Source organism: Oncorhynchus kisutch, unplaced genomic scaffold (assembly GCF_002021735.2).
Source record: "Oncorhynchus kisutch isolate 150728-3 unplaced genomic scaffold, Okis_V2 scaffold1220, whole genome shotgun sequence".
NCBI classification, from domain to species: Eukaryota; Metazoa; Chordata; class Actinopteri; order Salmoniformes; family Salmonidae; genus Oncorhynchus; species Oncorhynchus kisutch.
In genome coordinates, this window is record NW_022263165.1 from 1 (window position 1) to 70,614 (window position 70,614).

The following is a 70,614-nucleotide window of genomic DNA, read 5'->3' on the forward strand; positions in this document are numbered from 1 at the left end:
CCCCAGACCATCTCTAGCGGTTTACTGTCACCCCAGAAGATGTGCTGTGTGACTCCTGCATTGAGATCCCGTGCCGGGCCCAGAAGTCCTGCCTCACCTGCCTGGTGTCGTACTGCGAGGCCCACCTCAGACCCCACCTGGAGAACCAGAGGTTCCAGAATCACCGACTGGTGGAGCCCTTACAGGACATTGAGTGTCGCACCTGTGAGGAGCACCGGCTATCGCTTGAACTATACTGCCTGACGGACGGCTGCGGTGTGTGTGTGTGCTGCGAGTGTGAGGGACAGGGGCATCTGGGGCACAGTACTGTACCTGTAGAGGAGGCTCGAAGACAGATCCAGGTATTGGTAACATTTATATTTTACCAGTGGAGGCTGGTAGAGGGGGAACTAGGGAGGACTGGATTCTTTGTAATGGCTGAGCCCTTCCTCCCCTTTCTCTCTCTCTCTCTCCTCCACTGATACATACAGACACACAACACACTTCCATTTCACAGACAGTGAGTGATAACTGTATGAGTGCCCCCTTTTCTCTGGCATGGACATGTTGTTTTGGGTGGTTCCATGAAAACACTGGCTTTTGCAGCCCTTTGATATTTTAAGTAGAAATTGTGCACCAATATTACATTTTAAAAGCTTGTTATATTAAATGAAGTGTCCTTTAATATAGACCACATGGAGAATTCAATACATCTTTAATATGAATATAATCTTTATTACCCAGAAGGGGAATTCTCGCAAAAGTTTGAATCCATGAATCTGTCCACGGCAGATTAATGTGAAAAGCTATTTGTTAAAGTGCCAAAATTAACAATTTTGACATGTCACCCGCTGTGAACTTCTGGGAAGATTTGAACCCACTTAACCCAACATTCAGCATCATTGTAAAGCCCTGGTTATGTTGATGACAATGCCTTATCTGGAGATGATTATTTATTTCATGTGATTAGTGATTATTACGTTGGCCCTTCATTTTAAGGTCCAACCCTGTTACGTGAACTGAAGTCTCGATTTAATATGGTGAAACTATTCAACAGGAAATGGTCAACCCTGTTACGTGAACTGAAGTCTCGATTTAATATGGTGAAACTATTCAACAGGAAATGGTCTACCCTGTTACGTGAACTGAAGTCTCGATTTAATATGGTGAAACTATTCAACAGGAAATGGTCAACCCTGTTACGTGAACTGAAGTCTCGATTTAATATGGTGAAACTATTCAACAGGAAATGGTCTACCCTGTTACGTGAACTGAAGTCTCGATTTAATATGGTGAAACTATTCAACAGGAATGGTCTACCCTGTTACGTGAACTGAAGTCTCGATTTAATATGGTGAAACTATTCAACAGGAAATGGTCAACCCTGTTACGTGAACTGAAGTCTCGATTTAATATGGTGAAACTATTCAACAGGAAATGGTCAACCCTGTTACGTGAACTGAAGTCTCGATTTAATATGGTGAAACTATTCAACAGGAAATGGTCAACCCTGTTACGTGAACTGAAGTCTTGATTTAATATGGTGAAACTATTCAACAGGAAATGGTCAACCCTGTTACGTGAACTGAAGTCTCGATTTAATATGGTGAAACTATTCAACAGGAAATGGTCAACCCTGTTACGTGAACTGAAGTCTCGATTTAATATGGTGAAACTATTCAACAGGAAATGGTCAACCCTGTTACGTGAACTGAAGTCTCGATTTAATATGGTGAAACTATTCAACAGGAAATGGTCAACCCGGTTACGTTCAACTCCGTTGCCTTATTTGGCACTCAGCAGTTGAAACAATAATAAAGTGGTTTCCCCGCCCCTGTTTCGGTACAAAGCTGAAGGATGGGCCTGGAGAAATAAAACCACTCTCAAATTCAAAGGACTGACCATCAATGATATGAAATTGTAGTTTTAAACATGTTTCGAGGCTAAATAGTGTGTTTACATTTACTTTGTTTCCAAACATTGCAGTAAAACAAGCTTATATTTTGGGTTCTGATGGGGTCTGACAGTTGAACTAAACTAATGAAACATTTATAAGTTATATTCTTCAAGAATCAATGGGTACATATAATTAATTTATAAGTAAAACAAATGGCTTCAGCAATGGCCGATTGCCCCTTTCATAGGTACTGCCTGTTCTTTTGTTAACCTCTTCAGATGGGAAAACTAGTTTTGTATTAAGTTATTTCTGACAGAATGTTCAAATTTGGTAAAACCAAACTTTTTATTTTTCTACCAAGTTACACTTCTCAAAAGGCACCGGTTGTTGTGGTTTTGAAGTCCAAAACTCCTCTTTTAAGTGTCAGTATTGTCTAGTGATCCAGGACACGATGTAGGGAGCATAGGATAGGGAGTCTCCAGGCAAATTAGCTTTTATTACATCATTTGTTTATCACAAGACTTCAGTACGTTTCTCTGTGATAAGAACCTTCTGTGTGACATGTGATACTGCCCATTGTTCTCGTCCAATAGGTTGCCCTCTCTCAAAGCTAGTGTAGTAAATAAAGCAAATGCATTTCCCATGGGCTATGCTGGTAACCTGGCACTGGTCCCATCACATGGTACTCTTTAAGAAACAGAGCCCTGTGTGTGTGTGTGTGTGTGTGTGTCTATAGACAGAGCTGCAGAAGAAACAAGGGGAGATTATGAAGACCGTCTCAGTGGCAGAGAATTCCATTGGCAAGCTACAGAGCAACACTGCATCCATAGAGGTTTTTCACTACAGCCGCGTTACTTTGACCATTTCCTCTGATCTTAATGAACCTTAAACACACAGCTGATACAACTAAGCACCTCCTCCTCTCCTTTAAAAAAAAGTATGTCACACATTCTCTCCATACATTCTTTCCCCGCATATTGCTCATTTATCACTTATAACATCGTCTCTGATCTTAATGAACCTCGAAACATACAGCTGATACACATTTACTAAGTACTTCTCCATTCCTCCTCTTTCTCTTTATCACATATTCTGTCCATCTCTCTCTCCCCAGAGCTCGGTGGCAGGGGTACGTGCTGTGATGGAGCAGCAGTTCTATCTGCTGCTAGGGGCCGTAGAAGAGGCCCGGAGGAGGGCCACGGAGGTTCTGGAGGGGGAGCAGAGGCAGGCGCTCAGCCAGGCCGAGGGCATCCAGGCCCACCTGGAGCAGAAGAGCCAAGAGCTGAAGAAGACCCTGGCCAGAGTGGAGAGACTCTTCAGGAACAAGAGGGATGTAGACTTCCTGCAGGTGAGAGACTGGGGCTTCGGGGTGAAACTTATCCTATGTCCAGACCTTGGATCTCCTCCAACCTTAACCATTAGTGGGAAAATGCTAAACTGACCCAAGATCAGCGTCTAGGCCCGGGGAAACTTTAGAGTGCACCAGAGAGGGTTGGGTTTAATTCCATTTCAGTTCAGTAAATTCAGGAATTAAACTCAAATGTGTAGGAAAGCATTGAGGAAAATGAACTGACTGAATTTAAATTGAATTGACCCCAATTCCTGGTGAGTGTCACACATGAAATGAAACAGAACACATGCAGCTAGTGTTGTTGCTGAAAAGCACAATATCAACCTGCTGCCTTCAAGTCTCCTGTGTCATGATACTGTGAGAGGTATTTTATTTATTTTTTACATTCTATTGGTTGATGCTGCGTTGAATATTTATTGACAAGACATTTCAGCTTAAAATGTTGAATTAATTTGTAAAAAGTTTGAAAAACATAATTCCACTTTGATATTATGAGGTATTGTTTGTAGGCCAGTGACAAAAAGAATGGAATTTAAATTCAGGCTGTAACACAATGTGGAAAAAGTCAAGGGGTACTTTCTGAAGGCACTGTAGATTTACATGTATTTTATAGGTTGATGGTATATACTGTATCACACTGCAGTGTTTGGAAATGTATTTATTTTACTAGGCAAGTCAGTTAAGAATAAATTCTTATTTTCAGTGGGCTAACTGCCTGTTCAGGGGCAGAACAACAGATAAGTACCTTGTCAGCTCAGGGATTTGAACTTGCAACCCTGCTGCCCCTGACTGCTCAGGACTCATTCTGAGCCCTATCCTGAGAGGACTAATATCTTAGCCTTTGCCTCAGCTTTCCCCTGTGATCTGTTAAATATTGTCTCGGTCAGTCATTATGACTCGTCTCGGTCAGTCATTATGACTCGTCTCGGTCAGTCATTATGACTCGTCTCGGTCAGTCATTATGACTCGTCTCTGTCAGTCATTATGACTCGTCTCGGTCAGTCATTATGACTCGTCTCGGTCAGTCATTATGACTCGTCTCGGTCAGCGGTTTTGTAATGTTGACAGTGTCCACAGTGTGAGGGAAGTGACAGGTGGGAGGAGCTATAGGACAGGATCACTGTCATGACTGGAATGGAAGTTAGTGGTTTCCATATGTTTTACGTGTTTGATACATTCCATTGATTCCATTCCAGCCATTAGAATTAGCCCGTCCTCCTATAGCTCCTCCCACCAGCCTCCGCTGCTTACCATAGACACTTCATTTAGATTTTGAAAGGATTTGATAGATATTAATAGTATAGCCAAGAACCTACCAAGTCTATTCAAGGGAAAGCAATACTACCATATTGCTTTAACCTATCTGAAATGTCTCGGGGGTAGAGGTTTGGGGTTATTTCTGGACGGAGCCCTATTTTGCATCCCAAATGGCACCCTAGTTCCCATATAGTGCACTACTTTATAGTATACTACTTTCATGCTGTGATGGAGCAGCAGTAGTGCACTATAAAGGGCATAGGATGTCATTTGGGAAGCAGATATAGCTGTCTTAGTAGTGTGACAGTAGTGTGAGTGGCTCCTCCTGCTGGTGAATGTAGGAATACTCTGAGTGGAAGACGGGGGCTGTGGATGTCTGTCTGCCTGGGCTCTACGTCGGCCTCACAGATCGCCTGGCCTCCTTCAGCTGCCTGCTCACTGAGTCCACCCAGGAACTGTGTGACCAGCTCAAGGCTACCTACAGGGACAAACTGAAGGACATCTGCAGGACTGGTGATGAGTGTACACATTTTAACCAGGGCTGTGTTCATTAGGCACCAAACACAACAAAACTATAGAAGCCTGGAAAAACTGCTCATTTTCCTTTGTTTGTTTTTTTGTTGACATATGCTGTTTCATGACATAATGAAAACGACCCAAGTTGTTAGTGTAAAAGAGAATATTCTCCCAATGACTTAGCTAAATAAAAGTTAAATAACGGTTGGATAAGTAACCATAGTCTTCCCAATGCATTGTATTATAGAGAGTTCTCTATGTATTACCTGGAGGATAACTTCTCTTTCTCCTACACTGACCTACAGAGAAACTGGGCATTACAACCATGGTCCATCCCAAGATGTCAAAGTCTTTTTCACTGCCTGAGCCTGAGATGCGAGACGACTTCCTCACGTGTAAGATGTCTTTTTTATTGCATTTCTAAGCAACCATTTCTAATTTGATTTGCATAGCTAGTGCTCTTCACAATGAGCTAACCCTTTTGAGAAATAGCCTGACTTGGTGTAACCTTTCACATGTGTTATAGCGACTGAGGTAGTCTTTGAATACGTATGTGTGTGTTTGTATTGTCCCTGCATGTGTCCTGTGCTGGCGACAAATCCATTTTCCCCTCTGACGATTAATAAAGTTTATTCAATTAAATGTGTCTACTTGGCAGATGCCAACAGTCTGACCTTTGACCCAGACACTGTCCACAAGTTCCTGAGACTAACCGAAGACGACAGGAAGGTGACCAACACCACGCCCTGGCAGCACAGCTACCCAGACACGCCCGAACGCTTCGAGTACTGGCGCCAGGTGATGACCTCAGAGAGCCTCTACCTGGGCCGACACTACTTTGAGGCAGAGCTGAGTGGGGAGGGCGTGCACGTGGGACTCACCTACAAGAGCATCGACCGGAAAGGCGTGGAGAGAGGCAGCTGCATCACAGGAAATGACTTCTCGTGGAGCCTCGGAAGGGAGGGGCGGAGCTTTTCCACTTGGCATGCTGATATGGAGGCGGTCGTGGAAGCCACAAATGTGTTCATGAGAATCGGCGTCTACATCGACTTTGACTCAGGCTCATTAGCTTTCTATGGTGTGACTGACATCGCTATGATACTCCTCTACAGGTACAAGGCTGAGTTCATGGAACCCTTGTATCCTACTGTCTGGCTCTCAAAGAAGGACAGTGTGGTTTTATTGGTTGGTCCTAAGGACCCCCCACTAATGAAGAGCTCAACTCTGCCTGCCACCCCCATCACTCCCATGGCAACATCAGCTCCTGTCAGTCCAGAATCATAATACTTTGACTGCAGAAGTGTAGTTAGGTTAGAGAGGCGGACCAGTACACATTTCTGTTACAATAAAGTATCTATTCTATTCATAAGCAGTTGCCTTAAGTGACTGATACTGTACTTATTTAACAGGACACAGCATCAAGTATCACAAGACAACAGACAGGGACTTTACAGGGGGTATCTGCACTCATCCAGGACCTATATACTAGGCGGTGTCAAGAGGAAGGCCCAAAAAATTCTCCAGATTCCAGTCACCCAACTGATAGACTGTTCTCTCTACTACCGCACGGCAAGCGGTACCGGAGCGCCAAGTCTAGGTCCAAAAGGCTCCTTAACAGCTTCTACCCCCAAGCTATAAGACTGCTGAACAATTCATCAAATAGCCACCCAGACTTTGTTTTTACACTGCTGCTACTCGCTGTTTATTATCTATGTACAAAATGACCTTGACTAACCTGTACCCCTGCACATTGACTTGGTACCGGTACCCCCTGCACATTGACTTGGTACCGGTACCCCCTGTATATAGCCCTGTTATTGTTATGTCATTTTATTGTGTTACTTTTTATTTAACTTTTTACTTTAGTTTATTTTAGTAAATATTTTCTTAACTCTATTTCTTGAACTGCATTGTTGGTTAAGGGCTTGTAAGTAAGCATTTCACAGTAAGGTCTGGACCTGTTGTATTCGGCGCATGTGACAAGTATAATTTGATTTGATATAGAACAAAACATGACACTGAGGGATTGAGTAATAACCTTTAACTGCCCTTTTTATTGGAACAGGTTAGCATGTGACTGACTTGCTAACTACTGTGATTGGTCTTTCATATGCAAAAACATACTATGTTTATTTGACATTGTGCTGAGTACTAACTACCAAGATGAGTTCAAGGGCTGTCTTTCATTGTTGTGTCAATGTTCAATCCAATGTAAATCATATTAACAATGTGACAAAGCTTTTGTCAAATCTTTTTAGAATTGATTTACAAATATGAATTGCTTGACTTTTTAAAATACCTATTACTTAATATGAAATTAAGCATGAAACATATTATTTTTACATTTTAGATACATTACCTAAGAAACCAAAGAAATTATTCTCATAAGAATGTGCACAAAATATTTACAGATACCATGACACAGTCTCAGGCAGAGAAATCGATTGAGGTCTCGTTCTCATCATACGCAGGATTAACAAAATGCACACCTGACGGCGTCAGGGAGATAGAGTTGGCGGCTTCAGTCCCATAGATACCTGGTACTTCGGGCATCATGGTGGGCTTGTCGAAGATGGGGTTTTCAAAGCCGTGGTCCGTGAAGTCCCCTATCTCCTCCTGGCTTCTCCTTAAGCTGCTCAGAGAAGGGATGGAGATGGTGGGCATGGTTGGCATTTTTATGACGCCTCTGCGGAAGAGGACAGCCAGGAGGGGGAGACCAATGACTACTATCAGGATGCCGAACACGGCTCCCACCACAACTCCTGCGTTGTCCCCTGCCCCGTCACCACTGGTGGCCCCAGAAGAGGCCTGGAACTCAGCCCCGGTTATGCCCAGGTTTGAGCCTTGGGCTTGTACGTCCTTCAATATGTCCCGAGCCAGGGCCTCTGCCACCGCACCAGACTCCCCATCCAGGAGCACGATCTGGATCTCAGCTGCAGCCGCACGTGGAATCACCCCGAGGAAATACTGAGATTTGAGCACCTTGGACATGCCTAGCTGAATGGACTGGTACGAGGGCAGACCAAGGAAGAGGTGCTGCAGTCGATTCCGATAAGACTCAAGGATGAAGCCTGAGGAATACTGGATGGTGACGATGGCGCTGCACACGTCACAGCAGTGTCCTATGGGGTACAGTGGCTTCTTACAGCTCATAGGAGCGCATGTCACAGTGCCGCAGATCCTGTTGTGATTCGCAGAGTTCCCACAGTCACAGCCAGAGGCATCACTGCAGCCAGAAGCCCCGACGCTGGGGGATGAGGTTCCATGGAACTGCAGCCGGCCAGAGTGTGAGCCCAGATAATGGGTGAACTCCGAGCTGCTGCTGAACTTCTTCCCCAGAACGGACACACTCTGGACAGGGACGCTGGGCTGGTTGGAGGTGGTGTCCACGCGGAACGAGGAGCCAGCGCGGAACAACACGTTGTCATACTGGCAGGGTACGCTCTCCTCGTGTACCGAGAACAGGAAGCGACCTTTCTCCAGGTCGTCTGAAGACTCTGCCGCCTGCCACAGCGCCGGGTCGAACCACTGCAGAGACTCTGCATCTTTGAACTGGGCGGTGACGCCGGCCCCGCAACCGGGGTCCCCTCCATTACTGACCGTGAAGCCACCCCCCGAGGGAAGGATGAACTCTCCGTCCACCGGTAGCCGGATCTCCTGGACAGAGTGGACCGTCTCCACATACACAGACACTTTCCTCTGAGCCGAGAACTGCACTATGTCGTTACCGCAGGGCACGGACCCTTTGTCCCAGTTGGTCTTGTTTTCATAGTTAGTGTCGGGTATCCACTGCTTGTACAGGGCGTCAGCTGCCCCGAACAGACAGAGACCGAGGAGAAGAAACCTGGCTGGTGTATTTGGCATCCTGAATGCTTGTGACAGAAGTGGATGAACTACGGGGTGACCTTTGTCTCTGGCAGTGTGACTGTCACATGAGGGAGTGAGTGCACAGGTTCCCAGATTATGAAGTTGATGATCTCTGGTAGACTCATCTTTACCAGCTGGTCACCAGCTTGGTCAAAGATTAACTGCTGCTGCAGCCGCAGCAATTACACTCCAAAATAACAGTGTAGATGTCTCTATGAAAGAAAAGTGATTTGATTTAGGCCTACACCTTTTCATAGCCTTTATGCCTAAAAACTGTATGGTGAAAACTGTATAGTGTTAAAAAAAATTGCATCTACAGTAAAAGTAAAAGCCGCTATAGTGATGTTTCTTGTGACCAGCGGTGGAATTGATTTTTTTTTAAAGTCATTGGGAACTCATCAATGTTAAATCTAAACATTCTATGTAAAAAAAAAAAAAAAAAGATTTGTCAAACTGTTCCCATATACTTACCAGTCATTTAAGGCAGAGTTTCCCAAACTCGGTCCTGGGGCCCCTCCTGTGTGCACATTTTGGTTTTTGCACTAGCACTACACAGCTGATTTAAAATAACCAACTCATCATCAAACGTTGATTAATTTAATCAGCATTGTAGTGCTAGGGCAAAAAACGAAATGTGCATACAGGACCGAGTTTGGGAAACCCTGGGCTGCGTTCAGTATGTTTTTACGTTCTCGAACGTTCAATTGAACAGAAACATTTCTGTACTGAACGACCAGTTTAAAAACAGGGAGGGGTTGTGTGTTGGGAAGTACTGTCCGCATGTCCACTGCCCTTTAAAAACGTCACTCATTGCTTAAAGCCACACCCACCAAATGGAAGCAAACCTTCATATTTCCAGTCATTGGCGCAAACATACCTCAAAGTCTGTTCAATAACGTTTTGGAGAAACGTGTTGTTCAGAACTAATCGTTCTGCAACGATTGAACGCACCTCTGATATAGGGTCGTGTGGGCGCTATACATATTGGTGATGGATTCTTTTATTGGGGGTGAGACGCTTTGCAGATGATCAAGGTGGGTATGAAATGAAACCATTACAAATTAAAGACCTGAAAATGATCAGTCTAATCACAAGCAGCAAGTTATGTTCGAGGTAAAGATATCGCTATGAATATGTTTTTATGAATTAATAAATTAATTTATACAATTAGTGATATCACATTTCACATCACATTAGATTTTCAAATCTCTGGTTCAGATCTTTACAAAGTTGCAACCAGGCAATTTATTTTGCACCCATGAGTGGGGTCCTTCATACAAGCATGTTTATTGTTTACCTACACGTCATCCGGAAGTGAGTGTCAAAGATGATGAGACTGGTGAGATCTCTTACTATTTTCAAACAAATAAGTTGTTTTATATCTTTAATTATTGATGACACTATGCCTGGTAACGCTTTACTGTTCAAGTTGCTCTCATGGCGTTTTTCTTAGCGAACTTTGTTGCCCTACTTCAGTGAGCCTTACTAGCTAACTGTTAGCTAGCTCGCTCACTTAACTTCACTTGTTCTTTTAGCTAGCTAGCTACGTTTTTATGAAATTATTTCAATAGATAAACCTTTGTAATGTTTTAAACCGAACTATTTCGCTAGAATGCACAAATGACCCCAGAGCCATCTAATTAGTGTGTCACTCACTGTCATGTCAGGTAGCTGTAAGCTACTACTGTAACTATCTAAGTAGCGTTAGCCACCTCAACATGAGCCTTGTTTGACAGCTCATTTCTTTCTTGAAAGGATTCACAGGAGGCAGATGCTCCACTCTTTGGTGACGATGATGATGCCCCCACCGCCACCAGACAGAAGAAATCAGAAATCAAGTGCGTTTTGGAAGTTGATTCACTAATTGATGAGGAGTAACAGAACAAACTGATATTGTCATTTCAACCCGTATCACCTATTCCGATTTACCAGAACAAGAGATGTTGTTTTGCTGTATCCCTCTCTCGTGTGTGTATGTATGTATGTATGTATGTATGTATGTATGTATGTATGTATGTATGTATGTATGTATGTATGTATGTATGTATGTATGTATGTATGTATGTATGTGTATATATATTACACACATATGTGTGTGTGATCAAAACCTGCTCTTGTTTTAGGCATCCCCTGGCCACGTTCTTCCATCTCTTCTTCCGCACCAGTGCCATCTTAGTCTACCTACTGTGTGAAATCCTGAGCAGTAGTTTCATCGTCTGTATGGTCACCATCATCCTCCTCCTTTCATGTGACTTCTGGACAGTCAAGGTGGGTGGGTTGTCACAGTTTGATGTGGTACAACTTTATTTGGTCATACCCTTTTCACACTATCGTGTTGGCCTGGATATTTTCTTTTCACGTTGCCCTTTCCCACATGTTTCCAGCGATTGTTGGATGTGTAACCAGGCCAGGCTAGCACAGCTTGACAGAGTAGTGTGAAAAGGGTCAAAGTTGCCTTTGTTTTATAGGTCCAGTTGGTCAGTGATCCCATTGTGTTTCTTTCTCAGAATGTGTCTGGCAGGTTGATGGTGGGCCTCAGGTGGTGGAACCAGGTGGATGAGGATGGACAGAGCCACTGGGTGTTTGAGTCCAGACCAGTACGGTTGCAGTATAGTCCATGACTGTATTTGTATTTATTACGGCTCCCCATTAGCTGCTGCCAATGCAGCTGCTACTCTGCTTGGGGTCCAAACACATTAAGACACTTACATATAAAACAAAAGATAAAACAGTACATCATATAACCACTACATATCTACAATACAAAATGTATAATACCATATTACAATATACGTATGTGCTAGTATTTGTATGCGTGTGTCTGTACATTTGTGTGTCTCTTCACAGTTCCCACTGTTCCATAAGGTGTATTTTTATCTATAAAAAAAAAAAAGTCTGATTCTACTGCTTGCATCAGTTACCTGATGTGGAATAGAGTTCCATGTAATCATGGCTCTATGTAGTACTGTGCGCCTCCCATAGTCTGTTCTGGACTTGGGGATTGTGAAGAGACCTCTGGTGGCATGTCTTGTGGGGTATCCATAGGTGTCTGAGCTGTGTGCTAGTAATTTAAACAGAAAGATCGGTACATTCAGCTTGTCAACACTTCTTACAACAACAAGTAGTGATGAAGTCAATCTCTCACGCACTTTGAGCCATGAGAGATTTACATGCATATCATTAATGTTAGCTCCCCGTGTACATCCAAGGGCCAGGCATGTTGCCCTGTTCTGAGCCAATTGTAATTTTACAAAGTCCCTCGTTGTGGCACCTGACTACACTATTGAACAGTAGTCCAGGTGTGACAAAACTAAGGCCTGTAGGAGCTGCCTTGTTGATAGTGTTGTTAAGAAGGCAGAACAGCACTTTATTATGGACAGACTTCTCCCCATCTTAGCTACTGTTGTATCAATATGTTTGGACCATAACAATTTACAATCCAGGGTTACGCAAGCAGTTTAGTCACCTCAATTTCCACATTATTCATTACAAGATTTAGTTGAGGTTTAGGGATTGATTTGTCCCAAATACAATGCTTTTAGTTTTAGAAATATTTAGGACTAAGTTATTCCTTGCCACCCGTTCTGAAACTAGCTGCAGCTCTTTGTTATGTGTTGCAGTTATTTCAGTTGCCGTAGTAGCTGACGTGTTGAGTCATCCTCATACATAGACACACTGGCTTTACTCAAAGACAGAGGCATGTCGTTAGTAAAGATTGAAAAAAGTAAGGGGTCTAAACAGCTGCCCTGGGGAATTCCTGATTCTACTTGGATTATGTTGGAGAGGCTTCCATTAAAGAACACCCTCTGTGTTCTGTTAGACAAGTAACTCTTTATCCACAATGTATCAGGGGGTGTAAAGCCATTACACGTATGTTTTTCCAGCAGCCGACTATGATCAATAATGTCAAAAGCCGCACTGAAGTCTAACAAAACAGCCCCCACAATCTTTTTATCAATTTCTCTCAGGCAATTTGTTTACTGTAAAATAGCATTGTATCTGGTCAAGAAGGTTACTAAGGGTTGGTAACAGGCTGAGTGGAGTTGTAGTTGTGCCTGTCTATTAGTTTAGTTTTCATTTATTTATTCGCACCCACAAAATATAAGTGAAAGACAAACAGTGCCGATAAACAACAAGGTGGGTTTGGAAATCCAAGAGGGCTTATATTAAAATTGCACCCCCCCAAAAAAAACGGTATATAGAAAATCAGACTGTTCAATCAATTAAACAAAGCACAGAGTCTACGACTGAAAGAATTGCAACAACTAAGACTTCTGTAGACACGTGCTTAATTTTCCCAACTGTCTCTCTAGGCAACCAGTAGAAAAGTTCCAACCAACTCTGAATCACAGATCTTCTGGCTGGGTCTGGTTGTGTGTCCAGTCCTCTGGGTCATCTTTGTGTTCAGTACTCTCTTCTCCTTCAAGTTTAAGTGGCTGGTGGGTTCAGTACCTTTCCTTTCTCCATTTGAATTTAGACATCTCTAATTTCCCACCCGATAATTAATATGTCAAACCTAGTATGAAGCTAGCTATATGATTTAACATAAACAGATACATGCATTGTTTTGGGTTCTCAAAGAAACATAAATAATCACAACGCATTGCATTTTTATGTCATGTCCCCTTGCAGGCAGTGGTGATCATGGGTGTGGCATTGCAGTGGGCCAACCTGTATGGATATGTGCGATGCAAAGTAGGCGGGAAGACCAACTTGAGGAGCATGGCAACCAACTACCTTGGCAGCCAGTTCTTCAAACAGGTATATAGTTCTTATTTAAAAACAGATCATATTAGACATTTCAGCTCATAGGTAGCAATTCGGAGGATAATAAACACCAACTCATTTTTAATTTCGACTACAATTTTATTTCCCATTTGAGATCGGGTTCAGTTGCAACATGGACTACTTTTGTCTGTGATAATATATGATATTTCTGCCATCTAAACATTCATGTTTGTTTTCTTTATATAGGCAATGGCCAAACAGGGACCTTAGAGGTGGATGTGCAGAGAGAAGAAACATTAGCATTTCTGCTAATGTAATATTTTATGTTATCAAGAGGATCTTGCCTTGCTTTAACTGAGGCATAGGCTACTGTTATTTTTCTTAATTCCTGTTGAACAGGTGGAAGGCATCTCTCTTCTGAGGGCAAGGGGTTGTTTCCCACAGAGTCCTACAAACGATGTAGTATAAAACTAAGAGACTACTAGGCTTCTTTGTATGTTTGATTCATTTGTTTTCCTGCTAAATATTCAAAATACAACCTTGTTAATGATAACTGCTGATTGTAATATAAGACATTTGTAAATATTATATTGACATAAAATGTCTGGGTGAATGAATAAAAACAAAAGTGTGTGAGTCAAGTGAGTTGTAATAATATCATGCAAAAAAAATGTCCACACTAAATGCAGCCAATGGAATTTGTCCTTGGAAGTTTGGCGCAAAGAAGCAGAAGCCACTTGACTAACCGTCAACAACCCTTTTAACCTGTGGTTCAGTTGGCTAACTCATTTACCTGGCAGGGGGTGAACTGTTTTACAAATGCTTGACAATAAAATAGTAAAGTTATACCTAAAAAGGGAATTGTCAACAGAATGACTGCGAAAGATGAAACATATTTGTGGCGAGAGAAGATTGAGGAGAAGCTCAAACGGGTAACGTTAGGCTCGCTGGCTAATTACAGTAGCTAGCGTTAGCAAATCAAGTTCTCGTCCATGAACTAGGACTAACGTTAGCAGCTGTAGCTTGTATCTAGTAACACGCCTGGGTTAGGGTGTCATTCAGACCACACAATGGCTAGTGAACACTTCACATGTCTGTCCAAATATTATATGACATTGCTTGCTAGAGTAGTAGACTTACTAACGTTTTGACTATTTGTATGAGAACTCACTGTAGCCTCATTAAATGCGACAATAATATGTAGGGAGAGCTAACGTTAGCCAAATTAGATTAAACTAGCTAGCTACCAATCCGTTTTCTTCTCAAGGATCAAGATCTGCTGACATTCGTTAGCGACAGCCTCAAAAGAAGTGATCAGCTGACTAAAGGCATGGTAAGCTTAATCTGAAATCAAAGAACTTGAATCCTCTTACCTAAGCTAGCTAACTGTTAGCTACCTGACTTGTGTCCAACTAAAGTTACTGTGTCACAGATATGAATTAAATCAGTGTTTGATATGGGCCGGAGCGCACTGGAACTGAGTACCACACCTCAAATGTGCTACTACTTGAGTTCTTACAGAATATTATTAGCTAAAACGTATTGGTGAGTTAATGTATTGAATTGCAAATGCCATGTCTTAAGATAGCTTCAGTTCTATGCAAGCTTTAACGTGAGACAGTGTAGCTCAAGGTGTGGTGTCCTAGGTGTCCATTCTCTCGTCGTTGGAGGGCCGTTTGGAGCACCTGGAGAACTCGGTCATTCCCATGCACAACAGCACACAGAACCTACTGCAGCTGAAGGGGACAACGCAGAAGACATTATTCTACCTGGACGATGCCATCAGCCATTACCAAGCCGTCCGAGACACAGACAAGGTCATCATACAGGGGTGAGAGTAGGGAGAACGATGTAACACACACACTCACACAAGCCCCATATTTGACCTCGTATACCCTATTCACAATACTGTGTGGAGTTGGCCTGCACTGACCTGGTTAGGTTACATTTAGTTGCTGGAAATATACTGGAAAAGGACAATGATCCAAGCCAGCACAGTTTGTATTGAGAAACCACGAGAGAGTGAAAAGAGTACTACTGATGTTCTGTTAATTGAGGTTCAGTATGATGTTCTGTTAATTGAGGTTCAGTATGATGTTCTGTTGATAGAGGTTCAGTATGATGTTCTGTTAATTGAGGTTCAGTATGATGTTCTTTAATGTTCTTTCTGTCTGTACTGGGTCTGAAGTTCAAATGTATGCAGATGATACAGTGATATATGTGCATGCAAACAACAAGCTGCACAAGAACTCACTACTGTAATGGTCCAGGTTACAAAGTGGCTCAGTGACTCGTGTTTCTCAATGTGAAAAAAACTGTTTGCATGTTCTTCACAAAGAGGGCAACAGATGCTACTGAGCCAGATGTCTATGTGTCAGGGGAGAAGCTCCAGGTGGTATCCGATTTTAAGTACCTTGGCATCATACTTGATTCCAACCTCTCTTTTAAAAAGCATGTGAAAAAGGTAATTCAAATAACCAAATTCAACTTAGCTAATTTCCGATTTATACGAAATTGTTTGACTACAGAGGTAGCAAAACTGTACTTTAAATATATGATACTCCCCCACTTAACATACTGCTTGACTAGTTGGGCCCAAGCTTGCTGTACAACATTAAAACCTATTCAGTCTGTCTACAAACAGGCTCTCAAAGTGCTTGATAGGAAGCCCAATAGCCATCATCATTGTCACATCCTTAGAAAGCATGAGCTCTTGAGTTGGGAAAATCTTGTGCAATACACCGACGCATGTCTTGTATTCAAGATCCTCAATGGCCTGGCTCCCCCTCCACTCAATATTTTTGTTAAACAGAAAACCCAGACATATGGCAGCAGATCCACAAGGTCTGCCATGAGAGGTGACTGTATAGTTCCCCTAAGGAAAAGCACCTTTAGTAAATCTGCATTCTCTGTGAGAGCTTCCCATGTCTGGAATACACTGCCATCAGACACACATAACTGCACCACATATCACACTTTCACAAAATGCTTGAAGACATGGCTAAAGGTCCATCAGATTTGTGAACATGGTCCCTAGCTGTGTGTTGCCGCTCTCCATGTTGTCTGTAGCTTGTGAGGTGTGGAAACACTTTGTTGCTTTTATGAATTTTGTCTTGCTGCTTTTTGTTCTATGCTGCTCTGTCTGTATGCTACGTCTTGCTTGTCCTATGTTGCTCTGTCTGTATGCTATGTCTTGCTTGTCCTATGTTGCTATGTCTTGCTTGTTCTATGTTGCTATTGTCTATATTGTAATTGTTTTTAATAACCTGCCCAGGGACTGCGGTTGAAAATTAGCCGGGTGGCTAAAACCGGCACTTTTACTGAAACGTTGATTAATGTGCACTGTCCCTCAGTATGATGTTCTGTTAATAGACATTCAGTATGATGTTCTGTTAATAGACATTCAGTATGATGTTCTGTTACTAGAGGTTCAGTATGATGTTCTGTTAATTGAGGTTCTGTTAGAGGTTCAGTATGATGTTCTGTTAATTGAGGTTCAGTATGATGTTCTGTTAATTGAGGTTCAGTATGATGTTCTGTTAATAGACATTCAGTATGATGTTCTGTTGATAGACATTCAGTATGATGTTCTGTTAATAGAGGTTCAGTATGATGTTCTGTTAATAGACATTCAGTATGATGTTCTTTAATAGAGGTTCAGTATGATGTTCTGTTGATAGAGGTTCAGTATGTTCTGTTGATAGAGGTTCAGTATGATGTTCTGTTAATAGACATTCAGTATGGGTCAAGGGAGAAGGAGAGGGAGAATAGTCATATTTGTGTCAACTATGTGTGTCAAATACATGACTGATCAACTGATAATTTTAGAATTAAATACATAATTTTTTTCTGTATGTACGTGTTTCTTTGCAAAGGCCTACAGGAAGACTATCTGACTATCTAGCCTGTGTTCACCGACTCAAGAAAGCAGAGGAGTACTTTCAACAGGAAGACCCGGACGGGCCTGAGCTGAATATGCTGGTAACACTCTCTTCATGTATGTCTGTTGCCATCTCTAATTCAATCAAGCCAGGTTCTCTTTGTAGACGTATGAATACTATCAAACAGTTGGACAAGAGAATAGAGTATGCTTCGCTTCAGTGAAAGGGTGCTCATTAATCACAAGATGCCTTATTTTACTAGAAGAGATGGTCGCTATTAAATCACTACAGTCACTATCCAATAACTGTTAGATTTAAATCACTACAGACACTATCCAATAACTGTTAGATTTAAATCACTATATAGACACTATCCAATAACTGTTAGATTTAAATCACTATGTAGACACTATCCAATAACTGTTAGATTTAAATCACTATATAGTCACTATCCAATAACTGTTAGATTTAAATTACTATATAGTCACTATCCAATAACTGTTAGATTTAAATCACTATATAGACACTATCCAATAACTGTTAGATTTAAATCACTATATAGACACTATCCAATAACTGTTAGATTTAAATCACTACAGACACTATCCAATAACTGTTAGATTTAAATCACTATATAGACACTATCCAATAACTGTTAGATTTAAATCACTATATAGACATTATCCAATAACTGTAAGATTTAAATCACTATATCCAATAACTGTTAGATCCTCCGATTTGAACGTACAGCACACACTGAGTGTACAGAACATGAACACCTGCTCTGTCCATGCCATAGACTGACCAGGTGAAAGCTACGATCCCTTATTGATGTCACTTGTTAAATCCACTTCAATCAGTGTAGATGAGGGGAGGGGGGGGGGGGGGGTGACAGGTTAAAGAAGGATTTTTAAGCCTTGAGACAATCAAGACATGGATTGTGTATGTGTGCCATTCAGAGGGTAAATGGCAAGAAACAATATTTAAGTGCCTTTGAACGGGGTATGGTAGTAAACTAAGATCTCTAAACCACAGTTGGGTTCAATTCCAGTCATTTCAGGAAGTCCCCTAAAATTCTAATTTCAATTCTCTTCGATGCTTTTCAATGAGGAACATTTGGAATAGGAACTGACATTTGGTTTACTTTCTAAATTGACTGGGTTTGAAATGGAATTGACCCCAACACTACTCTAACGGTTTTTGCAGAGAGGTCGTTTAGAGAGTGCCAAGTCACAGTTGGAGTCCGAGTTCCAAGTCCTGTTGGGGCGCTACAGCAAGCCAGTGCAGACAGTCAGAATCCTGGATGTCCTGGACAAAAAGTCACTGAATGGGTCTGCAGGCGGAGTGGAGGAGGTACAACTCATACCCCAAACTAGGCTTCAGGACATCATCTCCATCTCCACCTGGCTGATAGGTAAGGTAGTGGTGCTGCCCATCTCCACCTGGCTGATACTGTAGGTAAGGTAGTCGTGCTGCCCATCTCCACCTGGCTGATACTGTAGGTAAGGTAGTGGTGCTGCCCATCTCCACCTGGCTGATACTGTAGGTAAGGTAGTGGTACTGCCCATCTCCACCTGGCTGATAGGTAAGGTAGTGGTACTGCCCATCTCCACCTGGCTGATACTGTAGGTAAGGTAGTGGTGCTGCCCATCTCCACCTGGCTGATAGGTAAGGTAGTGGTACTGCCCATCTCCACCTGGCTGATACTGTAGGTAAGGTAGTGGTGCTGCCCATCTCCACCTGGCTGATACTGTAGGTAAGGTAGTGGTGCTGCCCATCTCCACCTGGCTGATAGGTAAGGTAGTGGTACTGCCCATCTCCAACTGTCTGATAGGTAAGGTAGTGGTGCTGCCCATCTCCACCTGGCTGATACTGTAGGTAAGGTAGTGGTGCTGCCCATCTCCACCTGGCTGATAGGTAAGGTAGTGGTACTGCCCATCTCCAACTGTCTGATAGGTAAGGTAGTGGTGCTGCCCATCTCCACCTGGCTGATACTGTAGGTAAGGTAGTGGTGCTGCCCATCTCCACCTGGCTGATACTGTAGATAAGGTAGTGGTGCTGCCCATCTCCACCTGGCTGATAGGTAAGGTAGTGGTACTGCCCATCTCCACCTGGCTGATAGGTAAGGTAGTGGTGCTGCCCATCTCCACCTGGCTGATACTGTAGGTAAGGTAGTGGTACTGCCCATCTCCACCTGGCTGATACTGTAGGTAAGGTAGTGGTGCTGCCCATCTCCACCTGGCTGATACTGTAGGTAAGGTAGTGGTGCTGCCCATCTCCACCTGGCTGATAGGTAAGGTAGTGGTACTGCCCATCTCCACCTGGCTGATACTGTAGGTAAGGTAGTGGTGCTGCCCATCTCCACCTGGCTGATACTGTAGGTAAGGTAGTGGTGCTGCCCATCTCCACCTGGCTGATAGGTAAGGTAGTGGTACTGCCCATCTCCACCTGGCTGATACTGTAGGTAAGGTAGTGGTGCTGCCCATCTCCACCTGGCTGATAGGTAAGGTAGTGGTACTGCCCATCTCCACCTGGCTGATACTGTAGGTAAGGTAGTGGTGCTGCCCATCTCCACCTGGCTGATACTGTAGGTAAGGTAGTGGTGCTGCCCATCTCCACCTGGCTGATACTGTAGGTAAGGTAGTGGTGCTGCCCATCTCCACCTGGCTGATACTGTAGGTAAGGTAGTGGTGCTGCCCATCTCCACCTGGCTGATACTGTAGGTAAGGTAGTGGTACTGCCCATCTCCACCTGGCTGATAGGTAAGGTAGTGGTACTGCCCATCTCCACCTGGCTGATACTGTAGGTAAGGTAGTGGTGCTGCCCATCTCCACCTGGCTGATAGGTAAGGTAGTGGTACTGCCCATCTCCAACTGTCTGATAGGTAAGGTAGTGGTGCTGCCCATCTCCACCTGGCTGATACTGTAGGTAAGGTAGTGGTGCTGCCCATCTCCACCTGGCTGATACTGTAGATAAGGTAGTGGTGCTGCCCATCTCCACCTGGCTGATAGGTAAGGTAGTGGTACTGCCCATCTCCACCTGGCTGATAGGTAAGGTAGTGGTGCTGCCCATCTCCACCTGGCTGATAGGTAAGGTAGTGGTACTGCCCATCTCCACCTGGCTGATACTGTAGGTAAGGTAGTGGTGCTGCCCATCTCCACCTGGCTGATACTGTAGGTAAGGTAGTGGTGCTGCCCATCTCCACCTGGCTGATAGGTAAGGTAGTGGTACTGCCCATCTCCACCTGGCTGATACTGTAGGTAAGGTAGTGGTGCTGCCCATCTCCACCTGGCTGATAGGTAAGGTAGTGGTACTGCCCATCTCCACCTGGCTGATACTGTAGGTAAGGTAGTGGTGCTGCCCATCTCCACCTGGCTGATACTGTAGGTAAGGTAGTGGTGCTGCCCATCTCCACCTGGCTGATACTGTAGGTAAGGTAGTGGTGCTGCCCATCTCCACCTGGCTGATAGGTAAGGTAGTGGTACTGCCCATCTCCACCTGGCTGATACTGTAGGTAAGGTAGTGGTGCTGCCCATCTCCACCTGGCTGATAGGTAAGGTAGTGGTGCTGCCCATCTCCACCTGGCTGATACTGTAGATAAGGTAGTGGTACTACCTGTTCACCTGTAGTATGTCTCTGTCACTAACAGGAGGAGGTCCCTACTCTCAGCATTCTTGTCCATGTTGTAAACCAGGGTTGGGGTCAATTCCAGTAAATTCCAGAAGTACACTGAAATTCCAATTCACTTCAATGCTTTTCAGTGAGGAAAATTTGCAATTGGAATTTGTTTTTTTACTTTCTAAATGGAATTGATCCCATCCCTGGTGTAAAGTTTAACCACATAATTCAGTGGATTCTTGGGTAGTGTTCTTTAGGAAAAAAAGAACTATTTTGAAACATGTCTAATAAGACGTTGCAAATACGTGTTCTATGTTGCTTGCCCCTACTGAACCAAACCCTGATGTTAAAGGCAGAGTGCAGCAAATGCTAATGATGTCAGTATTAATCCAGGTGAGGGTGTTAATGATGTCAGTGTTAATCCAGGTGAGGATGCTAATGATGTCAGTATTAATCCAGGTGAGGGTGTTAATGATGTCAGTATGAATCCAGATGAGGGTGTTAATGATGTCAGTGTTAATGATGTCAGTGGATGCTCATGATGTCAGTGTTAATGATGTCAGTGGATGCTAATGATGTCAGTATTAATCAGGATGAGGGTGTTAATGATGTCAGTGGGTGCTAATGATGTCAGTGTTAATCCAGGTGAGGATGCTAATGATGTCAGTATTAATCCAGATGAGGGTGTTAATGATGTCAGTATGAATCCAGATGAGGGTGTTAATGATGTCAGTGTTGATCCAGGTGAGGATGCTAATGATGTCAGTATTAATCCAGATGAGGGTGTTAATGATGTCAGTGTTAATCCAGATGAGGGTGCTAATGATGTCAGTGTTAATCCAGGTGAGGATGCAGCTCTGACAGCTAAGAGGAGAGTCTCTGCCAGCAAATTCAAAACACGGTCACTGGAAAGAAACCCATCCCACCACTCTCAGGGAAAACTGGAGCCCAGCAGCTTTTTCACCAATAAGTCCTACTGCTCCAAACTCAAAACACAGTCTCTAGGCAGAAAGCCATCAATAGAAAACAAGCCATCAATGGACTCTCTTGGAAAACTGAAAGCAAACAGCCTGTTCACCAAGATGATCGGCCTGAAGTCATTTGGTAAATTCAAAACGCTGTCCCTGGACAGAAAGCCATCACTAGACAAGAATTCATCACTAGACTCCCTCGGAAAACTGGAATCCAGTAGCTCTTTCACCAAGGTATCCACCTCGAAGCCGTACAGCAGACTGAATATTCCCGATATTAGACAACCGTCTTTGGAGTCCATCCCATTTCTGCCTAGAGACTCCACCTCCCATACCTTCCCATCTTGCAAACCCAAGCCCCCAGCTTCCACCTCCTACATCCTGCCATACTTCAGACCCAAGCCCAGCTCAGCCTTTGGTAAGTTAAACGCAGTCTTGGTGGCATCTCTTCTATTGAGAGGGTGGAGGCGTATCTGTATCAATTAGCTTTCTTAAATATACGTAACTGAACTGACGTTTTGGTGAGGGCCAAGACCCTCCCACATGTCCCCTCTGGGGGGGTTTCCCTGACCTCTCCCTGCACAATTATCCTTCACTTCATTGTATTATATGTTTGTTGTATCTGTTTCTTTATGTTCTAGGGCTCGTGTATCTGTAACACGGTTTATCTCTGCCACAGCGGACCTAGGATTCATAGCATACACACCCTTTCCTAGGATTCATAACATAAACACCCTTTGCTCCATTGATCAGTGGTCATTGTAATCAGTCGAGCTGTTATTGTTCCACAGATCTCAAGGCCCACTACGCCATGGTGCGCTCCAATCAGTTGGACTGCTCCATGAAGGGTTTGAAGGACCACAAGAGTAGGAACCTCCTCTGCCCGGTGTTGCAGAGCAGGCGTGTGGATTCTGCCGTCAAGAAGAACAAAAAAACAGGTCATGAAAGTCCACCTTGCACACCACCTTCATGATGGTTATACAGTGCCTTGCAAAAGTATTTATCCCCCTTTTTTGCATTACAACCTGTAATTTAAATAGATTTTTATTTCGATTTAATGTAGTGGACATACACAAAATATTCCAAATTGGTGAAATGATTTTTTTTTATTGTTTCAAAAAAACTGAAAAGTGGTGCGTGCATATGTATTCACCCCCTTTGCTATAAAGCCCCTAAATAAGATCTGGTGCAACCAATTACCTTCAGAAGTCACATAATTAGTTAAGTAAAGTCCAATCTAGGTGTGCAATCTAGGTGTCACATGATCTCAGTGTATATATACACCGGTTCTGAAAGAGTCTGCAACACCACTAAGCAAGGGGCACCACCAAGCAAGCTGCACCATGAAGACCAAGGAGCTCTCCAAACAGGTCAGGGATAAAGTTGTGGAGAAGTACAGATCAGAGTTGAGTTATAAAAAAATATCTGAAACTTTGAACATCCCAGGGAGCACCATTACATCCATTATTAAATCATTGAAAGAATATGGCACCACGACAAACCTGCCAAGAGAGGGCCGCCCACCAAAACTCACAGACCAGGCAAGGAGGGCATTAATCAGAGAGGCAACAAAGAGAAGATGGATGGCTTTAAATACAGGGAAATTCTTGAGGGAAACCTGTTTCAGTCTTCCAGAGATTTGAGACTGGGACGGAGGTTCACCTTCCAGCAGGACAATGACCCTAAGCATACTGCTAAAGCAACACTCAATTGATTTAAGGGGAAACATTTAAATGTCTTGGAATGGCCTAGATCTCAAAGCCCAGACCTCAATCCAATTGAGAATCTGTGGTGTGACTTAAAGATTGCTGTACACCAGCAGAACCCATCCAACTTAAAGAAGCTGGAGCAGTTTTGCCTTGAAGAATGGGCAAAAATCCCAGTGGCTAGATGTGCCAAGCTTATAGAGACATACCCCAAGAGACTTGCAGCTGTAATTGCTGCAAAAGGTGTCTCTACAAAGTATTGACTTTTGGAGGGGTGAATAGTTATGCACGCTCAAGTCACGCTCAAGTTGTTTGTGTCACAAGAAAAAATATTTAGCATCTTCAAAGTGGTAGGCATGTTGTATAAATCAAATTATACAAACTCCCCAAAACATCTATTTTAATTGCAGGTTGTAAGGCAACAAAGTAGGAGAAATGCCAAGGGGTGAATACTTTCACAAGCCACTGTAGTTACAGGGGATGCTTTTCTGTTTGCACATTCCTTTGTGAACATATTACTAAGCATGCCATGGATCCAGGTTTCCCTAAAATAATTACCCTTTATTTCTTATATCAAAGTACTTCCTGGTTATATATAGGACTCTATTTCAAACTTCCTGGTAGAATAAAGGATTCCTTATATCAAGGTACTCCCTGGTTAAATAAAGGTTTCATTAAACTATAGATAGATGATATGTAGTGTTAATGATATTTCCATGGCACTCACCCTTTCACTCCTGTGTTGTGTCACTAGGGCGGGACAGCATATTACACATTGAGATTGAGACCTACATGGCCTGCATCACAGCCTTCTTGTCCCTGGCCAAGAGTGAATACACCATGGTGTCCAAAGTCTTCCCTCTGAACTGCTCCAATACCTTTGAAACTCTCATCCAGGTCAGAAGTGAAGGATATTAAAATGTGATGAATAAAATATTACAACTTTATTGTCAATGTCTGCACAACTGTGAATGTTTGCTTTTGGCTATTATAAGGCTTCACAGTGGCCAGATGATTCACAAAACAAACAAACATTTCATATGGGGAGCTCTTCATAATGGAGCTCATTACAGGTGTATAACCATCATGGTTATATATACACATGGTTCTACATCTTACACTACCGGGGTGATGTGGATTTATTTGGACTCCCTGGCTGTCGGGTATCTTGATGATTCTAGTTTTAGACCAATGATGTCATTGTGTACATGCTGTTATGTACGTGTTATGTACATGGTGTTATGTACATGTTATGTATGTGCTGTTATGTACATGGTGTTATGTACGTGCTGTTATGTACATGGTGTTATGTACATAATCTTGCACTGCAGCACTTTTGTACTTTGATTATGAGTTTATTTAATGGTCTTGAGAAGGATGTGCTCATGAGGGTGTTTAATGTCTGTTTTTATGTGGTGAAGCCGAAGACAAATGTCCACATTGCGTGGACAATAAAGTTGTTCTAATTTGTAATTGTAATCTTATTTCCTTCAGGTGGCTCTGAACCAGCTGATCCAGAATGGGGAGAACATCGTGTCCTCTGTCAGACGAGCCTGTTCACGTCACGACTACACAGCCCTTGTCGCCATGTTACCTGTCCTGGGCCGTCTCCTGGAGGAGGACAAAGAGTTTAACATGTTACTAAAGGTGCCATATAATCCTGAGAGGACAGTGTAAAGTTGAGCTTTCTCTCTATTGTTGTGTGCTCAGGGGGGGTGTCATGGTCAGGGTTGGGGTCAGGGGGTGATCATGGTTGGGGTCATGCTCAGGGGTGTGGTCAGGGGTGTCATGGTCTGGGGAGTCAGGGTCAGGGGTTGTAATGGTCAGGGGGGGGTCAGGGTTGGGGTAAATTATATTTAAATTCCAGTCAATTCAGAAAGGTAACCAAATTCCAATTCCAAACTTTCCTCCTTGAAAAGCATTGAAGAGAATTGGAATTTCAGTGTTCCTGAATTGTCTGGAATTGGGGTCAGTATACTGAGGGAAATGTACAGTCGTGGCCAAAAGTTTTGAGAATGACACAAATATAAATGTTCACCTTAGTTTGTATGATGGCAATTTGCATATACTCCAGAATGTTGTGAAGAGTGATCAGATGAATTGCAATTAATTGCAAAGTCCCTCTTTGCCATGCAAATGAACTGAATCCCCCCCCCCAAAAAAATCCCGCTGCATTTCAGCCCTGCCACAAAAGGACCAGCTGACATCATGTCAGTGATTCTCTCGTTAACACAGGTGTGAGTGTTGACCAGGACAAGGCTGGAGATCACTCTGTCATGTTTACTGAGTTCGAATAACAGACTGGAAGCTTCAAAAGGAGGATGGTGCTTGGAATCATTGTTCTTCCTCTGTCTACCATGGTTACATGCAAGGAAACACGTACCGTCATCATTGCTTTGCACAAAAAGGGCTTCACAGGCAAGGATATTGCTGCCAGTAAGATTGCACCTAAATCAACCATTTATCGGATCATCAAGAACTTCAAGGAGAGCGGTTCAATTGTTGTTAAGAAGGCTTCAGAGCACCCAAGAAAGTCCAGCAAGCGCCATTCAGCTGCGGGATCGGGGCACCACCAGTACAGAGCTTGCTCAGGAATGGCAGCAGGCAGGTGTGAGTGCATCTGCACGCACAGTGAGGCGAAGAGTTTTGGAGGATGACCTGGTGTCAAGAAGGGCAGCAAAGAAGCCACTTCTCTCCAGGAAAAAGATCAGGGACAGACTGATATTCTGCAAAAGGTACAGGGATTGGACTGCTGAGGACTGGGGTAAAGTCATTTTCTCTGATGAATCCCCTTTCCGATTGTTTGGGGCATCCAGAAAAAAGCTTGTCCGGAGAAGACAAGGTGAGCACTACCATCAGTCCTGTGTCATGTCAGCATTAAAGCATCCTGAGACCATTCATGTGTGGGGTTGCTTCTCAGCCAAGGGAGTGGACTCACTCACAATTTTCCCTACGAACACAGCCATGAATAAAGAAAGGTACCAACACATCCTCCGAGAGCAACTTCTCCCAACCATCCAGGAACAGTTTGGTGACGAACAAGGCCTTTTCCAGCATGATGGAACACCTTGCCATAAGGCAAAAGGTGATACCTAAGTGGCTCGGGGAACAAAACATCGATATTTTGGGTCCGTGGCCAGGAAACTCCCCAGACCTTAATCCCATTGAGAACTTGTGGTCAATCCTCAAGAGGCGGGTGGACAAACAAAACCCCACAAATTCTGACAAACTCCAAGCATTGATTATGCAAGAATGGGCTGCCATCAGTCCGGATGTGGCCCAGAAGTTAATTGACAGCATGCCAGGGCGGATTGCAGAGGTCTTGAAAACGAAGGGTCAACACTGCAAATATTGACTCTTTGCATCAACTTCATGTAATTGTCAATAAAAGCCTTTGACACTTGTGAAATGCTTGTAATTATACTTCAGTATTCCATAGTAACATCTGACAAAAATATATAAAGACACTGAGGCAGCAGACTTTATGAAAATGAATATTTGTGTCATTCTGAAAACTTTAGTCCACCACTGTATTATTATGGCTGACTGTGTGATGTCATGTTTCATATTGCCTGTCAGTGCACAACAAGCGGCACCTTGGCCAAGTTTTCCAAACTCGTTACATCTATGAAGACCCTGGCAGCCAGAGCACTGACGGACTTTTCTGCTCACGTCAAGGTACGACATTCTAACCATTCAAAGATTGTTTCAGTTGGAAGGACTTTGAAATATAGAACATTTCATCATCCAGCAAGGGAACCTCTGACTGGATCGGTGTAATAATATGATTTAATCAGACAGACAAGCAGGTGAGTTTCCCAAAAGCTTCATAGCACTGAGATCATTTATTTGGGCCGTGATTGCGTACATTCCAATGACTAAAACGATCTGGAAGCTTTGAGAAACTCAACCCCGAATTGTAATCTTCCCCTTTCTCTCACAGAACAACCCTGATAGGGAGAGTATGTCCAAGGATGGAACGGTGCATGAATTCAACAGCAATGTAACAGCTCTCTTCTCTGATGTTTCCTCTCCATCAGTTTCCATTCAATTAAGTGAATCAGTAATGCCGATGTGCTTATCTAGATTTGTGTAAGGACAAGGGTGTTTTGTTCCAGAGGGGGTTTGTTTCCTTATATTGTTGTATCATGGGATACTAGACAGAAGACACGTCAGTTTCTCACTAAATGTAGAATAAAGTATCTTTTATTTTTTATCCCATTTGAACTGACCTAACTAAAGATGTCTAATATGTTAATAATATGTCTAATATGTTAATTCTCTTACTGTCTCCAGACAATTCTATTCCTGCAGCAGTTGCTGTCCTTTGCAGATGCTGTTCGGTCCATCCTTTATCCTCATGATGTAGACAGTGACACAGTAACTATGGAGGTGTCCAGTAGTGTTCAGGTGGACGTTCAACATGACACTGGTACGGAGTCTTTCTCTTTGTTTTATTAGATTGAGTGTTCGGTTACAAAACTAGATGGCTATTAGATGGTTGGTTTTTCCTCATTGAGATTAGATGTGTAGATATAGAATTGTTTTGTTCACCAGATGCAGATGAATCAGAAGAACAGCCATCAGACAGTCAGGAGTCCAAGGGGAATGACGATCAGAGAGCACTGAGTCCTTATGTCTGTGAGTGTTCAACATGGCTGTGTCTAATATCCAGAATGACCTTTGACAAGGGCAAGACGCTGAATCGTTGGGTCTTAAGGCGTCCGCATGCTTCAGTTCAGCTGGCGGCTAGCCGAAGTCGAGTGGGCTCGCATACCTTCGCTTAAAAATCATTTTAAAAAGTGGCAATAGTACAGTTTGTCCATTTTGAGACACCGTAGCCAGTTTACACTTCCTCAAAATAATCAAATCAAATTTTATTGGTCATATACACATGGTTAGCAGATGTTAATGTGAGTGTAGCGAAATGCTAGATCCAACAGTGCAGTAATATCTAGCAAATAATCTAACAAATTCACAGCAACTACCGTATACACACAAATGAAAAGAGGTGAATAAGAATATGTACATATAAATATATGGATGAGCGATGGCTGTGCGGCATAGGCAAGATGCAGTAGATGGTATAGAGTACAGTATATACATATGAGATGAGCAATGTAGGACATGTAGACATTGTTAAAGTGCCGTTATTTAAAGTGACTAGTGATACCTTTATTAAATCCATTTATTACATTTATTAAAGTGACCAGAGATTTGAGTCTGTATGTTGGCAGCAGCCACTTTGTTAGTGATGGCTGTTTAACAGTGATGGCCTTGAGATAGAAGCTTTTTTTCAGTCTCTCGGTCCCAGCTTTGATGCACCTGTACTGACCTCGCCTTCTGGATGATAGCGGGGTGAACAGGCAGTGGCTCGGGTGGTTGTTGTCCTTGATGATCTTTTTGGCCTTCCTGTGACATCGGGTGGTGTAGGTGTCCTGGAGGGTAGGTAGTTTGCCTCCGGTGATGCGTTGTGCAGACCTCACTACCCTCTGGAGAGCCTTACGGTTGTGGGCGGAGCAGTTTCTGTACCATGCGGTGATACAACCCTACAGGATGCTCTTGATTGTGTTTGTGAGTGTTTTAGGTGACAAGCCAAATTTCTATTCAGAATTGTTCTAAGATAGATCAAGAATTCTGTCATTAATTTGCACGTTTTTGCCGAGATCTTAGTTTCGCAACTTTACATCTAACTAAGATGTTTGGTGCAGTTTTTCTCTGAAAAAATATGCATAAAAACCAGTCGTCTCTCATTGAATGACAAGAAAGACTTTACTGAAAAATCCCTACTGTTGACCAATCACAGACGATGGGGGGTAGACTTCAGCTACCGACCTCAGCCTGCCTCAAGAAAAAAATGTGTGTGCCTGAACAACTGAAAAACTCTTACCGAAGTACAAAACGAAGAAAAACAATACAAAATGTTGTCATAATATATGCACAAACTCTTCCGAACTGTTTCGGCTGGGAAGCATGCGGACGCCATTAAGCTAAGGCAATATGCTGGCTTTGGGCTTTTGGCTCTAAAGAAAGTAAATTCTATACTGGAGGTCCCATAATCTACTTTCACCCCTGATTATGAGTCAGAATCAGCCACAGGTGGTGTTTAGTTCAAGTGCCTTGACTGCCCCCATGTGGTGGCTATGTGGTTTTACATGAGGAACCTTGACTGCCCCCATGTGGTGGCTATGTGGTTTTACATGAGGAACCTTGATTGCCCCCATGTGGTGGCTATGTGGTTTTACACGAGGAACCTTGACTGCCCCATGTGGTGGCTATGTGGTTTTACACGAGGAACCTTGACTGCCCCCATGTGGTGGCTATGTGGTTTTACATGAGGAACCTTGATTGCCCCCATGTGGTGGCTATGTGGTTTTACACGAGGAACCTTGATTGCCCCCATGTGGTGGCTATGTGGTTTTACACGAGGAACCTTGACTGCCACCATGTGGTGGCTATGTGGTTTAATAGGGAGCCTTGACTGCCACCATGTGGTGGCTATGTGGTTTTACATGAGGAACCTTGACTGCCACCATGTGGTGGCTATGTGGTTTTACACGAGGAACCTTGACTGCCACCATGTGGTGGCTATGTGGTTTAATAGGGAGCCTTGACTGCCACCATGTGGTGGCTATGTGGTTTTACATGAGGAACCTTAACTGCCACCATGTGGTGGCTGTGGTTTAATAGGGAGCCTTGACTGCCACCATGTGGTGGCTATGTGGTTTTACATGAGGAACCTTGACTGCCACCATGTGGTGGCTATGTGGTTTTACATGAGGAACCTTGACTGCCACCATGTGGTGGCTATGTGGTTTAATAGGGAGCCTTGACTGCCACCATGTGGTGGCTATGTGGTTTTACATGAGGAACCTTGACTGCCACCATGTGGTGGCTATGTGGTTTTACATGAGGAACCTTGACTGCCACCATGTGGTGGCTATGTGGTTTTACATGAGGAACCTTGACTGCCACCATGTGGTGGCTATGTGGTTTTACATGAGGAACCTTGACTGCCCCCATGTGGTGGCTACGTGGTTTTACATGATGTTCATGATTTCCCTTTTCCAGGTAAAGTGCTGGAGCATCTCCAGTACAACCTACAGAGTAAGGCCAAGGTGTACGAGGACCACGCTCTCGGGGCCATCTTCCTCCTCAACAACTACAACTACATCCTCAAGTCAATAAAGAAGTAGGCCCTCTCTTTGTACATTTCCAAAGTGTGTGTTAGCTGTAATATTCAGTGTGGATGAACCATTGCTTGAGTCTGGCATTAGGGCCTTGCATATTAATGAACAGGGTGTTGTGAAAAAATTCTTACACAGGGATACTCAAAGTCAATCTTAAATGAACCATTGTTTATTGTCAGCGCGCTGGAGAGGTTCCAACCAACTCAATGCACCATAGTACACATGTCAATCAGGAGCTCTGCCTGGGCAGTCCCAGCAGTTGTCTTATATATGACTATACATAGACAAGTTATATTTGCATGATTTAGCATAATTCATTAATCATTACCATCTTGTTTCATTCATGTGACCAGTCAATACTGTTTCATAACATGTGACAGACCAATACTGTTTCATAACATGTGACAGACCAATACTGGTTCATAACATGTTACAGACCAATACTGTTTCATAACATGTGACAGACCAACACCTCACAAGGCTTCTTTCTCTCTAAGCTGAGACCTTGAAACTGAGATTTTTTGTTTGTTCTCAAAACATGGTAGTTCGTTCTCAAAACACGATCTGGGCGTACTGCCAAATTGCAGCTACTGATAGGGGATTTGTACAGTCAGCCACTTGCATGAACACAGAAATTGGTTTATAGAACAGCAGATGAATAGAACACAGAAATTAGTTATAAGAAAAACACAAACATTAATATTCCCATTACAAGGGTCATGTTTATTAGGCAACAAATGGAAGAAAACAGTCAAACAGGGAGGGACTACCTGGAATTAAGAAATGAGAAACGCGCATTTTATTTTTCAGTTACAAAACTTTTTCTGTAGCGTGCCCTAATGAATACGAACCTGGTCATGCAGTTTACCAGTACGCGTTCCGGAACTATAATAAATCTTCATTTGAGACCCCTAAGGTTGAGATATTAACTAGGCCTACACAACAAAATGATCACTCAAAGTGACCTACATTTTGACTTTCCATGTTCTTTAGTTCAGGGTTGTAAGTGAATTTGTCACAGCTCACAGGGGTGGCAGACTAGTTATGACAGGGACATCTACCTGCAGGTCATCTCTGTTTGAAGTGGTTAAAACCAGCGGCAGGGATCCGGAGGTTGAGTACGGGGAACTGATTGAGCAACAGAAGCAGGTGTACCAGCACAGGTGAGGGACCAGGAATCCAGAGGAGGAAGAAGGGAGTGATGGAATCAAACATTGTCTAACATTAGTCCTGATCATTATGTATTATTAGAAGAGACTAGCTGCCTCCTGCTAGCCTGAAATCCACAGCCTAACATTCCACTTTTTGTACTATGCTAAAACATGTCATGTTTTGCATGACAAGGAGTGGAATGATGACAGGAACAGATTGGTAACCAGGTTAGCATACTGCCCTTACGGCCGGTGAATCATTGTAAATCATTAAATGTAACTTCCTCCTCAAAATGATATTCATCTGTTCAGCTTTTCGGTCTCTGGATATGCTGCTAATATTGTCAACTCTGGAATATTTTAAAAACACCCATATTTCCTGTGAGATCCTGGCACTTGCTTTCCCTTGGAAATGTAATGTTTTGAATCAAATTCCCCCCTCTCCGGTGTGGGTTGACTGATCTACCAGCTCTGTTTGTTGCCTAGGTTTATGATATTATAATATAGATTATACGGTGGTCATACATGCTCATGACAAGTGTTATAATGCATTGTAACTGCATCATATTTGCATTATAACGGCATCAAAATGCATGATACCGGCATTATAACTGCATCAAAATGCATTATAACTGCATCATAATGCATTATAACTGCAGGCTTTAAGTGAAGCATTACCATTACTTCACACAGGGACAATGCTACATTAAATCAAGTATCTTATGCTACAACTTGAATACAATTGTATTTGTTACATGCTTCGTAAACAACAGGTGTAGACGAACAGTGAAATGTTTACTTGCGGGACCATCCCAACACTGCTGAGAGAAATAATAGGAAAATAATAACGAGGAATAAATCCACAATGAGTAACGATAACTTGGCTGTATATACGGGGCACCAGTACCAAGTCGATGTGCAGGGGTACGATGTAATTGAGGTAGAGAATAAACAGTAACAGCAGTGTATTCGATAAGTCAAAAGAGTTCATGCAAAACAGGCCAATGGAGATAGTCCTTGTACCTATTGGTTAACTTTTGAACTATTTAGCAGTCTTATGGCTTGGGGGGTATAAGCTGTTCAGGCTTGTTGGTTCCAGACTTGTGGGCAGTCCAATGAATGATTATGCTTCTGAACATGACTGATCTGTGCAGTGAATGTGTGCTGCTTGTGTGTTGCAGTTGGTTGAAGGTGACCGAGTGCCTGACTGAAAAGAATCTGCCCACCTTTAAGCCAGGTGACAAGGTGAGGGTAGATGTTTTGATACTGTATATTAAATTAAAAAAGGATATTTCTCAAATGACACTATCTACCTTTAAGTGGATTTGCTTGTTTTATTCAAACCTAATCACACCTTTTCTACATATGTCATCACCATCGGGCTTCAGTTGAAAGAAAAAGACTGTCAGGTAATTAAAGACAAGTTCAAGGTAAGACAAGGAGGCCAGATTCCTCCATGTACCTAAAGGATCTGTTTCAGTACTAGTGATGGGGGGGGGGGTCGAGACAGATACATATCGAGATATTATCTTTGACGATATATCGTATCGTTTTGACAATACCGCAATAATATATTTGTGCTAGTTGGTTGTTCCTGCACTAAAACTCCAGTTTTACTCCAGTTACAATACATATAGAATCATGAGAATCACAATACATATAGAATCATGAGAATCACAATACATATAGAATCATGAGAATCACAATACATATAGAATCATGAGAATCACAATACATATAGAATCATGAGAATCACAATACATATAGAATCATGAGAATCACAATACATATAGAATCATGAGAATCACAATACATATAGAATCATGAGAATCACAATACATATAGAATCATGAATCACAATACATATAGAATCATGAGAATCACAATACATATAGAATCATGAGAATCACAATACATATAGAATCATGAGAATCACAATACATATAGAATCATGAGAATCACAATACATATAGAATCATGAGAATCACAATACATATAGAATCATGAGAATCACAATACATATAGAATCATGAGAATCACAATACATATAGAATCATGAGAATCACAATACATATAGAATCATGAGAATCACAACACATATAGAATCATGAGAATCACAATACATATAGAATCATGAGAATCACAATACATATAGAATCATGAGAATCACAATACATATAGAATCATGAGAATCATAATACATATAGAATCATAAGAATCACAATACATATAGAATCATGAATCACAATACATATAGAATCATGAGAATCATAATACATATAGAATCATGAGAATCACAATACATATAGAATCATGAGAATCATAATACATATAGAATCATGAGAATCACAATACATATAGAATCATGAGAATCACAATACATATAGAATCATAAGAATCACAATACATATAGAATCGTAATACATAACATATTGGCACCTAAGTATCATGATATTATGGTATCGTGAGGTCCCTGGCAATTCCCAGCCCTAAATCAGTACCATGTTACATCTCTACACAACAACCCTTATTCATACTCACAAACAGAATGATCACAAACGTCTAAACCCAACATGTCAGCTTATTTTATATTTTTAGATGGTATATATTTTATGACTGCTGCAAGATGAATTGCCTCTTTGAGGACATTAAAGTTTTCTGAATCTGAATGTCAGCTTAGTATTTATGGGGCACCGTTTGTGACATGCTATATTTATGGACACCAAAGATTGTAATGTTTGCATTTTCTGTTACAAAACAGTGCCCTCATATGTGATAACATGACGGTCCCCCCAAAAAATGATATGACCTTTGACCTCGTGTCGTCCAGAGCTTCAACGAGGGCCTGGAGGAACTGTATAAGGCTCAGAAAGCGTGGGCCATCCCAGACAGAGAGCAGCGCCAGGCCATCTGTCAGGCCCAGAGAGAGATGGTGTCCAAGGCCTACATAGCCTTTCTGCTGAGGGGAGTCATGGCATATCACAGAGCTTATTACTGGAGACTGCTGCTGAATTCAGAATCAACCCCTATTCCCTAGCTTTTACTCACTATTTCCTAGCTCTTACTCTCTAGCCCCTACTCCCTAGCCCTTACTCCATATTCACTAGACCCTATTTACCAGCCCCTACTCCCCAACCACTCTTGTAGATCTGAGCGGATTGGATGGATACAAGCATTATGGTAATACCTTCATCTTGTCTTCTGATTGGCCTAGTGAAAATGTCATATTGCTTCTACCTATCCAATCCTCTTAGATCTGCAAGGGTGGCTAGGGAATAGGGGGTCCATTTGGAATTCAGCACACAAGGTGGTTGAATAACTGATGCTTTTCAAATATTGTAGGTGAAACTGGGATGTCCCATGTATGTTTGGTACAAGACATGGGTTCTTTTATTCACCACTATTCAATATTGATGTGCAGTAAGAATTTCATACAGAACGCTGGTACAGTGATATTCATTTATTATGGTCCTTTGCCTGTACTTTACACAGATGTGACCATGATTTCTCCAAACACCCTGAGAGATACCACAAATACAGCCCAGCGCAGGTGGAGGAGATGATCGAGAGACTATTTGATATCTCAGCCTGAGGTTGAGAACCTGCTTAGTTAGGAGATAATAAGGTCTTCACACTGCCTCTATAGGAAATAACACACTGATTTGTTTCCACACTACTAATACTACAGCTTCAGTCCCCATTACATGTATTCATTAGAGTTCTAGGCCTCTATTCTGGGGGATTACAGTGCTTCAGTCCCCATTACATGTATTCATTAGAGTTCTAGGCCTCTTCTGGGGGATTACAGTGCTTCAGTCCCCATTACATGTATTCATTAGAGCCCTAATTGCTAAATGTATTATTACACATATGACTGGCTAGTTCTAAACGTGTTTATATAAATATTGTTAAAGCCCTACTTCAGAATAAACATCTATTTATTTTACCCAGAAATTCAAAACTAGCTTTTTGTTTGTGCTTGCAAAATTTCTGAAGACCCAAATACACCAATATTTTTTGAAATGGTTGTTAAAAGCGAATAAAGAATTTATGACCAGAAATCTAATTGGTTGATCTTACATTGAGAACCAAAGGAGAAATATAAAATGACGACTGCATAAACAATGAGGACGGTGAGATAGATACAGAAACAGATCAAGTCCACTTTGTTGGCAAAGCGATGGTGTATAGCATTTTTCTGGTCTTGTGCAGCCATTTTGTTGAGAAACTTCACCACCTTCTGGAGGGCTGTATTCTTCTCTTCCTCTGAGGCTTTAATATCAGACTTGGATTCTAGACAAAGTAAAGGAGAGAAAAAAGGATAACCTATTATTAATATAACATGATTAAATAAAGATGTAAAAAATTATTGACCTTTCTGTAAAATGACAGTTTTCAGTGATAGATGAAAGATCAAATGGAGTAGCTGTCCAGACCAGCGTAAACGCCAGACAAATGATGCTAACAAGAAAATATGCTGGGAAAGACTGCATGCTTTAACTGCAGCTAAAGGGTAAGAATTAAAAGGTTGAGCATTAAAAATACAACTTGACTAGTTGATGATGAAAGTCAGTTATGGGGTCCCCAGTAAAACTGGATGCAGTAACGTCATTATGACTTCATGGTCAGGTTATAAATGGTTGTATAAGGACGTTTTGTTAATGTCTTTGGAAACCATGAAAATATATCTTGCTCTGTGGATAACTGAGATGACAGAATAATGAAAATGTTTACCCTCTTCATTGTCTGTGTCTTTAAGCAGTGAGTCTTTGGACTTGGAGAGGCTGCAGGGCCAGAGAGTGCCACACTTAGCCAGGCGTGTCAGCACCATAGACTGCAACGTGCTCAACACCAGGATGACCAAACAGAAACAGAAGTGCTTTCCTATGGAGAACAACGAGAGAGAGATGTGAGTGTTATATGGTGGCAGAGGTCCTGTATACATGAAAACGACATCAGTGTGCTGCTACCAGTATATCTTTCTTTACTGTCCCTGTAACATACCAGGCTGGAAATAGTGAAACTCTGCACCCAACAGATCACTGTTGCTGTTCAGGATCACTGCTCCCAAATTGACAACATACCAAACTATTGAGCTGCAGAAAAATATCAAATTCGATAGCTCCCTTGGCGACATTAAGCTAGCTGTGGAATAAGCTTCTGGAACATTATTAACTCTGTTACATACACACCATTTATAACAAAATGCTGTTTCATTCTGGTGCATTACACACAGGATACTCACGGATGATGGGGCTGCACTGGCCTCCTCCAGGCAGTAGGTCGTTGAGGATGATGAGGAACATGATGAAGCTGAGAACCAGTGTAACCTTGAATGAGATACGCTCGCCCCCTCCCAGTGGCAGGGAGAAGCTCACCACATCTGCCACAATGATCAGTATACTGGGCAGGACCAGGGACAGAAACGGGTTTTCAGACCGCATTTTCAGCGACACCTGTGAAGACAGATGGGTAGGCCAGACTGAAATCATTTGTTTTTTGAGTTCTTGCGTCTAAACGTTTAGCATTTGTTTAAAGTTGAAAGGGAAGAGCATTACTTTCCAAAATCAGACTCAGATGTTTTCAGAACTCTTAAGAAGCCTTATGTCAATGAGTCCACATCCTTCACCGTCGGTTGTGCAGATCCAACTATGCCTTCACCCCAATTAATGGGAAAAGAAACGCACTGCAAATTTGGAATTGACATGGTGCTCATCTTTTTAATTCATTTGGAATTGTGGCATGTAACTGGGTCTACACACAAATACACAGCCTGGGATGTGTATTTGTCTCAACGGAACACTACTTATGAAAGGTATAAAAACATCTGATACATTTTTATTTAAGTGTATTGTATTTTTTCTGTGTAAATGTTGTTCAAGCTCTGCCCTTAAAAACAGGAAGAGTAAAGTATCTTTACATGTCCCACATAAACTACTGAAATCACCAGGAACTCTCACTAACCCATAGATAAAGATACTCTACATATCACAAACTACTGAAATCACCAGGAACTCTCACTAACCCATAGATAAAGATACTCTACATATCACATAAACTACTGAAATCACCAGGAACTCTCACTAACCCATAGATAGTTGCGATCATCTCTGAATTGTGGCATGTAACTGGGTCTACACAATACATAGCCTGGGATGTATATTTGTGGGTCTGCACAATACATAGCCTGGGATGTGTATTTGTGGGTCTACACAATACAGCCTGGGATGTGTATTTGTGAGTCTACACAATACAGCCTGGGATGTGTATTTGTGGGTCTACACAATACAGCCTGGGATGTGTATTTATCTCAACGGAACACTACTCATGAAAGGTATAAAAACATCTGATACATTTTTATTTAAGTGTATTGTATTTTTATGTGTAAATGTTGTTTAAGCTCTGCCCTTAAAAACAGGAAGAGTAGAGTATCTTTACATGTCACAAACTACTGAAATCACCCGGAACACTCACTAACCCATAGATAGAGATACTTTACTCTACATGTCACAAACTACTGAAATCACCCGGAACACTCACTAACCCATAGATAGAGATACTTTACTCTACATGTCACAAACTACTGAAATCACCAGGAACACACACTAACCCATAGATAAAGATACTCTACATGTCACAAACTACTGAAATCACCCGGAACTCTCACTAACCCATAGATAGATACTTTACTCTACATGTCACATAAACTACTGAAATCACCAGGAACACTCACTAACCCATAGATAGTTGCGATCATCTCTGCCTCCTTTCGCATCGAGTTCCACGTTCTCGGTTAGCCAGTCTCCACGGTTTGCACTAGTTGTGCTCACATTCCCAAAGTTCAGGAACATGCCACATCCTGGAAAGCAGATATTTGATACTAATTCAGTCATTCAAAGATCATACCGTACGTAGCTTCACACCCCTAAACATCTTTTGTTGTAGGGGTGTAAAGGTTTACATTTTTTGTTCGGTTAATTTCTTGATATGACTCTTATTTTGGTTCTCAGAAGAGGATGGAAAAATGACCCCTTTTTTTTTAAACAATTTTTTTGTTTGTTGAAATAATAATACAAAATCTATAGTACTTCAGTGGTGGTAGCCTACTGTAACACATATCTCAGAGCCACTTTGGTGAAACAACCTCACTTTGATTCATTCTGGCAGCCATATCCTTTGTTTGTTAGCATGGGGTCTCAGAGAGAAGTGCCACATCATTTGCAAAATGCAATAAAAAAAACAAGTGTCCAAATCACCATTAAGTAACATCAAACTAAATATGGTTGATTTGGCCATGAAATGTTGACAATTGCCCCGATCACTCCCATTGATTTTTTTTGTTAGCGGTGGCTAAAGTGATGACATGATGACTCCTTGCTGTCCCCAGTCCACCTGACCGTGCTGTTGCTCCAGTTTCAACTGTTCTGCCTTATTATTATTATTCGACCATGCTGGTCATTTATGAACATTTGAACATCTTGGCCATGTTCTGTTATAATCTCCACCCGGCACAGCCAGAAGAGGACTGGCCACCCCACATAGCCTGGTTCCTCTCTAGGTTTCTTCCTAGGTTTTGGCCTTTCTAGGGAGTTTTTCCTAGCCACCGTGCTTCTACACCTGCATTGCTTGCTGTTTGGGGTTTTAGGCTGGGTTTCTGTACAGCACTTTGAGATATCAGCTGATGTACGAAGGGCTATATAAATCAATTTGATTTGATTTGTTAGTAGTTGTTGTTCAGAGAGAACTGAACCATGGGTTAATGTTTCTCCAGGCCCTTAGACTACTTTCAGGGTGAGGAACCATCTAACATCATGTTGTAAAATCATGAACTTCCCCAATAAGGCTAAAGCTTAAGTAGTAATCAAATAAAAATATGGATTTCTAGAGTGTTCTTGCTTTCAGCATACACACTAATAAAACACTGCCTCCTCTCATGGTGTTTCATACCGCTCAGAACATAGTGTTTGTCTTCCACTCTTTTATAACACCCCCAGTTCTCATGTCTATCGTCATGCAATACTGCTAAAACCATTCACCCCAGTATCTGTCTATTTCACTCTGACGTGAACTATACAACACATAAAAGCTTGCATTTGTTATGTTGTTTATATAATTCTTATTCGTGCTTAACTTATTCATTTACCTTATTTAATGTGGGAGATAGCTTAAGCCTACATTAAAGATTGTCCATCGTTATCATTTACACAGGATGGTATCATGGTCATTTTTTTTCCCCCTCCTGAAAATTGAGCAAAAAAATCAAGGACTGAACCATTACACCCCTAATATTCACTGTGTCCAGCCCAAAGGCCAATTGGGTCTGCAGCATGCTACACCGGCCCAAACACACCTCTGTCACCACAAACCTGGAAGGGACAATGATGTATATATACACTATACAGTAGATGACTGATGGGGGGGCGCTGTGTTGAACCACCGTGCCTCCATCTTGGCACCCCCCCATCATTGTATTTTTTTGGAAGCATTTATTAATGTCTACATTTGTTTTTGCTACATTTATTAGTTTACAGACTCCATAGAAACACCTTGAATAACAGCTTCATACATGGATACACAGATAGTATTTAACCCCTTATCTCCATATATTCTTGCATACTTAAAAAAAAAAAAAACGTAAACTAAGCTCGTGAGAGACTCACCTTTCCATAGAAGGGTCATGGTGTGTAGCCCAAACTGTTGGGATGCTACAGACAGAAGTTGGCATATCGGCTGTACTGACTTCAGACCAGTCCTGTGACTGTTGTGGGGGTCATAGTGTGTAGCCCAAACTGTTGGGATGCTACAGACAGAAGTTGGCATATCGGCTGTACTGACTTCAGACCAGTCCTGTGACTGTTGTGGGGGTCATAGTGTGTAGCCCAAACTGTTGGGATGCTACAGACAGAAGTTGGCATATCGGCTGTACTGACTTCAGACCAGTCCTGTGACTGTTGTGGGGGTCATAGTGTGTAGCCCAAACTGTTGGGATGCTACAGACAGAAGTTGGCATATCGGCTGTACTGACTTCAGACCAGTCCTGTGACTGTTGTGGGGGTCATGGTGTGTAGCCCAAACTGTTGGGATGCTACAGACAGAAGTTGGCATATCGGCTGTACTGACTTCAGACCAGTCCTGTGACTGTTGTGGGGGTCATAGTGTGTAGCCCAAACTGTTGGGATGCTACAGACAGAAGTTGGCATATCGGCTGTACTGACTTCAGACCAGTCCTGTGACTGTTGTGGGGGTCATAGTGTGTAGCCCAAACTGTTGGGATGCTACAGACAGAAGTTGGCATATCGGCTGTACTGACTTCAGACCAGTCCTGTGACTGTTGTGGGGGTCATGGTGTGTAGCCCAAACTGTTGGGATGCTACAGACAGAAGTTGGCATATCGGCTGTACTGACTTCAGACCAGTCCTGTGACTGTTGTGGGGGTCATGGTGTGTAGCCCAAACTGTTGGGATGCTACAGACAGAAGTTGGCATATCGGCTGTACTGACTTCAGACCATTCCTGTGACTGTTGTGGGGGTCATAGTGTGTAGCCCAAACTGTTGGGGTGCTACAGACAGAAGTTGGCATATCGGCTGTACTGACTTCAGACCAGTCCTGTGACTGTTGTGGGGGTCATGGTGTGTAGCCCAAACTGTTGGGATGCTACAGACAGAAGTTGGCATATCGGCTGTACTGACTTCAGACCAGTCCTGTGACTGTTGTGGGGGTCATAGTGTGTAGCCCAAACTGTTGGGATGCTACAGACAGAAGTTGGCATATCGGCTGTACTGACTTCAGACCAGTCCTGTGACTGTTGTGGGGGTCATAGAGCAAAAACGGAGAACCGTCATGTTCCTGAGAGTCTCATCTTAATAGTTTGTAGGCCAAACCGTATGGACTCTAAAGACATTTTTGTGAGAAGCCCGATTTTCGGGATGTCTCATGGTCTGATAAACACCGCCCTAGCTCTGGCACCTTTCATCGCAGATGCGGAAGGGCGATATTGGCAGGCGCAGTGATTTGAAACGCATTTCATGCAAAAAACAGATACCTATCTTAAATTGACAGATTTTTATGGGGATTATTATGCTATTTCGATTTCCACAGGGTCGTGGGCATAGACTTTAGGGGAGTTTTAAAGTATACTTTTTTGGAATTACAAATGTCACCACAATAACATAACAATACTTAAATGCATGTAATTTTGTCCTTGAAACATTTCATTGAAATACTGTAGAATTACATTCATTCCTATGGAGCACTGCTCCTACTGGGGGAATGGCTTCAATGCCTCTCAATGGCCAATACATAGCATCGGCAATCCAGGGTTTATATACCCCTTGATTTATTCTAAAAATAAATGTGTTACACATCTGATTTTGGGGGATTTTCTCCCATTTTTCCCTGCAGATTTTTAAGTTAGATGGGGAGCGGCGATGAACGGCAATTTAAGTTTTTTTCAATGAGATTCAAGTCTGGGCTTTGACTGGGCCACTCAGGGACTTTCACATTCTTGTTCTGAAAGCCATTCCATCGTTGCTTTGGCTGCAAGTATTCACCCCCAGTCTAACATTGTTTGCACTCTGAAGCAGGTGCTCATCAAGGATGTATTTGGCTCCATTCAATGTTCTCTCTATCCTTACCAGTCTCTCAATCCCTGCTGCTCAACAGGGTAGGGATGGCATTAGAGGGTGATGAGCTGTGCCTGGTTTTCTCCAGACATAGTGGTTTGCATTCAGGCCAAAGAGTTCCATTTTTGTCTCATCAGACCACAGAATATTTTTTCCTTATGCTCGAGTCTTTCATGTACCTTTTTGCAAACTCCAGACGTGCTGTCATGCGCCTTTTTCTCAGGAGTGGCTTCCGTCTGGCCACTCACCTATAAAACCCAGATTGGTGAAGTGCTGTAGAGACTGTTGTCCTTCTGGCAGGTTCTCCCATCTCAGCCAAGAAACTGTAGTTCTGTCAGAGTGGTCATTGAGTTCTTGGTTACCTCCCTGACCAAGGTCCTTCTTGCCTGGTTTCTCAGTTTGATTTGACAGCCAGCTCTAGGCAGAGTCTGGGTAGTTCCATGTTTTTATTTATTTCCCCAATGATGTTGACCACTGTGCTTTTGGAAACTTTCAACACTCTAGAAATAATTTTATACCCTTCCCCAGATATGCCTCATCACAATTCCCGGAGATCTACGGACAGTTCCTAGGACCTTATAGTATAATTTCTGCTCTGACATGCACTGTCAACTATGGGACCTTACATAGACAGGTGGATAGTGACATATCAAGGATGATCAAAGGAAGTTGGATGCACCTGAGCTCAATTTGTAGTGTCATAGGAAAGGGGTGTGAATAATTATGTAAATTCGAGTTCTGTATTTTTTTACATTTATAAAGACTTTCTCACTTTGTCATGATGGGGTATTGTGTGTAGATGGGTGAGAGAGAAACCATATTTAATAATTTTGAATTCAGGCCATAACAACAAAATGTGGAATAAGTCAAGGGGTATAAATAATTTCTGAAGGCACTGTACATCATTGGTAGGGAGGACAGTCAGGGAGCATATAAAACTCCAAAGATGACAAATAAACTGAATTGCTTCATATACAGAATTGCAGTAGGCTATACAGATTTTTTTTAATGAAGTTTTAGTTGTTTTTGGTAACATCTTGTTTTTAATAAGATCTTTGGTAAGTAATAGTGCACAATAGCTGTTTAGCAGACAGAATGAGGATTGAAATGAGGCACTTACCTTTAAGTGCCCATACATTGATGGCGATGGGGCAGAAATCTGAAGCGAAGGGGTAGTTGTACAGATTGACTTCACAGCCCACCACAGTGTTCATGATGACCATGTGCTCTATAGTCCCGTTGCTGTGCACCAGTAAATCCTTGTTGCCGTGCTTTATCGTTGTTTGCACTCTTTAGACATGAGAGGTTAAGAACAGACTGAGGATTGATGTACTAAAACTGTCACAACTAAACATTTGGCCACTCCAAAAATAAATACTGTATCTCTATTTAATTTCTGTAGATGTTTTACTCACTATTTAGAAGATCATGTTATAAAAGGAATCAAGAATAAATTAAATATAACTTACTGGTAGGTTATTGTATACTGTTGTAAGTGGACTCACCCATTAGTCACATGGAGTTCAGGAGTCCAGATTTTGCTGACAGGCAGGACCACCATATCATGATGATAGACTGATGTGTCCCATGATAAATCAGGGTCTTCCCAAGACTAGTGTATAATCATAATGAGTGGTATTACAAAATGTCCCATTTACTTGAATGTTTCTGGATTATTTTTAATGTGTACTTACCAACATGACTTGCAGATGACTCTCGAAGCGGAGATCTTTTGTGTCCTATTTAGAAGATAATAAGGGATAAATGCCAACATTCTGTACATTCCCTTGGAAAGAAACAGTGGAGCATGTGTTATATTGTAAGTATGTTGAAGAGAGGGACAGATGGAAGTGTAGGATCGTTGGGGGGGGGGGGGGGGGGGGGGATTTCGGGGATGGGAGAGGGTCTATTAGAAGTTAGTAGGGCTCGTTTTTTCCACAGAAGTACTACATTTAGGTAGGATGATTTAGAAATGTTGTAAACCGTGATTGACCTCACACTCCAGCACAGTAGGTGGCGGCATGCACCTTTAACGTTGGTTTGCAGACCGCCATTATATCTGAGAAGATGATGATTACCTTGGAAATAATGGACGACGCGGCGGAGTCAAGTCCCTTTGCAGTTTATTTTTCCATGGTAATGTACAGAACTGAGGAGTTTATCCCACAGTTGCCAAAGAAAATACTAAAGCACACATTTACTGCTAGACATAAAAATGTTTGTTAATATTTTCATAAAGATAATTCATACATTAACATATTTTTGTTGCTAGAGACCCAGTCGTTCGTTAGATTAGTTAGATATTTATGGACGCGTTCTATTTGTTGTGCTCGCTGCCAACGTTTTTGCAGTGGTGGAAAAAGTACTCAATTGTCATACTTGAATAACTTTCTATTAAGGTATACTTTACTCTTATACTATACTTTTACTCAAGTAAAAGTCACCCAGTAAAATATTACTTGAGTAAAAGTCAAAGTATTTGGTTCTAAATATATTTAAGTATCAAAAGTAAATGTAATTGCTAAAAATATACTTAAGTATCAAAAGTGAAAGTATAAATAGATTCCTTATTAAGCAAAGCAGATTGTCTTGTTTTTAAAATGGATGGACAGCCAGGGATACACTCCAACACTAAGGCATAATTTACAAACGAAGCATGTGTTTAGTAAGTCTGCCAGATCAGAGGCAGTAGGGGATGTGTTCTCTCGATAAGTGGGTAAATTGGACCATTTTCCTGTCCTGCTAAGCATTCAACATATAACGAGTACTTTTGGGTGTCAAGGAAAATGGAGTAAAAAGTTAATTTTATTATTATTATTTGTATTTTCTGTAGGAATGTAGTGAAGTTTTCAGAAATAGTAAAGTAAAGATATCGCAAAAAACGACTTTAGTACTTCAAAGTATGTTTACTTTACCACTGTTTTTGTCCATTTCTTGCTAGTTAGCCAACAAGCTATGGCTAACAGTGTCACAATCTCTGCAGTCAGAATAACAGCAAAGTAGATGTGTTTAAGATTTTTTCTATTCACATTCATTTGGATACATCCATAACAGTGAGCTCGTCGTGCCTGATTTTGCCTGGCATAGCTAAAGTTTGCCTTCCCGTCAGGACGCTCGACACTGTTTATTACGAGAAGATTGCATTACATATCAAACACTAGGCTAGAAGCTGGCTAAATAGTTTGTTGCTAGCAAATCTGGGAACCTAAATCAAAAATACCAGTTGAACACAGCTGGTCAAACTAGAAACGTGGGAAGATTTGACAGCATAGCGCCGCCGTCATGACTGCAAAAATGTATGTTCATTACTCACCACATTAGGTCATCAGATGATCAAAAAAAGTCTGCAAAAACAAATCAATGATAGCTAGCGAAGTTTTTCCCCGTTGTACCTGCGTTTACAATGTATCCAATTTCGGTTTGTGTGGTTGTTGGTTTAGCTTTTTGTAACTTTGTAGCTAGTTCTGTCTGCATGTGTAGGCACATAATGCATCATGATTGCAAGGTGTCCCAATTTATTTTCCAACTGGCACAATATATTTTTCAACTTTCCCGTTAGCTGGTTTTAATATCCATTTTAGAATGCCCTTTCAGCCAATTAGAAATTAGTATTCAACAACGCTGTGGTATAATTAATCATCACATAATTATATATATATGTCAATAGGTTATCTCTGAAACTCATCACATTGTACAAAACTCAATTAAAAGGAACAGAAAGTGACTTACGACAGACAGAGTTTCATACACTATTAACGGCACACTGATATTTGAGATGCATGATGGAGACTGTGGCTGACTCAGAGCTTCTTTCGCAATCAGCATGCTGGCCAGACATCGACGTGTTGTACAGGAGGGTGTCGTTGCCCTGGATGAAGTGGCTGTGTTGGATGGTTGGTTTGTACTGGCTGTGTTGGATGGTTGGTTTGCACTGGCTGTGTTGGATGTATTGGGTGCTTGGCCTGCATTGGCTGTATTGGATGCATTGCCTGGAGTCGTTTCACTAGCTAAAATGGCTGCATTGGATGGAGGGTCTGCTGCAGACACTGTGGAACCAGAGACAGGTATTTAATTTCAGAATAGTACATTGGATTTATATAGCGATTTTGTCGGAACCAATGATGCCTTCCAATATTTTAACAACCACAGTACAATAAATAATACACTTAATCTAAATTCAATTGGATAATGTTGTTGCCTTGCTTCATTGTAGCATAAATACTTTAAGAAATGAGGAGATAGGAATCGCATTGGTCAATTAATGGATAACGTATAACGCTCCGCTCATTGACAATCGCGTTCACGTTGTCATATGTTGTCTCACGCGGTTGTTAAACTAATCGCCCCGAAATCCCATGTAGAAAGTTAGTTCCCAGACGCAGAACATGTTTATTTTCTTAAGTAAGTAATGTCACAAATAAAAAACTAGGTAAACAAGATACATATCTCAGATCTCTGAATATATTTCTAATGTGCTTTTTTTCCGTGTAATTCATGCTAATGTTGGATTTTTGAGCTAGCGCTCAATTGACTCCCATTCGCTCATTGAAGGAGTGCGCTTCTTGTCCCAGATTTACCCAGAATGCACTGTGCGGCCAATTGACAACACTTAGACATTGTACACAATGGGCGTTAATACGAATCAAATGGAGTTTCCCATCTCCCCATTTAGAGTATTTCTGATGGCTTCATAGTAGTGACTCAATACGTCTGAAAAGTGATCTAAACCTGGTACTCTAAATCAGTTATATTGGAGTGATACTGGACTAGAGATAAGAGTACCGGGTTTAGATCAAACAACATACTACATTGCCAGCTTTTAGTGCAACATGTTATACAGCTTCAATACACTTAAATATATATTTGAATATTTTATTTCTAATTGTTTTCATGACTTTAGTAAGATAATCTGTTTGAAAGGCAATGTGCTGCATTTTTCACATGCAGCCCAAGCAGTGCGTCAAAATGGGACGAGGCTGTTTTAAACATGTTTTGAATATTTCAGCTTGTTAACCATTTGAAATGCTTGTTTCGCAATGTTTACTTCAAATCTGCTAATAGGAAGGAGAAAGACGATATTCTTCTAGTGTAATCTGTGCCTGTTTTAAGAAGAGTAAAATGGAGCCCAATGTCTTACCTGGTAGCAAGAGTAGAGAGAAGAGGCAACATTTCAGCACGCTGTGGTCAATGGGTCTCATCCCTGCACGTCCTCCTGTCACAAAGTACATGGTCAGTTAGACATTGGTGCGCAGTCTTACTAGAAATGACAAGTTTCCTCCAATGAAACGGTTAGAAGAAGGACTGAAAACCAACCTTTAGATGCTTTAGTGATCACCACTTGCCTTCTCCTTTCCTCTCAAGCCAAAGCCTCACCTGGGATGACCCTTATAAATGCTGCTCTGGAACATTTGGTCACGGCAGTCTTCCATGAGAACATACACACCCCCACAAACTGTCTACATTAGAATATTATCCTCGGTATTGTACAGGATGTGCTTGGCTATAATCCCAAAATAATGAGTTTTTAAATTAACCTCCCAGGATTCATTTCACCATCTTGTGTAAACAACAACCCACAACAGACAGGTAATTACTAATTACTGTGACTAGGCAGAAGTGGATATACTGCACCTCCACCTGCCTCTAAACCCTATAGTTGGCTATATGTTTCACTGGACCTCAATAGGACCGTAGGCTGTTATCATATTGTTGAGCATACAGACTTCATACAGACAATAATACAAAAGGGATTGAGTTGGTTTATTTGAAATGTCATCATGCATGGGCACCAGACAGCATTGTGGTTTCAGTGGTGCTGTCTCCTCTCTGGGTAATGGAGAAAGGTGGCTATCTCCTCACTAGTGGCTCATGAAGCAGCTTGTTTTGACAGCTGGTTGTGGACTAATTCTCTGGACATATGAAACTACCCACAGTTTAAATTAGAGAGTAATTCTGATGTAATAGTCTTTATGTATAGCATCAGAAGGGTTCAAATCAAAATTAAATCACATTTATTTATATAGACCTTACATCAGCTGATATCTCAACGTGCTGTACAGAAACCCAGCCTAAAACCCCAAACAGCAAGCAATGCAGGTGTAGAAGCACGGTGGCTAGGAAAAACTCCCTAGAAAGGCCAGACCTTAGGAAGAAACCTAGAGAGGAACCAGGCTATGAGGGGTGGCCAGTCCTCTTCTGGCTGTGCCAGGTGGAGATTATAACAGTACATGGCCAAGATGTTCAAAAATATTAAAAAGGTGTTCAGCAGGGTCAAATAATAATAATCAAAGTGGATGTCGAGGATGCAACAGGTCAGCACCTCAGGAGTAAATGTCAGTTGGCTTTTCATAGCCGATCATTCAGAGTATCTCTACCGCTCCTGCTGTCTCTCGAGAGTTGAAAACAGCAGGTCTGGGACAGGTAGCACGTCCGGTGAACAGGTCAGGATTCCATAGCCGCAGGCAGAACAGTTGAAACTGGAGCAGCAGCACAGCTAGGTGGACTGGGGACAGCAAGGAGTCATCGGGCCAGATAGTCCTGAGGCATGGTCCTAGGGCTCAAGTCCTCCGAAAGAGAGAGAGTTAGAGAGAGCATACTTAAATTCACACAGGACACCGGATAAGACAGGAGAAATGCTCCAGATATAACAGACTGTCCCTAGCCCCCCGACACATAAACTACTGCAGCATAAATACTGGAGGCTGAGACAGGAGTGGTCAGGAGACACTGTGGCCCCACCCGACGATACCCCTGGACAGGGCCAAACGGGCAGGATATAACCCCCACCCACTTAGCATGGTGGTTCCTTCCTCTGATGAAAGCATCAGGAACAACTGAATCATTTCCAGACTTTTCTGTTGAGAATAACCAGATGTATTTTGTGGGTCCACATGTACACTGCACCTCTACCATGACCACAGTAGATGGGTCATGGATGATATGGTGTTCTGCGTTTCAGCAGAAATGTTCCATTACTGTGTGTTTGAGAGCCATAGAGAAGAGGATATACCATGCCATCTCTAGTCTGTAAACATGGCAGAATGACTCCCAGTTTCCCAGACACATGTTCTCCACAGTAATAGCTTCATCTGTGTCTGGGAAACCGGCCCATTATGTATTTATCCATACACACCTCAGGAGGAATTTACTTCCGGCGCCGACAGAGATGGCCGCCTCGCTTCGCGTTCCTAGGAAACTATGCAGTTTTTTTTTTTTTTACGTGTTATTTCTTACACTAGTACCCCAGGTCATCTTAGGTTTCATCACATACAGCCGAGAAGAACTACTGAATATAAGATCAGCGTCAACTCACCATCAGTATGACCAAGAATATGTTTTTCGCGATGCGGATCCTGTGTTCTGCCTTACAACCAGTGCCACGGGATGGTTCCCATGCAGCGACCCCAAAAAATGACTCAGGAAAAGAGGGAAACGAAGCAGTCTTCTGGTCAGACTCCGGAGACAGGCACATCGTGCACCACTCCCTAGCATTCTTCTTGCCAATGTCCAGTCTCTTGACAACAAGGTTGATGAAATCCGAGCAAGGGTAGCATTCCAGAGGGACATCAGAGACTGTAACATTCTCTGCTTCACGGAAACATGGCTAACTGGAGAGACGCAATCCGAAGCGGTGCAGCCAGCGGGTTTCTCCACGCATCGCGCCGACAGAAACGAACATCTTTCTGGTAAGAAGAGGGGCGGGGGCGTATGCCTTATGGCCAACGTGACATGGTGTGATGAAAGAAACATACAGGAACTCAAATCCTTCTGTTCACCTGATTTAGAATTCCTCACAATCAAATGTAGACCGCATTATCTACCAAGAGAATTCTCTTCGATTATAATCACAGCCGTATATATCCCCCCCCAAGCAGACACATCGATGGCTCTGAACGAACTTTATTTAACTCTCTGCAAACTGGAAACGATTTATCCGGAGGCTGCATTCATTGTAGCTGGGGATTTTAACAAGGCTAATCTGAAAACAAGACTCCCTAAATTTTATCAGCATATCGATTGCGCAACCAGGGGTGGAAAGACCCTGGATCATTGTTACTCTAACTTCCGCGACGCATATAAGGCCCTGCCCCGCCCCCCTTTCGGAAAAGCTGACCACGACTCCATTTTGTTGATCCCTGCCTACAGACAGAAACTAAAACAAGAAGCTCCCACGCTGAGGTCTGTCCAACGCTGGTCCGACCAAGCTGACTCCACACTCCAAGACTGCTTCCATCACGCGGACTGGGAGATGTTTCGTATTGCGTCAGACAACAACATTGACGAATACGCTGATTCGGTGTGCGAGTTCATTAGAACGTGCGTTGAAGATGTCGTTCCCATAGCAACGATTAAAACATTCCCTAACCAGAAACCGTGGATTGATGGCAGCATTCGTGTGGAACTGAAGGCGCGAACCACTGCTTTTAATCAGGGCAAGGTGTCTGGTAACATGACTGAATACAAACAGTGCAGCTATTCCCTCCGCAAGGCTATCAAACAAGCTAAGCGCCAGTACAGAGACAAAGTAGAATCTCAATTCAACGGCTCAGACACAAGAGGCATGTGGCAGGGTCTACAGTCAATCACGGACTACAGGAAGAAACCCAGCCCAGTCACGGACCAGGATGTCTTGCTCCCAGGCAGACTAAATAACTTTTTTGCCCGCTTTGAGGACAATACAGTGCCACTGACACTGCCTGCAACTAAAACATGCGGTCTCTCCTTCACTGCAGCCGAAGTGAGTAAGACATTTAAACGTGTTAACCCTCGCAAGGCTGCAGGCCCAGACGGCATCCCCAGCCGCGCCCTCAGAGCATGCGCAGACCAGCTGGCCGGTGTGTTTACGGACATATTCAACCAATCCGTATACCAGTCTGCTGTTCCCACATGCTTCAAGAGGGCCACCATTGTTCCTGTTCCCAAGAAAGCTAAGGTAACTGAGCTAAACGACTACCGCCCCGTAGCACTCACATCCGTCATCATGAAGTGCTTTGAGAGACTAGTCAAGGACCATATCACCTCCACCCTACCTGACACCCTTGACCCACTCCAATTTGCTTACCGCCCAAATAGGTCCACAGACGATGCAATCTCAACCACACTGCACACTGCCCTAACCCATCTTGACAAGAGGAATACCTATGTGAGAATGCTGTTCATCGACTACAGCTCGGCATTCAACTCCATAGTACCCTCCAAGCTCGTCATCAAGCTCGAGACCCTGGGTCTCGACCCTGCCCTGTGCAACTGGGTACTGGACTTCCTGACGGGCCGCCCCCAGGTGGTGAGGGTAGGCAACAACATCTCCTCCCCGCTGATCCTCAACACTGGGGCCCCACAAGGGTGCGTTCTGAGCCCTCTCCTGTACTCCCTGTTCACCCATGACTGCGTGGCCACGCACGCCTCCAACTCAATCATCAAGTTTGCGGACGACACAACAGTGGTAGGCTTGATTACCAACAACGACGAGACGGCCTACAGGGAGGAGGTGAGGGCCCTCGGAGTGTGGTGTCAGGAAAATAACCTCACACTCAACGTCAACAAAACTAAGGAGATGATTGTGGACTTCAGGAAACAGCAGAGGGAACACCCCCCCATCCACATCGATGGAACAGTAGTGGAGAGGGTAGCAAGTTTTTTAAGTTCCTCGGCATACACATCACAGACAAACTGAATTGGTCCACTCACACAGACAGCATCGTGAGGAAGGCGCAGCAGCGCCTCTTCAACCTCAGGAGGCTGAAGAAATTTGGCTTGTCACCAAAAGCACTCACAAACTTCTACAGATGCACAATCGAGAGCATCCTGGCGGGCTGTATCACCGCCTGGTATGGCAACTGCACCGCCCTCAACCGTAAGGCTATCCAGAGGGTAGTGAGGTCTGCACAATGCAACACCGGGGGCAAACTACCTGCCCTCCAGGACACCTACACCACCCGATGCTACAGGAAGGCCATAAAGATCATCAAGGACATCAACCACCCGAGCCACTGCCTGTTCACCCCGCTGTCATCCAGAAGGCGAGGTCAGTACAGGTGCATCAAAGCTGGGACCGAGAGACTGAAAAACAGCTTCTATCTCAAGGCCATCAGACTGTTAAACAGCCACCACTAACATTGAGTGGCTACTGCCAACACACTGTCAATGACACTGACTCTACTCCAGCCACTTTAATCATGGGAATTGATGGGCAATGATGTAAATATATCACTAGCCACTTTAAACAATGCTACCTTATATAATGTTACTTACCCTACATTATTCATCTCATATGCATACGTAGATACTGTACTCTATATCATCGACTGCATCCTTATGTAATACATGTATCACTAGCCACTTTAACTATGCCACTTGGTTTACATACTCATCTCATATGTATATACTGTACTCGATATCATCTACTGTATCTTGCCTATGCTGCTCTGTACCATCACTCATTCATATATCCTTATGTACATATTCTTTATCCCCTTACACTGTGTATAAGACAGTAGTTTTTTTTAGAATTGTTAGTTAGATTACTTGCTCGTTATTACTGCATTGTCGGAACTAGAAGCACAAGCATTTCGCTACACTCGCATTAACATCTACTAACCATGTGTATGTGACAAATAAATTTGATTTGATTTGATAAGCACAATCCTTTAGAAAAATACTATTTGTCGAGAAATGTATGCAGATATGTTACATGGGTGTAGTTATCAACAGAAGTCAGGAGAGTGTTTATATAATTGTTGACAGGCTTTCACCCTGACCAATGCTGATGTTAGTGGCTGAAGCATTTTCTTTTTATCTACTACATTACTAGCAACAGACACATATTATTCCCGAGTTATGTCGGTCTGGTCCTACCAATAACTGAGGCTTATATAAACAGGCAGACATCGAAACGTGCCACTTTTAAAAGAAGACTTCTTCAGATACACACACAGTTTTATTTTATTGTTACAATCATGTACTACTTATTCCATAGCTTAATTACATACAGGTAACTACCAAAATCAGCTACCAGTAGCGAGGCATGGGTAAAATTACGTGGCTGTTCAGTACTGATTTTTTTTGTGTGTGGACGTGTTTAACTATACAAGAATAGTAAACAAACCAAAATTTGACCAACTGGGGACATTTTGTTGTCTCCACAAGTTCAACTGCTGTTTCTAGGGGGTTTAGGGTAAAGGTTAGAATTAGAATTAGTGTTAGGGTTAGAATTAGGGTTGGGAGGTTTAGGGTTAGGAGGTTTAGGGCTAAGGTTAGAGTACGGGTTAGGGAAAATTGGATTTTGAATGAGACTGAATTGTGTGTCCCCACAAGTTTAGTTGTACAAGACTGTGTGCGTGTGCATGCAAAGTTGAAAAAACATGTTGACTCACCCTACTTGTAGAGAAACGCCAATGCCATCCTCCTGTCTTTCATGACTCTGTCATACAGTACACACTTTTAGTTTTAGTTTTCCTAGGCTACCTGGCTAAAATTCTTGCTCGCAACCTAACTTCCTTTCATGGGCAACGATGTGCCGCTAGTTAACATTAGCCTACTACAGTACATTAGCTACATATTGAACTTCCATCCTCTCAGGCCAGGGGCACAATGTATGAATTAATGTTTGTATCAGAATCGCTGGCATAATCATTAGTCAGTAAGGAGAATTAAATAAAACCACATGTCCAAATCCCTATCTCCATCCAAGGCTAATTTAGGAAAGAGACAATTCATTATTTATTAATTTTTTTACTGACTGTTATGTAATTGGTGTTACCGCCTAGAAAAGAACTGCCCAAAGGCATGGTCCTAATCCTGGGTCAAGTCTCAAAAATGGCAGAATTGTAGTGTATGTACAGAATACCCATGTTGTACAATTGTTCCTCCACTAGATGGCAGTAATGTACTACCACCTCTACTGAAAGGTAACAGATCACACTTACATGCGCACAAACGTTACATGAGCATAAAGCCAATTTTCCAGTCGTTTTTGGGTCAAGAGTTAAAAAAAGGAAAGTAAAACACAGTCCTAATTTCAATGTAGTAAATCTTGCTCATTTGCCCCTGGTTGTGAAACGGAGCCATATTCTTTGACCTATTAGCAACCTCCGCGCTAAAAGGTTCTTGCTGCTCCCACAGGATATCCTAATGTTAAAAGTGTACACCGCTGAACGTAGAGACTGGGTTTACAAACTCTCGTAGGGTGTTTGACATTACAATTTTGGTGGGTGCTATGCTGACCCAAAGGTTCCATGGCCACAATAAAACTAAATAATGAATGAGAATGTCATGGTAATTTTAGTGGCAAGTTGGAGAATAGTTTTCCCACTATGGCTCTGTATCTACCTACACCTACTTAGTGTAATATTTCTGTTGCTGCTAATGGACACAGATTGAGGCTAGTCCTAGAGTAAAAATCAAGCTCAGTGGAGATGATTTATTGAAAGTGCTTTTTTGTTGTTGTCTAGGACTAGGCTTAATCTGTGTCAGGGAAACCAGGGCTGCGGTCAGTACGTGTTTACGTTCTGGAACGTTCAATTGAATGGAAACGGTGATGTGCTGCTCGATCAGTAAAAAAAAAATTGGGAGGGGTTGGGGAACGCTGTCAGCATGGCCACTGCCCTTTAAATATGTCATTCATTGCTTCAATTCACACTTCGCCGCACCCACCAAACGGGAGCAAACATACCTAAAAAGTCTATTCAAGAACGTACAACGGCATTTTTGGAAAACGTGTTGTTCGGTACAAACGTTTCTGCAACATAGCAAACAGAACGCACGTCTGCCCTTAATGTTTATTTAAATAGTTTTATTTAACTAGGCAAGTCAGTTAGGAACACATTCTTATTTACAATGACGACCTACCCCTGCCGCCCTATGGGACTCCCAATCACGGCCGGATGGAATACAGCTTGGATTCCAACCAGGAACTGTAGTGACGCCTCTTGCACTGAGATGCAGTGCCTTAGACCGCTGCACCACTTCAGTATATAATATGACTTGTACTTTATACTTTAAAAAGGTCTCTGTCAGTATGACATCTACTGGCTTTTTTGGTACTTCAGTTATCCACTGGTGTCTGATGATCTCTGGCTCCTTGTCTGTTGTTTGTGGAGATGCTCTGAAAACAAAAAGTCAGGTTTGAATGCATTGAGTTGCACATTCTACAAGTTGCGTTGGCTACTAGGCAGTATGTCTACAATAGGTGCCTTAAAACAGCAATAAAACTACCACTGAAGTGCTATAATATAATGCAATGTGTGGTTTTAAGCAATTATATTCACCTTCTAGTGCATTTCTTTAATGCAATTTATATCCATTACATCAGTCCAGAAATGAACACACATGTAAACACACGCACCAGGGCCAGGCTTTTCCTGCCTCACCATAAGCTCTCACCATTGACCACACGCCCTTCTTTAATGAGCTTCAAAAACATTTTGGGGCAGATAGAGGATCCGTTTGGCTTTTTATATATTGTATTGACACGATTTGTCAGGCTTTGACACCGCACTCCTACATCGTCCAATACTTTTATGTGTAAGGGTACCCAGTCTTCTGTTTGTAGTTTGTGCCTGTAGGTTCGGTCCTTGGGCTATGAATCTGTATCACTCTACTGCCATAATCATGCAGAGTTGCAGCAAACCTTTCACATTAGGAAATGCCCAGTGAGACAGTGTCATGACAATTTATTTAGATTACAATGGTAGAACATTACTGCCATCTAGTGGATAAAAAACACAATTGACACAAATTGAAACATTAAATCGATTTAATCAAAGTCCTGTTGAACAAGAGGGCGCAAAATTTAGGATGAGGGGTGTTGTGATGTGACTTGCATTAATGTGATGACTTATTTATCGAATCAACTTAATTGTTACCCAGTTAAATGAATCATGTAACAATTAGGAACATTAGGAATTTGGGGCACCGCAGAAGAAGTTGATTATTCAGTACTACACAAATTGATTTAATTACTAACTAACTAAATAATAACACAGTATACACATACACACTTACATGAGACAAAGGTCCCTAGTAGACTGACAAGATATGACAGCTTGGTACACATATGGAGAGGGAGGGGTAGATAAAGGAAGGAAGAGACAAATAGTCAAACTTATTGTACATTTGGAAACTACCCTCGAAATAATAAGACTTTGTTCAGAACTTGAGCGTGCAGAACTATTCACCCTTCCCCCAAAGTCAATACTTTGTAGAGCCACCATTTGCTGCAAGTCTCTTGGGGTATGTTGCTATCAGCTTAGCACATCTAGCCACTTGGATTTTTACCCATTCTTCAAAGCAAAACTGCTCCAGCTCCTTCAAGTTGGATGGCTTCCGCTGGTGTACAGCAATCTTTAAGTCATACCACAGATTCTCAATTGGATTGAGGTCTGGACTTTGACTAGGCCATTCCAAGACATTTAAATGTTTCCCCTTAAACCACTCGAGTGTTGCTTTAGCAGTATGCTTAGGGTCATTGTCCTGCTGGAAGTTGAACCTCCATCCCAGTCTCAAATCTCTGGAAGACTGAAACAGGTTTCCCTCAAGAATTTCCCTGTATTTAGCGCCATCAATCATTGCTTCAATTCTGACCAGTTTCCCAGTCCCTGCCGATGATAAACATCCCAACAGCATGATGCTGCCACCACCATGCTTCACTGTGGGGATGGTATTCTCAGGGTGATGAAACAGGTGTTGGATTTGCGCCAGACATAGCGTTTTTCTTGATGGCCAAAAAGCTCAATTTTAGTCTCATCTGACCAGAGTACCTTTTTCCATATGTTTGGGGAGTCCCCCACGTGCCTTTTGGTGAACACCAAAAGTGTCTTCTTATTTTTTCTTGAAGCAATGGCTTTTTTTCTGGCCACTCTTCCGTAAAGCCCAGCTGTATGGTGTGTACGGCTTAAAGTGGTCCTTCAGGGTTATCTTTGGTCTCTTTGTTGCCTCTCTGATTAATGCCCTCCTTGCCTGGTCTGTGGGTTTTGGTGGGCGGCCCTCTCTTGGCAGGTTTGTTGTGGTTCCATGTTCTTTCCATTTTTTTTTTAAATAATGGATTTCATGGTGCTCCCTGGGATGTTCAAAATTTCTGTTTTTTTTTTATAACCCAACCCTGATATGTACTTCTCCAGAACTTTGTCCATGACCTGTTTGGAGAGCTCCTTGGTCTTCATGGTGCCGCTTGCTTGGTGGTGCCCCTTGCTTAGTGGTGTTGCAGAATCTGGGCCCTTCAGAACAGGTGTGTATATATATACTGAGATCATGTGACACTTAGATTGCACACAGGTGGACTTTATTTGACTAATTATGTGACTTCTGAAGGTAATTGGTTGCACCAGATCTTATTTAGGGGCTTCATAGCCATTTCCGTTCTATATTTTTTACATTAGATTTTTTTCATTTCACTTCACCAATTTGGACTATTTTGTGTACGTCCATTACATGAAATCCAAATGAAAATCAATTTAAATTACAGGTTGTAATGCAACAAAATAGGAAAAACGCCAAGGGGGATGATTACTTTTGCAAGGCACTGTATGTCAAGTATATTTTTAATTCAGCACTGTCCAATATTGATGTGCAGTAAGAATTTCATACAGAACACTGGTACAGTGATATTCATTTATTATGGTCCTTTGCCTGTACTTTACACAGATGTGACCATGATTTCTCCAAACACCCTGAGAGATACCACAAATACAGCCCAGCGCAGGTGGAGGAGATGATCGAGAGACTATTTGATATCTCAGCCTGAGGTTGAGAACCTGCTTAGTTAGGAGATAATAAGGTCTTCACACTGCCTCTATAGGAGATAACACACTGTTGATTTGTTTCCACACTACTAATGCTACAGCTACAGTCCACTGTCCATGTATTTATTAGAATTCTAATTGCTAAATGCATTATTCCACATATGACTATCTATTTTTAAACATGTTGAAATGTAAATCTCTAGTGAAGAATACACAAATAATAAATTTTACCACACAGAAGCTCAAAGGTAGCTTTTTGCTAGTTCTTGCAAAATTTGTGTTGACCAAACCATAGAGAATGATAGAGACCTCTTGTGGCCAAACGCCTGTATTAGCATTGGCAGCAGCATGGGACTTGAACCATTTTGAAGGCAGGACTAAGGAAGGATCACATGATTCCATTCGGGTCATTAGTAGGGATCAGCCAATAAATTATTGTGAGCAAACATTCCATAACTGCAATCATCAACCTTAACTTTATACCTGTTCACTACATGTGGCAGTAAATCATCAACCTTAACTTTATACCTGTTCCCTATATGTGGCAGTAAATCATCAACCTTAACTTTATACCTGTTCACTACATGTGGCAGTAAATCATCAACCTTAACTGTATACCTGTTCCCTACATGTGGCAGTAAATCATCAACCTTAACTTTATACCTGTTCCCTACATGTGGCAGTAAATCATCAACCTTAACTTTATACCTGTTCCCTACATGTGGCAGTAAATCATCAACCTTAACTTTATACCTGTTCCCTACATGTGGCAGTAAATCATCAACCTTAACTTTATACCTGTTCCCTATATGTGGCAGTAAATCATCAACCTTAACTTTATACCTGTTCACTACATGTGGCAGTAAATCATCAACCTTAACTGTATACCTGTTCCCTACATGTGGCAGTAAATCATCAACCTTAACTTTATACCTGTTCCCTACATGTGGCAGTAAATCATCAACCTTAACTTTATACCTGTTCCCTACATGTGGCAGGATAAACCCTTTCAGTTTGTTTACCAACTCATTGAAATAGTAGAAGAAGAAAATGGACTACTTCAAAATGGAGATTGCCTCAATGGCACTGCCTGTGCGCTCACAGATGCCACAATAGGAACGATATAGGAATGCTTTCTCTATCATATGACCACCATTTCTTTAAACATTTTTGTTAAAAGCAAATTAACAATTTAGTATTCCCAGAATTCTAAATGGTTGATCTCGCATGAAGAACCAAAGGAGAAATATAAAATGACGACTGCATAAACAATGAGGACGGTGAGATAGATACAGAAACAGATCAAGTCCACTTTGTTGGCAAAGCGATGGCGTCTTGCTTTTTTCTGGTCTTGTGCAGCCATTTTGTTGAGAAATTTCACCACCTTTTGGAGGGCTGTATTCTTCTTCTTTTCCTCAGAGGCTTTCAGTTTGATGACAGTAATATCAGATTTGGATACTAGACAAAGTAAGAGAGAGGGAAAAAATTATATATAAGTTATTATAAAATAAGTGGTTCGAGCCCTGAATACTGATTGGCTGACAGCCGTGGTATATCAGACCGTATACCACGTGTATGACAAACCATACATTTTTACTGCACTAATTTAGTTGGGAACCAGTTTTATAATAGCAAAAAGGCCTCTCTGGGGTTTGTGGTATATGTCCAATATACCACGGGTAAGGGCTGTATCAAGGCACTCTGCGTATATTGGCCATACAGTATACCACATCCCCTCAGGCCTTATTAATTAAATATAACACTATTAAATAAGAGATAAAAAATGAAGACATTTTTGTCAAAACTATTTGTAACCGTATTCGTTTTATCACAGTTGATTGTTGTAATCGGATTTACTCGAGATCGGAAAACCCAGAAGTGTGCTTTAAATGCAGGTAAAGAACATACCTCATTCACAAATTACTGCGCCGTCACTCAGAGCACATCTCACAACGCATCTGTATGTTCCTTCACTCATTCACACATTGATCAAAGCTAAGAAACGATCCCGACAGCTAACAATGCACAGGATTTAGTGAGGAATTTAAGATGAATAATATTAAACTCGTATCTGTTGATGACTTGTTAAACTGCCAGTATCAAATGTCTGCCAGTGTTGAATGTTATGGTTAAAGTTTGGTTCCATTCTGGGCCGGAAACACTGATAATGTATCTGTGACCCTGTGTGATTCTATAGCAGCTGATGTTGTCTGTACGGCGCCAATAGCCAGGGTTGCTGTGCCTGGTTTAGAGTTCCTACATTATTTAGTGACATTGTTGACAGAACACTTGTTCCTGAAAGTGGTTAAAAGGTTCTTCTCTAGGTAGGTGTATAACACAGGAGGCAGCTGACTGGAGGACTCATAATAATGGCCGGAACAGAGCTAATGGAATGGAAACCATGTGTTTGATGTATTTGATACCATTCCACTCATTCCACTCCAGCCCTTACCATGAGCCTGTCCTCACCAATTAAGGTGCCACCAACCTCCCGTGTACAACTACAACAAGTTAGGAAGTATCGATAAGCACGTGAACACGGCATATGTGTGACAGGTGCCGGGGAATGACAGTCAGGAAGTGAGAGAGGGAGAGATGCGCTTGTTCTAATCCAATCGTGACAGCAGCCTTAACCTATACCCTGCCCGTTTCTTTACAGGCGATTTAGTTAGGCTATTTACAACGCTTCACACTACTTGTGACACAGATGCGTGCTGGCAGCTGAACATGTTCTGATCACAGGTAACTACAAAAAAGACTTGTATCATTATTGAATTTGGAAGGTTCAGCATTAAAATACAACTTGACTAGTTTATGATGATGAAAGTATTTATGGGGTCCCCAGTAAAACTGGTTGCAGTAACGTCATTATGACTTCATGGTCAGGTTATAAATGGTTGTATAAGGACGTTTTGTTAATGTCTTTGGAAACCATGAAAATATATCTTGCTCTGTGGATAACTGAGATGACAGAATAATGAAAATGTTTACCCTCTTCATTGTCTGTGTCTTTAAGCAGTGAGTCTTTGGACTTGGAGAGGCTGCAGGGCCAGAGAGTGCCACACTTAGCCAGGCGTGTGAGCACCATAGACTGCAACGTGCTCAACACCAGGATGACCAAACAGAAACAGAAGTGCTTTCCTATGGAGAACAACGAGAGAGAGAGATGTGTGAGTGTTATATGGATGCACTCTATACACACAAACACACATTGTCATGTTGTGGTGGATTTTATATTGTACATTTGTAATAATAGAGTAAGGTCTTGTATGATGTAATGTTTTATTGATGATCTAGGCTGTTGTGTTTTGTTGCGATGTAACAGTTTAACCCTGTTTAAACAGGACACTCACGGATGATGGGGCTGCACTGGCCTCCTCCAGGCAGTAGGTCATTGAGGATGATGAGGAACATGATGAAGCTGAGAACCAGTGTAACCTTGAATGAGATACGCTCGCCCCCTCCCAGTGGCAGGGAGAAGCTCACCACATCTGCCACAATGATCAGTATACTGGGCAGGACCAGGGACAGAAATGGGTTTTCAGACCGCATTTTCAGCGACACCTGTGAAGACAGATGGGTAGGCCAGACTGAAAGCGTTTTTGCATCTAAACGTTAGTTTGACATTGAAAGGGAAGAGCATTACACTTCAAAATCAAACTGTCAGGTGTTTTCAGAACTCTAATGTCAATGAGTCCACATCCTTCACCATCGGTTGTGTACATCTAGCTAATGTTGATTCAAGCGTATTGTCTTTTTTGAGTGTAATTGTTGCTTAAGCTCTGCCCTTAAAAACAGGAAGAGTAGAGTATCTTTACATGTCCCACATAAACTACTGAAATCACCAGGAACTCACTAACCCATAGATAGAGATACTTTACTCTACATATCACATAAACTACTGAAATCACCAGGAACACTCACTAACCCATAAACTCACACTAACTACATAAACTCACTAACCCATAGATAAAGATACTCTACATGTCACATAAACTACTGAAATCACCAGGAACACTCACTAACCCATAGATAGTTGCGATCATCTCTGCCTCCTTTAGCATTGAGTTCCACCTCCTCGGTTAGCCAGTCCCCACGGTTGGCACTAGTTTTGCTCACTTTCCCAAAGTTCAGGAACATGCCACATCCTGGAAAAGCAGATATTTGATACTAGTTCAGTCATTCATAGCTTATAACAAAAAAAAATGTGTTTCTATCTATAGGCATTGTGGGTGTAATGTATTTGGTTCCTGTTCATTCCATGATTTTTGGCTCTTGGTTCGGTTTTATCTGGGTTCTCAGGAGAGGGTGGGAAAAACTAAATGGATGGAAAAACCATCACATAAAAATAAAAAAAATTTAAATGAGAAATGATTTTGAGTAAAGTAGTCAACGTTTTAAACCCTACTACAGTGGTAGTAGCCTAACTAATATTTCTGAGGGAGCCAGTTTGGTGTAACAACATCACTGATAGGATCCATTCTTACAGTGGCTCTGGTATCAGGTTCTAAGGTCATCAATATAAAAGCAATGTTTCTCAAGTTCATACTAGCTGTCAATCATGGCCTTAAGAAGCTGTTTGATTCATTCTGGCAGGCATTCATTTGGAAGGTAACTTGCAGTAAATATTGTCGATCATTATTATTATAATTTACAAACAATGGTGTAATGGTATTTTTTTCCTTCCTGAAACCGAGAAAAAACAGTCAAAAATCCAAGGACTGATCCAATCCAACATTTTTGTGGACCATTATATTCACTGTGTCAAACTCACTAATGAGCACCAAAATAATATTCACTGTGTCCAGCCCACTAATGAGCACCAAAATAATATTCACTGTGCCCAGCCCACTAATGAGCACCAAAATAATATTCACTGTGCCCAGCCCACTAATGAGCACCAAAATAATATTCACTGTGCCCAGCCCACTAATGAGCACCAAAATAATATTCACTGTGCCCAGCCCACTAATGAGCACCAAAATAATATTCACTGTGTCCAGCCCACTAATGAGCACCAAAATAATATTCAGTGTCCAGCCCACTAATGAGCACCAAAATAATATTCACTGTGTCCAGCCCACTAATGAGCACCAAAATAATATTCACTGTGTCCAGCCCACTAATGAGCACCAAAATAATATTCACTGTGTCCAGCCCACTAATGAGCACCAAAATAATATTCAGTGTCCAGCACACTAATGAGCACCAAAATAATATTCACTGTGTCCAGCCCACTAATGAGCACCAAAATAATATTCACTGTGTCCAGCCCACTGATTTTACCACTTTTTTTTTTACCACTATAGCCTCATCCCTGGTTAAGAAGTTACCCACCTGCTCTGGACACTATGGCCAGTCTTTCATTAACACCTTTTACCATACCAAAGGTATCACAAATGATTTGTTAGAGCTGTGCATGGTAACAGAGGACAATGTTTCCAATCTACACTGCTTAAGGAGCACAAACAAAGCAACTGGGCTGGATAACCTTCCTGCAAGATTCATAAAGGATAGTGCTTGTGTCACTGCTAAAATGATAACGCATATTGTAAACCTTTATATTAGTAGTGGTACATTTCCCAAGGATCTCTGGAGCACAAACTTCTTTATGAACTCCAATCTGGCTTTAGAACGGCTCATTCCACTGATACTTGACTTATCCACCTATCTGACCAACAGAACACAAGTATGTAATGGTGATGTTTGTAATGGTGATGTTTTGTCAGAGGCCAAAGAAATATCCTGTGGAGTACTGCAGGGATCCATTTTAGGGCCTCTCTTATATACGTTAATGATATGCCAGATACAGTAGTACAAACTCTTGCTTTATGCTGATGATTCAGCCATACTGGTATCAGCTTCTTTTCTCTGTATATATCAATAATGTTGCTCTTGCTGCGGGCGATTCCCTGATCCACCTCTACGCAGACGACACCATTCTGTATACTTCTGGCCCTTCCTTGGACACTGCTATCTAACCTCCAAACGAGCTTCAATGCCATACAACACTCCTTCCGTGGCTTCCAACTGCTCTTAAACGCTAGTAAAACCAAATGCATGCTTTTCAACCGTTCGCTGCCTGCACCCGCACGCCTGACCACCATCACCACCCTGGATGGTTCCGACCTTGAATATGTGGACATCTATAAGTACCTAGATGTCTGGCTAGACTGTAAACTCTCCTTCCAGACTCATATCAAACATCTCCAATTGAAAATCAAATCAAGAGTCGGCTTTCTATTCCGCAACAAAGCCTCCTTCACTCACGCCGCCAAACTTACCCTAGTAAAACTGACTATCCTACCGATCCTCGACTTCGGCGATGTCATCTACAAAATAGCTTCCAATACTCTACTCAGCAAACTGGATTCAGTTTATCACAGTGCCATCCGTTTTGTTACTAAAGCACCTTATACCACCCACCACTGAGACCTGTATGCTCTAGTCGGCCCTCGCTACATATTCGTCGCCAGACCCACTGGCTCCAGGTCATCTACAAGTCCATGCTAGGTAAAGCTCCGCCTTATCTCAGTTCACCCGTCACGATGGCAACACCCACCAGTAGCACGCGCTCCAGCAGGTGTATCTCACTGATCATCCCTAAAGCCAACACCCCATTTGGCCGCCTTTCCTTCCAGTTCTCTGCTGCCTGTGACTGGAACGAATTGCAAAAATCTCTGAAGTTGGAGACTTTTATCTCCCTCACCAACTTCAAACATCTGCTATCTTAGCAGCTAACCGATCCCTGCAGCAGTACATAGTCCATCGGTAAATAGCCCACCCAATTTACCTACCTCATCCCCATACTGTTTTTATTTTTTTCTGCTCTTTTGCACACCAGTATCTCACCTATCTCTACCTGCACATGACCATCTGATCATTTATCACTCCAGTGTTAATCTGCAAAATTATAATTATTCGCCTACCTCTCCTCATGCCTTTTGCACACAATGTATATAGACTCCTTTTTTCTACTGTGTTATTGACTTGTTTATTGTTTACTCCATGTGTAACTCTGTGTTGTTGTCTGTTCACACTGCTATGCTTTATCTTGGCCAGGTCGCAGTTGTAAATGAGAACTTGTTCTCAACTAGCCTACCTGGTTAAATAAAGGTGAAATAAATAAATAAAAATCAGGGAAGGATACAGTTTACATAAAGACCCTGAGTAAGGAATTGCATTTTGTTCGAGATTGGTTGTCTTGTTTGAGATTCAACCTCCTTGCCTGCACAGTTTACCGTTATCTTGTCAGCCCTAAGCAATCTACGTTTTGTTCCAAACAAAATCGATTCAGTTTTTCACAAATGTAATGACAATTTGTTGTCGGAGACCTGATTGCTGCTAAAATTCTTTCTAAAATGGCAAACAAATTGAATTTTTTATATCGTAACACTAGATATTTTAACATTAAAGTTAATAAACTGCTTCACTCAACCTTGATTCAGTGTCATTTTGATTATGCCTGCTCTGCTTGGTATAGTGTGCTTTCAAAAAAGCTGAAAAAGAGAATGCAGGTCATGCAAAATAATGTTATCAGGTATATGCTGAATGTCCCGGGGGAGAGACCCACATAGGGGTACAGGAGTTCTGGGAGGTGGGCTTGTTGCCTTTGGAGTCCAGAGTGGACCAACTTAAACTTAATCATATGTTTGACATCTTAAATAATCGCGCTCCAGGTTATATGAAAAACCACATTGAAATGGTCTATAACCAACACAGTCACAATACCAGAGCTAGTGTTATGTCTTGTCAAATCCCAAGAGCAAACAGTACTGCGATGAGCACGTTTTTCCATACAGACATTTGTCTATGGAATAGCCTTCTCTTGGAGATCAAGCAAAGAAAAAGTAAAAATAGGTTTAAAAAGCAAAATGTTTCATTTGGACAAGGTTGTCTAAGTAAGAGAAACTACCCCACTGCCCCTTGTGCCCCCTACTGCTGGTCAGGTGGATTTATTTGAAGGATCGGTATGATGTTCAATTCATAGATTGTTTTAATGTGAAATGAATATGGTTGATTTTTAAGGTTAGGGAGAAGGGCAGTGAATAGTGCCACTTTTTTAGGATGTCAATATAAATGAAAGTATTTATGGTGGTTTATAATTTTGTCTGGTCTTTTAATCATTATGTGTGTTATTGTTTTTATCATTGAGGACCACTCTGGAAACGTTTTAATGAATACTTTCAAGTGATATCCTCTGGGTCCACATTGTACATTTAGTTGTATATGTCTGTTTCCCAAAATAAATTCTAATAAAAATGAATTTAAAAAACCACCAAAAATAATATTTACTGTGTCCAGACCAAAAATAAAACTAGACATGCATTATTGCATTATATACTGAATTGCAGTAGGCTACACAGATTTTAAAATGTTTTAGTAACATCTTGTTTTTATTAAGATCTTTGGTAAGTAAGTAAGTGTGCAAGAGCGGTTTAGCAGACAGAATGAGGATTGAAGTGATGCACTTACCACTAAATACCCATACATTGATTCCGATGGCACAGAAATCTGAAGCGAAGGGGTAGTTGTACAGATTGACCTCACAGCCCACCACAGTGTTCATGATGACCATGTGCTCTATAGTCCCGTTGCTGTGCACCAGTAAATCCTTGTTGCCGTGCTTCATCGTTGTTTGCACTCTTTAGACATGAGAGGTTGAGGACAGACTGAGGATTGATGTACTAAAACTGTCACACCTAAACATTTGGCCACTCTAAACAGACAACTGAAGATAGATCTAGTGAACATGTAAACGTCGGTTTGGCGTCTCTAGCTTGAACAGTTCAAGCGTTATTGTTGGTGAGTTTTATTTCATGCTAAGTTATGCAATGCTTATAGTTGATCAACATTTTGAATAGCTTACTGTGTATTCCTATGGTTCTCATTCAAACACATGTTCATTTAAATGGTTATAGTTCAGAAAGTATAGATAGTATAACAAGTCTGTATAAAAACAATCTAAGTTGTCTCAGTTTGAACATGTAAACACTGGTTGGTGTCGATAGCTTGACTGGTGTCAGAGCATATTTAAAATTCTTTCCATTCAACCCTATGGAGCTTTTATGATCATTTAAAATACTTTCCATTCAACCCTATGGAGCTTTTATGACCATTTTAAAATGGTTATAGTTCAAAAAGTCTAAATGTTATAACAATTCTGAATGCAAGCACTCAGTCTGGACATTTGGAAGTTGATTTCGTGTTAGTAACTTAAATCGTTTAAACTCTAGAGTAGGCGGAATAAATATAATAACCATGATACTAATAAGACTGAGATAAATATAGAAGTGTGCTTTTCCATCACCAAGCCACCTAAAATGAATGAAACATAACATAAGTTATTGTATTCTGTTGTAAGTGGACTCACCCATTAGTCACGTGGAGTTCAGGAGTCCAGATTTTGCTGACAGGCAGGACCACCATATCATGATGATAGACTGATGTGTCCCATGATAAATCAGGGTCTTCCCAAGACTAGTTTTAAATCAAATCAAATGTTATTTGTCACATGCTCTGAATACAACCGGTTTAGACCTTACCGTGAAATGCTTACTTACGAGCCCTTTACCAACAATGCAGTTCAAGAGTTAAGAATATATTTACTAAATAAACTAAAGAAAGAAAAAAATAATAACACAATAAAATAACAATAACGAGGCTATATACAGGGTGTACCGGTACCGAGTCAATGTGTGGGGGTACAGGTTAGTCCAGGTCATTTATAGATGTAGGTAGGGGTAAAGTTTGACATGCATAGATTATAAACAGTGAGTAGCAACAGTGTAAAAACAAAAGGAAGGGTGTCAATGTAAATAGTCCGGCTGGCCATTTGATTCATTGTTCAGCAGTCTTATGGCTTGGGGGAAGAATCATAGTCATGAGAAGTATTACAAAATGTCACATTTCATTGAATGTCTCCCTTGATGTTTGATGTGTACTTACCAGTATGACCTGCAGACGACTCTCGAAGCGGAGGTTTTTTGTATCCTTAAAAGGAAGAGAATAATTCCTCATCACATAATGATATATATGTCAATATGTTATCTCTGAAACTCATCACATTGTACAAAACTCAATTAAAAGGAACAGAAAGTGACTTACGACAGACAGAGTTTCATACACTATTAACGGCACACTGATATTTGAGATGCATGATGGAGACTGTGGCTGACTCAGAGCTTCTTTCGCAATCAGCATGCTGGCCAGACATCGACGTGTTGTACAGGAGGGTGTCGTTGCACTGGATGAAGTGGCTGTGTTGGATGGTTGGTTTGTACTGGCTGTGTTGGATGTATTGGGTGCTTGGCCTGCATTGGCTGTATTGGATGCATTGCCTGGAGTCGTTTCACTAGCTAAAATGGCTGCATTGGATGGAGGGTCTGCTGCAGACACTGTGGAACCAGAGACAGGTATTTAATTTCAGAATAGTACATTGGATTTACAGTGCCTTGCGAAAGTATTTGGCCCCCTTGAACTTTGCGACCTTTTGCCACATTTCAGGCTTCAAACATAAAGATATAAAACTGTATTTTTTTGTGCAGATTCAACAACAACTGGGACACAATCATGAAGTGGAACGACATTTATTGGATATTTCAAACTTTTTTAACAAATCAAAAACTGAAAAATTGGGCGTGCAAAATTATTCAGCCCCTTTACTTTCAGTGCAGCAAACTCTCTCCAGAAGTTCAGTGAGGATCTCTGAATGATCCAATGTTGACCTAAATGACTAATGATGATAAATACAATCCACCTGTGTGTAATCAAGTCTCCGTATAAATGCACCTGCACTGTGATAGTCTCAGAGGTCCGTTAAAATCTGCACAAAAAATACAGTTTTATATCTTTGCGAGTTCATTAGAACGTGCGTTGAAGATGTAGTTCCCATAGCAACGATTAAAACATTCCCTAACCAGAAACCGTGGATTGATGGCAGCATTCGTGTGAACCTGAAAGCGCGAACCACTGCTTTTAATCAGGGCAAGGTGTCTGGTAACATGACCGAATACAAACAGTGCAGCTATTCCCTCCGCAAGGCTATCAAACAAGCTAAGCGCCAGTACAGAGACAAAGTAGAATCTCAATTCAACGGCTCAGACACAAGAGGCATGTGGCTGGGTCTACAGTCAATCACGGACTACAGGAAGAAATCCAGCCCAGTCACGGACCAGGATGTCTTGCTCCCAGGCAGACTAAATAACTTTTTTGCCCGCTTTGAGGACAATACTGTGCCACTGACTGCAACGAAAACATGCGGTCTCTCCTTCACTGCAGCCGAGGTGAGTAAGACATTTAAACGTGTTAACCCTCGCAAGGCTGCAGGCCCAGACGGCATCCCCAGCCGCGCCCTCAGAGCATGCGCAGACCAGCTGGCCGGTGTGTTTACGGACATATTCAATCAATCCCTATACCAGTCTGCTGTTCCCACATGCTTCAAGAGGGCCACCATTGTTCCTGTTCCCAAGAAAGCTAAGGTAACTGAGCTAAACGACTACCGCCCCGTAGCACTCACATCCGTCATCATGAAGTGCTTTGAGAGACTAGTCAAGGACCATATCACCTCCACCCTACCTGACACCCTAGACCCACGCCAATTTGCTTACCGCCCAAATAGGTCCACAGACGATGCAATCTCAACCACACTGCACACTGCCCTAACCCATCTGGACAAGAGGAATACCTATGTGAGAATGCTGTTCATCGACTACAGCTCGGCATTCAACACCATAGTACCCTCCAAGCTTGTCATCAAGCTCGAGACCCTGGGTCTCGACCCCGCCCTGTGCAACTGGGTACTGGACTTCCTGACGGGCCGCCCCCAGGTGGTGAGGGTAGGCAACAACATCTCCACTCCTCTGATCCTCAACACTGGGGCCCCACAAGGGTGCGTTCTGAGCCCTCTCCTGTACTCCCTGTTTACCCACGACTGCGTGGCCACGCACGCCTCCAACTCAATCATCAAGTTTGCGGACGACACAACAGTGGTAGGCTTGATTACCAACAACGACGAGACGGCCTACAGGGAGGAGGTGAGGGCCCTCGGAGTGTGGTGTCAGGAAAATAACCTCACACTCAACGTCAACAAAACTAAGGAGATGATTGTGGACTTCAGGAAACAGCAGAGGGAACACCCCCC

At 42.1% G+C, this 70,614-nt stretch overlaps 7 protein-coding genes across 16 annotated transcripts in view; 3 read left to right on the plus strand and 4 right to left on the minus strand.

Moving 5' to 3' along the window:
• Positions 1-23: 23 nt before the first annotated feature.
• LOC116365349 (tripartite motif-containing protein 16-like protein) lies at positions 24-14,231 on the plus strand (the record flags this gene model as incomplete). Its single annotated transcript, XM_031817995.1, has 12 exons — positions 24-341; positions 2,613-2,708; positions 2,991-3,224; positions 4,826-4,997; positions 5,306-5,395; positions 5,659-9,901; positions 10,086-10,206; positions 10,623-10,705; positions 10,991-11,135; positions 11,375-13,306; positions 13,500-13,628; positions 13,842-14,231. Coding segments are annotated over 6 exons (1,536 nt in total), but the record flags the coding sequence as incomplete, so codon positions are not given.
• Positions 7,027-9,303, minus strand: LOC109887950 (protein amnionless-like). The gene has a single exon (XM_031817988.1). The coding sequence runs from the start codon at positions 8,862-8,864 to the stop codon at positions 7,428-7,430; it is 1,437 nt and encodes a 478-aa protein (XP_031673848.1). The 5' UTR covers positions 8,865-9,303; the 3' UTR covers positions 7,027-7,427.
• On the plus strand, positions 9,695-14,236 carry LOC116365348 (Golgi apparatus membrane protein TVP23 homolog B-like). Of its 2 annotated transcripts, XM_031817992.1 has the most exons (8): positions 9,697-9,901; positions 10,086-10,206; positions 10,623-10,705; positions 10,991-11,135; positions 11,375-11,464; positions 13,181-13,306; positions 13,500-13,628; positions 13,842-14,236. In XM_031817992.1, exons 2-8 carry the CDS (start codon positions 10,195-10,197, stop codon positions 13,863-13,865), a joined length of 609 nt encoding a protein of 202 aa, XP_031673852.1. In that variant the 5' UTR covers positions 9,697-9,901; positions 10,086-10,194; the 3' UTR covers positions 13,866-14,236. The 2 variants fall into 2 exon arrangements, with proteins under 2 accessions (XP_031673853.1, XP_031673852.1); XM_031817993.1 differs by lacking the exon at positions 10,086-10,206 and having other exon boundaries at positions 9,695-9,901; positions 13,842-14,231.
• Positions 14,237-14,364: 128 nt separating this feature from the next.
• On the plus strand, positions 14,365-38,472 carry LOC109877208 (exocyst complex component 7). 7 transcript variants are annotated; one of them, XM_031817980.1, is made up of 21 exons: positions 14,365-14,527; positions 14,863-14,928; positions 15,242-15,426; positions 17,471-17,576; positions 18,683-18,890; positions 21,938-22,483; positions 22,857-23,003; positions 24,526-24,668; positions 25,266-25,418; positions 27,351-27,449; positions 27,715-27,774; positions 28,068-28,203; positions 28,329-28,412; positions 30,843-30,963; positions 32,029-32,124; positions 33,294-33,357; positions 33,501-33,542; positions 34,943-35,076; positions 35,605-36,625; positions 36,872-37,021; positions 37,349-38,472. In XM_031817980.1, the coding sequence occupies exons 1-19, from the start codon at positions 14,468-14,470 to the stop codon at positions 35,702-35,704; spliced, it is 2,550 nt and encodes an 849-aa protein (XP_031673840.1). In that variant the 5' UTR covers positions 14,365-14,467; the 3' UTR covers positions 35,705-36,625; positions 36,872-37,021; positions 37,349-38,472. The 7 variants fall into 7 exon arrangements, with proteins under 7 accessions (XP_031673840.1, XP_031673841.1, XP_031673842.1 ...); XM_031817981.1 differs by having other exon boundaries at positions 36,875-37,021; XM_031817982.1 differs by having other exon boundaries at positions 33,501-33,521.
• LOC116365347 (5-hydroxytryptamine receptor 3A-like) lies at positions 35,553-48,169 on the minus strand. 3 transcript variants are annotated; one of them, XM_031817989.1, is made up of 10 exons: positions 48,049-48,169; positions 47,873-47,947; positions 46,465-46,781; positions 44,430-44,474; positions 44,241-44,347; positions 43,856-44,025; positions 38,850-38,971; positions 37,358-37,568; positions 36,847-36,996; positions 35,553-36,405 (listed from the first exon to the last, which is right to left on the minus strand). In XM_031817989.1, the coding sequence occupies exons 2-10, from the start codon at positions 47,931-47,933 to the stop codon at positions 36,161-36,163; spliced, it is 1,428 nt and encodes a 475-aa protein (XP_031673849.1). In that variant the 5' UTR covers positions 47,934-47,947; positions 48,049-48,169; the 3' UTR covers positions 35,553-36,160. The 3 variants fall into 3 exon arrangements, with proteins under 3 accessions (XP_031673849.1, XP_031673851.1, XP_031673850.1); XM_031817991.1 differs by lacking the exons at positions 47,873-47,947; positions 48,049-48,169 and adding an exon at positions 46,049-46,079 and having other exon boundaries at positions 46,465-46,576; XM_031817990.1 differs by lacking the exons at positions 46,465-46,781; positions 47,873-47,947; positions 48,049-48,169 and adding an exon at positions 46,049-46,406.
• A 10,154-nt stretch (positions 48,170-58,323) lies between these two features.
• On the minus strand, positions 58,324-62,336 carry LOC109877444 (5-hydroxytryptamine receptor 3B-like). The gene is made up of 4 exons (XM_031817994.1): positions 62,333-62,336; positions 61,826-62,036; positions 61,464-61,613; positions 58,324-59,930 (listed from the first exon to the last, which is right to left on the minus strand). Exons 2-4 carry the CDS (start codon positions 62,022-62,024, stop codon positions 59,665-59,667), a joined length of 615 nt encoding a protein of 204 aa, XP_031673854.1. The 5' UTR covers positions 62,025-62,036; positions 62,333-62,336; the 3' UTR covers positions 58,324-59,664.
• Positions 62,337-62,477: 141 nt separating this feature from the next.
• Positions 62,478-70,614, minus strand: part of LOC116365350 (proton-gated ion channel subunit pbo-5-like) — a 13,124-nt gene continuing 4,987 nt past the window's right edge. The window contains exons 3-7 of the mRNA XM_031817996.1: positions 68,580-68,869; positions 68,421-68,465; positions 67,846-67,952; positions 66,948-67,117; positions 62,478-62,620 (exon numbers count right to left, since the gene is read on the minus strand). Of these exons, the coding sequence (XP_031673856.1) occupies positions 62,478-62,620; positions 66,948-67,117; positions 67,846-67,952; positions 68,421-68,465; positions 68,580-68,869 (755 nt within the window). The remainder of the gene's footprint in view (positions 62,621-66,947; positions 67,118-67,845; positions 67,953-68,420; positions 68,466-68,579; positions 68,870-70,614) is intronic.

Bases quoted from the DNA above. Each gene is read 5' to 3' on its own strand.
- LOC109877208 (XM_031817980.1), top strand. From the start codon at position 14,468: ATGACTGCGAAAGATGAAACATATTTGTGGCGAGAGAAGATTGAGGAG. The intron at 23,004-24,525 runs GTCATGAAAGTC...TTGTGTCACTAG, and splicing joins CAAGAAGAACAAAAAAACAG to GGCGGGACAGCATATTACAC. The intron at 28,204-28,328 runs GTACGGAGTCTT...TTTGTTCACCAG, and splicing joins GGACGTTCAACATGACACTG to ATGCAGATGAATCAGAAGAA.
- LOC116365348 (XM_031817992.1), top strand. The intron at 10,706-10,990 runs GTGCGTTTTGGA...CTCTTGTTTTAG, and splicing joins CAGAAGAAATCAGAAATCAA to GCATCCCCTGGCCACGTTCT. The intron at 11,465-13,180 runs GTACGGTTGCAG...CTGTCTCTCTAG, and splicing joins GGGTGTTTGAGTCCAGACCA to GCAACCAGTAGAAAAGTTCC.
- LOC116365347 (XM_031817989.1), bottom strand. From the start codon at position 47,933: ATGAGACCCATTGACCACAGCGTGCTGAAATGTTGCCTCTTCTCTCTA. The intron at 46,782-47,872 runs GTAAGACATTGG...CTGGTTCCACAG, and splicing joins CTCTCTACTCTTGCTACCAG to TGTCTGCAGCAGACCCTCCA. The intron at 44,475-46,464 runs GTAAGTCACTTT...TCTTCTAAATAG, and splicing joins TGTATGAAACTCTGTCTGTC to GACACAAAAGATCTCCGCTT.
- LOC109887950 (XM_031817988.1), bottom strand. From the start codon at position 8,864: ATGCCAAATACACCAGCCAGGTTTCTTCTCCTCGGTCTCTGTCTGTTC.
- LOC109877444 (XM_031817994.1), bottom strand. From the start codon at position 62,024: ATGCGGTCTGAAAACCCATTTCTGTCCCTGGTCCTGCCCAGTATACTG. The intron at 61,614-61,825 runs GTGAGTGTCCTG...TGTTCTCCATAG, and splicing joins CCAGTGCAGCCCCATCATCC to GAAAGCACTTCTGTTTCTGT. The intron at 59,931-61,463 runs GTAAACATTTTC...TACTTTGTCTAG, and splicing joins AGACACAGACAATGAAGAGG to TATCCAAATCTGATATTACT.